Raw genomic sequence first — 72089 nt, 5'->3', positions numbered from 1 at the left:
GATCCGTCGGTTCCGAATATTCATAGATGGAGTATTCAATGCCATTAAATACTTGATCCGTTTACGTACTATTTGTGTGACCCTACGGGTTCAGTCAAGAGTAAGCTGTGGATTAATATCATTAATTCCACTTGAACTGAAGCGGCCTCTAGCTAGGCATTCAGCTCACTTGATCTCACTGAATTATTAACTTGTTAATTAATACTGAACCGCATTTATTAGACTTAACATAGAATGCATACTTGGACCAAGGGCATTATTTCCTTCAGTCTCCCACTTGTCCTTAGGGACAAGTGTGCATTTCCTAATTCCTTTGTCGCTCGATGCTTGCTCTTGAACATAAGGTAAGAGTTGTCATCCTTATTATGTCCAGAGGCGTTCCTCGGTTTCAGAGTTCAACTGATCAAATAAACAGATAATCATAGCCTATGATTCATCCGAGCACGGCCATGCATTTCACAGTTTCTAGCTCTCCGAGTGGCCTTGTACAACTTTTAAGCATCTCATCCCGATTTATGGGAGGACAATCCCAATCTTGCGATCTTGAGATTAGACTTCGTTTGATAGGTGATTACCTGAGCGTTGCCTTTATAGCCTCCTTTTACGGTGCGACGGTTGGTCAACGTCAAAGCAACCAGTTCTCAAACAAGTAATCTCAAATCACTCAGGTATTGAGGATTTAGTGTCTAATAATTTAATGAAATTTACTTATGACAGACTTTCATCTCTTACAGTAAAGTTTCATAGGTCTTGTCCGATACTAGTCTTCCCAAAGTAAGTATCTATGCAAATGATTATGACATTGCCATGTCCACATAGTTCAAGAAACAGAACTACTAGTCATCTTGCATTCTAATCGTCTAACGTTTTCTATGCGTCCAATTTTATAGAAAACTCCGATTAGGGACCATTTTCAATCTTTGACATTCAAGTTCACTTGATAGACATTTCTTAGTCACAGGACTGGTCCTGACAGTCTATCTTGAATATATCGTCAAATTGAAGTGACTCATCATTTAATACTAAACCAAGATTAAATGGAATATGAAAATACATTTCATATATGATAAATGTTCAACCCCAATGTTTTACAAGCATGGGCCTCAAACCCATCTTCTAAAACAGTTCATGGAATTCAAAGCTATGCTTGATTTCCAGTGCTACAATGTGAGTGTTGCTTCTCACTTGTTGCATAGGTTTAGTTATCATGCTTTGCCAATCTTAATATCCTTTTCATCGAATGTTCTTCGAGATATGATGATAAGATCTTTTCGAGTTTGTTTATTATGTGATCTAGTCTTTCTTACTTCGATGGTGGTTTTACTCATTTTGCAATGAAGAACCATCAAGTTAGCAGACGTTTTTCTTGCTTCAAGAGTGGTTCTACGCATTTTTCAATGAAGAATCATCAAGCCAGCAGATAGGTGATCTACCCAAGTTCAGTGAAGAACTTTAAACAACCCTGTTTTATTGCTTCTTAGGCAATAATTACTTTTACTTCAACTTTATAGGTTGCTAGTGATGCTTTGTTTGGAATTACTTATCCAAGCAGTTCACAGATATGTGGAATACTCTCAACTATATCTTAGAACATAGAAATCATTATTTTAATTTCCCACGCAACAACTCATGGTCTCCAACCCATGTTGCCATTTCAAAACACGATGCTCTATAGCTCGTCCTTGTCAATGGTTAACTCCAAAGGGGTCTTGCTTGATCCTTTGCCAGTGTTTCTGCGTGTAGCATCAATATTTAGCATATCTTTATTTCCTTGAATCAAGAACTATTCCTATGTACCTTTTCAAGTACCATAAGTATTCTTGATCTCAATCTAGTTGATCTTCACTCAGATCAATAGAGATTGGTATATGTTCGTCATGGCTAAAGTCATACGATACGTTTTTGGCGATCCTCATATTATATCATACATGATAAATTCTTTTGCAGAATAATTCCCAATTGAATTCTATTCATGTAACTTTAGCTTATTCAATTTCAGCAGATACTGAATCCAGCTAAATTCTTTGACATATAATATAGGTTAAGAATCTCATTTAGACTCTTTGATGTTTAACTTAGTAAATGCTTATACATAGTTCAAACATCCTTTACTTAGATTTATTCACATGGGTCGAATATCTCCAATGGAGACTTTCGTGTTTGATTTAGTAAATGCCATTACTTAATCCAAAACAATATCATAAGATTTTTGTAAATAGATCTTAATACCCAGTATGTACTAAGTTTCGCCATGGTCCATCATTGATGAATTATTTCAAATCTAAGTCATTAGCATTTGAATGTTATTTCACAATAGAGAGATATGTGTGTAATACACATAGGACCAATTAAGTTTTAAGTACTCCCACTAAACTTCTTATATATCTATAAGAATCATGTACATTTTATGAAACTAAAATACTTATTAGCTTCACTAAAATCTAATTCCCAATTGCTTGCTTAAATCTGTACTTAGATTTCATAAGCTAGCTTTCCTTTTCAAGCATTTATTTGGATCCACAAATCCTATGACATACCATGTACATAGTTTATTCCAACATTTGATTGAGGAATACGTTTTGTCATCCAATTGCCATATGTACCAATATGCAATCATTGCTTGAATTATAGACTTAAGCATTACGATTTTGCATGAGGTTTCAACACAATCCATGCCATGAATTTGCTTGTAACCTTTAGCAACTAATCTAGCTTTGTGTGTGAACACAATTCCATGTTTGATGGTTTTTATCCTTAAAACAAACTTGCAACCAATAGATGTGAAACTATTCTTGCAAATCAACAAAATTTTAATTTTGTCATCAAAACATTGAGTATGTTTTATGGCCTCTAACCATTTAAACATATAGTCTATATATGGCCTCTAACCATTTTAGGGAATCTATATTTCGTCATAGCTTTCTTACAAGTCACAAACTCATTAATCTATATGATAATAGTTTGACTGCAAGTTGTAGGTTTCTTCACTATTTAATAGAAGAATCTCATAGTTTCATTGACCTGATCTCTGTGTTTCTTCACTATCTAATAGAAGAATCTCATAGTTTCAGTGACTTGAATTCTATGCCTACTTGGGTATAGAACATCAAACAATAGAATATCAATAGCCACTTGAAAGTCCTTTGAATATTCTGTTCTCCTTGAAGCACTTGTAAAGTCTTCTAAGAGATGTCTATTCTTTAAAGCCACTTCTAAAGTCTTTAAAAAATAAGTTCGGATTTTCTGAAGCACTTCGAAAAGCCTCCGGAATGTCCGTTTATGTTTGTTGTTCGCCTCGAAGATTTTCGAGGTCTATTTTCTCCCACTTGTCATTTTGGAAACGAATCTCCAAAAGGACATTATTTCGAGCAAACAAACATTATGTTCTCAAAAATTCGTGGTAGAAACAATACCCTTGTGTCTCATTTGAATAAATCACAATGAAACATATATCTAGACTTGGGCCTTAGTTTGTTGAATAACAAACACTAAGCTCCCACTGAGTTTAAGAACTCTTTAGATATATTATGAAAAGATATTCTGAAATTACTTTTCAATAGCTTTGACGAATTTGGTTTAGTTTGGTGGTAGTTGAGCATTTTGTTTTAGAAATTATAGGAAAAGTCTTTATGATCCATCATTGATCGAATCAAGTACTAATTGACTTCGATTATTCCAACTAAGATATGCCATATCTTAAGGACCTAGATTGTGAAATTACAACACACAATCATTGATGATCATATTTGGTCTCAAGTAATCATCAACATGATCTAACCTAGATCTTTATGATTTCTTGCCAAGTGGATTTTATACTTCTGAATCTTTGAACTAGCCAAACAGATTCAACTTATATCACATTTGAGTAAATAAACCTATATTCACTCAAATCCATGTGAAATAATAAAGTCATAAAACCTTTCTTTAGCTTTGAACTCTATCGTCTAGGCGTTCTAACAATAGTTCATATTTTTTGTTACTTTCAACAAGTAAGACTAGCTTGTCTTAAGTTGATCTAGAAATCAACCAACTTTCAAAAGTCCATCAAAATAGAGCTTTTGAATGTTAACTTGTTGATATGGTCTAAGCAACAATGCCAAAGATTAGTGGAACTCAAATCAAGAAGTTGATTTGAACCTAGTAAAGTTCTTTAAAGAGTTGTTTGTTTTAATCAAGCATATTGACTCAACCTGTAATTGACCATTTCATTCAAATAAACAAACAAACATTGCTTTTGTTTTTCTTGAATGTGAGTCTTTCTGTGTTTGAAGCAGAAATTTAGGTATGCTGATTATGGAACAAAATAGCCATTTAGTTCCAGCCTTGAAAGGACTTAAAACAAACTAGATGACCCTACAACTAATGTAGCATTGCCATGCTTCATTTCCCACTTGTAGGCCATTAGTGTAGCCTAGCTTCCATTATTTGAGTTATTACCGAAGTAAGAACCTCAAGCGGTATATGATACCAAGGAAGTTTGATTGCTAGGTCACTTCTCTTTAAACATTAACTTTTAGGTAGAAACGGAATCGTAAATTCCTTTCATTTGTTCCTCGTTTTCCTATTTCTTGTACCCTTTCTTATAGTCTTAAGAATTGAATTCTTTAGTGTTGACTTTTATACTTTGTTAGACATGTCCAATGTCACCAACAAGGTTCTTTACCATCTTAATTTATGTTGAATATTTTGTTTCAACTAGATGATCTTACCAGAAGCTTCTAAAGTTCTCTAAGTATCGATCTATTCGAATGTCTAGGGACTAGACTCATTCGAGAAATAAAGGGACAAAGATATTAGGTTGTTAACCATTGGTAAGGCTGAGCGTTTAAACTCAATGCTTTATGATCTCAAAACTACAGTGTATTTTGAATTCACAAGCACCAATTGGTTTACCATTCGATTTTGATGTTCGAAAACAACCATAAAAGTCGCTATAAGAAACGTACATTTTAAATTGCTCACTTTCTCTCATTTCCGTGAATCGTTCTTGGATTCACTACCAATCGAGGAAATTTACTGTTACCTTTCTAAAAGGATTTATTGCAGTGCAAGATATTTAATTATAAACAATAATTAAAACATACATTGAAGCATGCAAAGTCTAAACATTTACCATGAATAATAACTTGAAATTAAAGCAACCATGCAGTTCAAACAAGTTATTAGCATTTTATTCGATTTTATTGTTCCGGCAGGTGTGAATAAAATGATTCCAAGATCCTAAAACCATTGAAGAATTAAGCACAGTTTGTCGACTCAATTCTAAAACATTTTAGGTAAGCAAAAGCCTTTTGCTAATAGTCTAAAAACTACTCTTGGTTGATAGGTACGTCTAAGAACTTATTAGGTAAACCTATCGATTTTGCCACGACATAAAAGGACTCCTTACTTATATCGTTGAGTTTCACCAAAACTAACATGTACTCACAATTATTTGTGTACCTTGCCCCTTTAGGACCAATAAGTAACACCTCGCTGAGCGAAAACTATTACTAGATTGATGTAAAGGATATCCAAGCAAGTGTATATTTTGGCATGGCACCTTATAACTCAATTTTTAAGTTTGGAACTTAAGGCTCTTACTATGTTGGTTAGATTTTAAGTGAACTAAAATCCTTAATCATGCAACATAATCAAGCTTTTGATCTCATGCATTTTAAGACATATTTAAAACAATAAATAACTTAAAACATGCATAAGATATTTGTGATCTAGTATGGCCCGACTTCATCTTGAAGCTTTGACTTCAAAGTCCGTCTTGAAAATCTCCGTGGGAGGCACCATTTTCTTCAAATAGGATAAGCTATAACTAATTACAACTATTTGATGGTACGCAGACCATTTTGAATTGAAAAATAACTTTGGTGCTTTAGACCAATTACATTCAAATTAATGGTACGCAGACCATATTTTCTATCCTATTTGGGCCATACTAGTCACTTCATAACCTGCAAAACAGTACATATACAATATATACCATTCACCCATTCATTATCATGAATGGCCCACATAGCTGGTTAGTAAAACACATTATGCATCACGTAAACATTTGCAGCAATTAATCAAGGGCACCAATAATCTACCAATTATTCAGTCCTTATTAATTCTAATCAAGTTGTTTTAACCTTAAGGATTTGTAGACCTAATCAAGAGTTTATGACTAAAAAGCGCTCCCACTTAAACCAATAAATTCATATGCTTTACCAATTTTAAACATAAAAATGTATTTCTAGTCTAACCGGAAACATACAAATTTAATTAAAATTTAAAGCTCATATAAATTTATAATTGAATCCAAAAAGTTTAATTTAATTTCAGTCGTATTTAAATTAATTCATGATTTTAATTTTAGTAAAATAATTAGAATAAATAACATTTATTATAATTATAATATTCAAAATTAAAATCCAAGAAAATAATTTAAATTATTAATTTTAAAATTAATTAAAATTACGTGAACTGAAATTTTCAAATTAAACATTCAAAACGATCTAATCGTAACGCAAACACCCTACGCGTTGCACGCCCATGGACCGTACGCACACAGCCATTGCTGGCCATGTGCGCGCAGCCCATGCGCTCGTCGCATAGCTGCTGCTTCCCTATCGCAAGCCTCCGCACGCATTGGTGCTCGCTGCGCGCACCAGCGCTCATCGCACGCGAGCTATCGCTCGCAGTGCGCGCGCGCGACATCGCTCGCTGGGCGCGCGACATCGCTCGCTGGGCGTGCGAGCCATCGCTCGCTGTGCGCGCGAGCCATCGCTCGCTGGGCGCGCGACATCGCTCGCTGGGCGGGCGACATCGCGCGCTGTGCGCGCGAGTAATGCTGGGCGCAGCGCTCGTGGCACGCGAGCTTGCGCTCGCTGCGCGCGAGGCTGCGCGCTCTTGTGCGAGGCAGCGCGCGTTGTGGCGCAGCTCGCTTGCTGCCCACACGCGACTGCCTTGGCTCGCCCTTCGCCCATGCCCATTCGTTCATTGCTTGTGGCACACGACACAAGGCAGGGCTGCTGCCTTGTGCTCGTGCACTACGCCCTTGCTCATTGCATTCGTGCCGCACGGGCGACGAGCTCCCTTGCTCGTCGTCGCATGCCCGCATTATACAACACCCCTTAAGGGTAACACGAAGCGTCCATTGCTTCGTGCGTGCAAGTTATATGAACGAATCGCATAAAAATTTAAAATTTATATTTAAAATCAATGAAAATTAATAAATATTATTAATTTCATAATTTTAGGGCGAAAAATCGAAAATTTATTATCCAATTGATTTCCGATTGTTATGGATTCAAGTCTAGGTCATAAAAATTTAGAATTTATCGTAAATTTACAATTTTTATGGTGGTTTTTAATCATAGGTTTCTAATTAAATTACAATTAATTATGAAAATCAAATTAATTCTAAATTATTCTAATTTTCAACAAATTAATCATAATTACAAATTAGATTGCATAATTAACAAGACTAGGCATTCAAACTTGTTAAACATATGCATTAGGTCAATCAAAAATTCAAGATTTATCAACAAGAATCGCAAATATTTAATTTAACATCTTAAATTTACGAAATTTTGCATTCGAAAAACTAAAACCTTCGAAAAGTCATAGTTAGGCTTCGAATTTGAGAATTCTGGGTTCGGCAGAAAAATACGATTTTTGTCAAAATTTTAGAATGCCTTTTACATGCGGAATTGACACAAAAATCACTCAATTCGGATGAGTAACGAAGAAACTGCCGAAAAACTGCGTACGTATAATTAAATAAACGCAATTTGCAATTAATTAACAATTACGAAAATTAATCACCCCTTTTAATTCTTGCAAATTTGTAATATTTAACCATGTTCATGCAATTTAGATTATGAAAATAATAAGGGGCTCGTGATACCACTGTTAGGTTATGATACATATGACATTTACATAAATCATGCGGAAACAACCATTAACCCAGGAAACATATTATTTACACATAATCATTTAGCATAGTTTAGATGCATACTCTTTGTTGCGTGCCTTCCCTAGCTGCGCCCGAACCGAACAAGAACAAGTCTTTTAGGACTCCAAGTGTCGTCCCTCCGTAGAAAGTCCACAGCACGTCCGGATCCGCCTTAAGATTGACCAACTAGAATCGCCCTTAAGGTACTAGAAAATTTCGGCACTTTTGAGCAAGATGTGTGTTTGATTTTCTCTCAAAAACTCACTTTTGAATACTTTGAAACTTGTATATAAATTATGACCCCTAGGCCTTTATTTATAGAGTTATGGAAAAGGAATCGTAATCCTAGTAGGATGCGAATTAATTGGAATTAGAATCCTACATGAATTCTATTTAATTAATTTATCCAATTAGGAATAGACATTTAATCATACACTGACTCTTGCAGATTCAGGAATCACGCATGAGCACAAACTCACACACACACGGCAGCCACAAGGACTGCCCATGCGTGCGAGCTGCAGCCCACGCAGCAAGGCCCACGCATCCGTGGCCTTGGCGCGCGCTGGGCTTGTGGCGTGCGTGCTTGCTGGGCGACGGCCTGGCTTCGTGCTGGGCCTTCGTCCGGCAGGCCTCGTCCGATGCTAATTCGTACGATACGCTTCCGATTAAATTTCCATTTCCGGAATCTATTTCCGATACGAACAATATTTAATATTTCCGATTCCGGAATTAATTTCCGTTTCGAACAAATATTTAATATTTCCGTTTCCGGAATTATTTTCCGATTCCGGCAATATTTCCGATTCTGACAATATTTCCGTTTCCGGCAATATTTCCGATTCTGGTAATATTTCCATTTCCAATAATATTTTCCGATACGTACCATGTTTCCGTTTCCGGCAACATCTACGACTTGGATAATATTCATATTTCCGATACGATCCATATTTCCGTTTCCGGCAATATCATCGTTTCCGGAGTATTCATTTCTTGCCTGTGACGATCTTAGCTCCCACTGAAACCAAGATCCGTCGGTTCCGAATATTCATAGATGGAGTATTCAATGCCATTAAATACTTGATCCGTTTACGTACTATTTGTGTGACCCTACGGGTTCAGTCAAGAGTAAGCTGTGGATTAATATCATTAATTCCACTTGAACTGAAGCGGCCTCTAGCTAGGCATTCAGCTCACTTGATCTCACTGAATTATTAACTTGTTAATTAATACTGAACCGCATTTATTAGACTTAACATAGAATGCATACTTGGACCAAGGGCATTATTTCCTTCAAGGTTATGAACAATTTAATGTCATGCGGAAAAACCATAAATGCCAGAATCCAAATTAAATGCACATAATCATTTACTCTCTCCGTCTCTTTTTGTTTTTTACGTTTAGTATTTTTCACGTGTTTTAACGAATAATTAATTTGCATCGAGATTCCTCAATTTTTTTTATTTAAATTCTGATATTGGAAAATGAGAAAAAAAAATTTGTCCCAATGGAAAAGTGTGAGAGATTAAATGACCCAATTTAATTGGTTAAAATAATAATTGGACACAAATTTTGATAGAATATAAGTTACTTATGTGATAATATAAAAAGAATGTAAAGAACATTTTGAAATACCCAAAAAGTAAAACGTAAAATACAAAAAGAGACGGAGGGAGTATCATAATTTAGTGAACACACTTTTTGATGCGTGCCTTCCCTAGCTGCTCCCGAACTGAACAAGAACAAGTTAGAAGGCCAAACGTCGTCCCTCCGTAGAAAGTCCACAATATGTACGGATCCGCGTTAGATCGTACCAACTAGGATATAATATAAGGTTTATGATTTCGGGATCTCACTTTTAGGTGATAGGCAAAGTTTATTGAATTGTGATTCAAATGATAATAAACATAGGCCATGTATTTATAGGAAATAGGAAAAACCCTAGGAGCCAAAACCCTAGCAATGTTTTAGGAAAGTCTTGGAAATATACCAAAAACCAAAACCCCTAAAACCCTTAGGGCTGGCCGGCTGCCTTGCTTGCATAGCAAGCAAGCCGCCCAGCCTTGGTGCACAAGCAAGGCAAGAGGCCTGCTTTGTGTGCTGGCCCAAGGCAGCCCCGCCCAGCTCCATGCGCGCAGTGCTGGGCCTGGCGTGTAGCCTTGTGCGCTGGGCCTTGCGGCTTGCTTGTTGTGATGCACTTGCGGGCTAGCTCGTCGAGTGATGGGCTGGCCCATGCGCTAGCCTGTCACTCTGAAGGAAATGTGTCCTTCACCCAAGGTGCATTAAGTCTAATACCAAGGTTCAGATTAATTTCGAACAATTAATTCAATAAGATCAAGTGATCGGAACAGCTAGCTGGAGCAATGCTTCCGATCAGTGAGTTCTAATCAATATTAGGCTCACAGCTTACTCTTAACTGAACCTATAAGGTCACACCAATGACATGTAACATATCACCGAATTAAATGAATCGGAAATTCATTTAATAGCTTTTCGGGAATTAGTTCGGAAAAACGTAATATACGATACGACCTTGCATCGGAATCGTATATCGTATCGCGAATATTCGTAAGCTGGGCGAAATGAATAATAGTATCGTACGACGGTGATTCGTCTTGTACGATACGATAAATAATAGTCGTAAGGCGTTCGTCGCGAATACGAGCCGCATCGGAGCTGCCGGTCCGTCGAGCCAAGCGCGCATGCGCGCAAGGCCCAACGAGCCAGCGAGCTCGCAACGCAGCAAGCAAGCCAGCGCGTGTGGCCACGAGTGCGCGCACAGGCACAGCAGCAAGCAGCGTGCAAGCAACGAGGCCCATGGCCCATCACTTCTCGACTGCGCTGTGGGCTTCGGCCTACGGTGCGCTGTGCGCATGGGCTTGCGGGGCGGTGTATGTGTTTGTGGTCGATCAAGGCCTTGTGTCTTGGCCGGTTACACTAAATATAATATTAGGTTATATTTCACACACCCCAATAAGTTTTTCCATAACCCTAAACCTAATTCTGAAATTACGTACGTTCAGTTTTGCTCTCTACTCAAAAATGTTCTTCCCGAAAAAGCAAACACTTTTGAACGTTGTCTAAGCTACGATTATTAAGACGGATCTGAACGTGTCGGTGAACCAAATAGAGGAACGACAATTGGAGTTCTTTGTTCGTGTTCGTTGATACTATACTCGAGTAAACAAGCTTCAAAAGTAAGTATGCTTAATCTGTGCTTTATACATGTTTCCTGGCTTTGGGGATTTTCCGCACATGTTATGTATTTTTAACTGTATTCCCCTACACGCTCGTCTTGCTTCCGATTCGTTTTTCTGATTCCGGTATTTATTTCAGATTCGAACAATATTTACGTTTCCGATAATATTTCCAATTCCGATAATATTTCCGATTTTGACAATATTTCCGTTTCCGGTAATATTTCCGATTCCGGCAATATTTCTATTTCCGATAATATTTCCGATAGAACCATATTTCCATTACCGGCAATATCTTCGACTTCGATAGTATTTATATTTTCGTTATGAACCATATTTTCGTTTTCGGTAATATCTTCATTTCCGGCAAATATTCTTTCTTTGCCTTTTGACAGTTTGTTTAGCTCCCACTGAAACCAACATCCTTTATTTTTTAATATCCATAATTAGAGTACTTATTGAATATAACATTCAACTAAATACTTGATCCGTTCACGTACTATTTGTGTGACCCTACGGTTTCAGTCAAGAGTAAGTTGTGGCATTAGTTATATTAATTCCACTTGAACTGAAGCGGCCTCTAGCTAGGCATTCAGATCACTTGATCTCACTGAATAATTAACTTGCTTAATTAATACTGAAAAATATTTATTAGACTTAGCATTAAATACAAACTTGGACCAAGGGCATCATTTCTTTAAGTCTCCCACCTGTCCTTAGGGACAAGTGTGCATTTAGTAATTCCTTTGTTGCTCGATGCCTGCTCTTGAACATAAGGTAAGACTGGTCATCCTTATTACTTTTAGAGGTATTTCTCATTGTCAGAGTTCAACTGGTCAAATAAACAGATAATAATGGCCTATGATTCATCTGAGCACGGCCATGCATTTTACAGTTTCTAGCTCTTCGAGTGGCCTTATACAACTTTTGGCATCTCTTCCCGATTTACGGGAGGACAATCCCAATCTTGTGATCTTGAGTTTAGACTTCGTTTGACAGGTGATTACCCGAGCACTGCAATTATGGTCTTTTACGGTGTGACGGTTGACAACGTCAAAGCAACCAGTTCTCAAACAAGTAAGCTCAAATCACTCAGGTATTGAGGATTAGTGTCTAATAAGATTATGAAATTTACTTATTACAGATTTTCATCTCTTACATTAAAGTTTCATAGGTCTTGTCCGACACTAGCCTTGTCAAGTAAGTATCTATGCAAATGATTGCGACATTGTCATGTCTTCATAGTTCAAGAAACAGAAGTACTAGTCATCTTGCACTCTAGTGGTATAGCGTTTTTTTATGTGTCCACCTTTATAGAAAACTTCCGACTAGGGACCATTTTCAACTTTTGACATTCAAGTTCACTTGATAAACATTTCTTAGTCACAGGACTGGTCCTGACAGTCTATCTTGAATATATTGTCAAATTGAAAGGACTCATCATTTAATACTAAACCAAGAAAGATTAAATGGAATATGAAAATTAATTTCATATATAATAAATGTTCCACCAGGGTGTTTTATAACCATGGGCCTCCAACCCATCTTTAAAATATTTAATGGAATTCAAAACTATGTTTGATTTCCAATGCTACAATGTGAGTGTTGCTTCTCACTTGTTGCGTAAGTTTAGTTATCATGCTTTGCTAATCTTAATATCCCTTTCATCGAATGTCTTTCGAGATAGCATGATAAGATCTTTTGAGTTTTATTATGTGATCTAGTCTTTCTTGCTTCAATAGTGGTTCTACGCATTTTGCAATGAAAACCATCAAGTCAGCAGACATGTGATCCACCCAAGTTCAGTGAAGAACTTTTTAACATAAATAGCTCAGTTTTATTGCTTCTTAGGCAATAAGTACTTTAACTTCAACTGTATAGGTTGCTAGTGATGCTTTGTTTGGATTTGCTTATCCAAGTAGTTCATAGATATGTGGAAGACTTTCCAGTTGTATCTTAGAACATAGAAATTAATATTTAATTTCCCATGCAACAACTCATGATCTTCAATCCATGTTGCCATTTCAAAGCACGATGCGTTGTAGCTCGTCCTTGCTAATGGTTAATTCCAAAGGGATCATGCTTGATCCTTTGCAAGTGTTTATTTGTGTAGCATCAATATTTAGCATATCTTTATTTCCTTGATTTCAAGAAAGATTCCTATTTACCTTTTCAAGTACCATAGGATTTTCTTGATTTCAATCTAGTTAATCATTACTTAGATCAATATAGATTGGTATATGTTCGTCATGCCTAAATCCTGACGATACATTTTTGGCGATCCTCATATTATATCATACATGATAAATTCTTTTGCAAAATAATTCCCAATTGAATTTTATTCATGTGACTTTAGCTCATCCAGTTTCAGTAGATACTGAATCCAGCTAAATTCTTTGACATGTAATATAGGTGAAGAATCTCATTTAGATTCTTTGATGTTTAACTTAGCAAATGCTTATACATAGTTCAAACATTCTTTACTTAGATTTATTCATATGTGTCGAATATCTCCAATGGAGTCTTTCATGTTTGATTTAGTAAGGCCATTACTTAATCTAAAACAATATTCTAAGATCTTTGTAAATAGATCATAATACCCAGTATGTACTAAGTTTCGCCTTGGTCCATCATTGATAAATAATTTTCAAATCTAAGTCATTAGCATTTGGATGTTATTTTACAATAGATAGATATGTGTGATACACATAGGACCGATTGAGTTTTACGTACTCCCACTAAACTTCTTATACATCCATAAGAATCATGTGTATTTTATTAAATTAAAATACTTATTAGCTTCACTAAAATACAGTTCCAATTCCCAATTGCTTGCCTAATCCATACTTAGATTTCATAAGCTAGCATTCATTTCAAGCATTATTTGGATCCACAAATCCTATGACATTTCATGTACATAGTTTCTTCCAACATTTGATTGAGGAATACATTTTGTCATCAATTGACATATATACCAATATGCAATCATTGCTTGATTTATAGACTTGAGCATTGCTATTATGCATGAAGTTTCAACACAATCCATATCGTGAATTTGCTTGTAACCTTTAGAAACTAATCTAGCTTTGTGTGAAGACACAATTTCATGTTTTGATGGTTTTTATCCTTGAAACCAATTTGCAACCAATAGGTGTAAACCAATTTTGCAAGTCAACAAAATGTCAATTTTGTTATGTTTTATGGCCTTTAACCATTCAAATAATCGAGTATATATATGGCCTCTGACCATTTTAGGGAATCTGGGTTTCGTCATAGCTTTCTTACAAGTCATAAACTCATTAATCTTCATGATAATATTTTAACTGCAAGTTGTAGGTTTCTTCACTAGAATAATTTCATAGTCTTGTTACCTGGACTCTATGCCTACATGGGTATAGAACATCAAACAATAGAATATCAATATCCACTTTGAAAGTCCTTTGAATATTTTATTCTCCTTGAAGCACTCGCAAAGTCTTCTAAGAGATATATTCTTTAAAGCCATTTCTAAAATCCTTTAGAGAATAAGTGTTCGGATTTTCTGAAGAACTTCTAGAAGCCTCCGGAATGTCCGTTTATGTTTGTTGTTCGCCTCAAAGACTTTAGAGGTCTATTTTCTCCCACTTGTTGGAATCGGAAAATGAATCTCCAAGAGGACACTATTACGAGCAAACAAACATTATGTTCTCAAAATTCGTGGTAGAAATAATACCTTTGTGTCTCATTTGAATAAATCACAATGAAACATATATCTATACTTGGGTCTTAGTTTGTTGAAAAACAAACATTAAGCTCCCACTGAGTTTAGTAACTCTTAGATATATATCATTGAAAAGATATTATGAAATTACTTTTCAATAGCTTTGACGAATTTGGTTTAGTTTGGAGGTAGTTGAGCATTTTGTTTAGAAATTATAGGAAAAATCTTTATGATTCATCATTGATCGAATCAAGTACCAATTGACTTCAATCATTTCAATTTAGATACTCCCTCCGTCCCAGATTAGTTGTTACACTTACCTTTGCACAAAGTTTTAAGTGATAAGTGGTTGATTGGTTATCAATTGTTATTTTATTGAAAAAGTAGATGTGATAGGAGTTATTGGGGTATTTTTTTAATTGAATGAGAGAGGGTGTGGGGGAAAAAAATTCATTAGTAAGAAGAGAGAGACAATATAATAATTTTGGGGTCATTCCTAATTTAGAAGTGTAACAACTAATCTGGGACGGACGAAAAAAGAAAGTGTAACAACTAATCTAGGACGGAGGGAGTATACCATATCGCATGGAGCTCGATCTTGAAATTACAACACACAATCATTTATGATCATTCTTGGTCTATGTAATCATCAACATGATGTATCCTAGATCTCCATGATTTCTTGCCAAGTGGATTTTATACTTCTCTATGAATCTTTGAACAAGTCAACAGATTCAAACTTATATCACTTTGAGTAAATAAAGCCTTATTCACCATGTGAAATAATAAAGTCATAAAATCTTTCTTTAGCTTTGAACTCTATTGTCTAGGAGTTCTAATAATAGTCCATTCCTTTTGTTACTTTCAACAAGTAAGACTAGCTTGTCTTCAATTATCTAGAAATCACTCAACTTTCAAAATTCCATCGAAATGGAGCTTTAGAATGTTATCTTGTTGATATGGTCTGAGTAACAATGCCAAAGATTAGTGGAACTCAAATCAAGAGATTGATTTGAACCTAGTAAAGTTTTATTGTTTAAAGAGTTGTTTGTTTTAATCAAGCATACATGACTCAACCTGAAATGACCATTTTCATTCAATCAAACAAACAAACATTGTTTTTGTTTTCTTTGAATGTGATTCTTTCTCTGTTTGAAGCAGAAATTTAGGTATGCCAATTATGGAACAAAATAGTCACTAAGTTCCAGCCTTGAAAGGACTTTAAACAAACTAGATGATCCTACAATTAATGTAGCATTGCCATGCTTCATTTCCCACTTGTAGGTCATTAGTGTAGCTAGCTTCCATGATTTGAGTTATTACTGAAGTAAGAACCTCAAGCGGTATATGATACCAAGGAAGTTGAATTTCTAGGTCAATTCCCTTTAAATATTAACTTTTAGGTAGAAACGAAATTGTAAATTCCTTTCACTTGTTCCCTGTTTTCCCGTTTCTTGTACTCTTTCTTGTAGTCTTAAGAATTAACTTCTCAAGTGTTGACTTTTTATACTTTTTTTTTACATGTCCTATGTTATTTCAACAAAGTTCTTTCCATTTCATTCATGTTGAACATTTTCTTCAGCTAGATGATCTCACCAGAACCTTCTAAAGTTCTCTGAGCGTCGATTTATCCAAATGTCTAGTGGCTAGACTCATTCGAGAATTAAATGGACAAAGATATTAGGTTGTTAACCATTGGTAAAGTTGAGTTCTAAGCTCAATGTTTTATGATCTCAAAAGTACAATGTATTTTGAATTCACAAGCACCAATCGGTTTGCCATTCGACGTTGATACTTGAAAACAACCATAAAAGTCGCTATAAGAAACGTACATTTTAAATTGCTCATTTTCTCTCATTTTCGTGAATCGTTCTTGGATTCACTACCATTCGAGGAAATTTACTGTTACCTTTCTAAAAGAATTTATTGGAGTGGAAGACATTTAATTAAAACAATAATTAAAACATACATTGAAGTATGCAAAGTCTAAACATTTATCATGAGTAATAACTTGAAAATAAAAGCAATCATGCCATTTAAACAAGTCATTGCCATTTTATTCGAAATATTTAGTTCCGGTAGGTGTGAATAAAATGAATCCAAGATCCTCAAATTCATTAAAGAATTAAGCACGATTTGACTTAATTCTAAAATATTTTAGGTAAGAAAATCCCTTGATAATAGTCTAGAAACTATTCTTGGTTGATAGGCATGTCAAAGGACTTATTAGGAAAACCTATCCCATTTTCCACGACATAAAAGTACTCCTTACTTATATCGTTGAGTTCAACCAAAATCAACTTGTACTCACAACTAATTGTGTACTACGATCAGAAGTGACACCTCTCTATGGCGGAAAACTATCACTAATTGATCAACAAATGTACTCACAACATTATGTACCTTACCCCTTTAGAATAAATAAGTAACACCTCGCTATGGCGGAAAACTATTACTAGATTGATGTAAAGGTTAGAAGTAAGTGTTATCTTGGAATGGCACCTTTTAACTCAATTTTAAAGTTTGGAACTTAAGGCTTTCACTATGTTGGTTAGATTTTAAGTGAACTAAAATCCTTAATCATGCAACATAAGCAAACCATAATCTCATGCATAATATCAAGACATATTTAAAGCAATAAATATCTTAAAACATGCATAAGATAAAATTTGTGATCTAGTATGGCCCGACTTCATCTTGAAGCTTCAACTTAAAACTCCATCTTGTAAATGGATTGGAAACTCCGTTCTTGAATTTTACCATGGGAGACGCCATTTTCGCCAAATAGGATTTACAACAAATTAATGGTACGCATACCATATTTAAATTAAAACCATGGTGCTTTAGACCATATTTTACATTCAAATTTAATGGTACGCATACCTTATTTTCTATCCTATTTGGGCCATACTAGTCCCTTTCCGCAACCTGCAAAACAATATATTTACAATATATCATTTAACCATTCATTTATCAATGAATGGCCCACTTAGCAAGCTTAGAAAAATATGCATCACATAATAATTGCAACAACTAATTAATGCTCAAGAATCTACCAATTATTTGACCTTATTAGTTCTAATCGAGTTTATTAATCCTAAGGTATCAAGGATCTAATCAAGAGTTTAACCATTATGAATAAAAGATCCCACCAAAACCAAGATTTTATATGGTTTACTAATCTTAAACATAAAATTTCTTTTCAAGTCCAACTGGAAACTATATATTTAATTAAAATTTAAAGCTCATATAATTATTTTAATCCCTTAAACGATTTTTAGTTGATTAAAATGAATTAATTATAATTTATTCAAGGTTTTAATTTTATTAAATAATTAGTATAAAATTAATTATAATAATTAAACTAAGAAAATCAAATTACGAGAAAAATTATAAGCACGAATTTAAAATTAATTAAATTCAACGTTGAACGGAAAAATTAAACGTACACCGAAAAGCCGAGGGAATGCCACGAGCAAACATCCCATGCTTTGCCACGCCAATCTCTACGCCAAGCAACCATGGGCCGCGTGCACAAGTGCAACGCCCATGTGCGTGCTCTTCGTCGTTGCATAGCCAAGCAGGGAGCGCGAGGCATCCCTCGCTGCCTAGCACCGGATCGCACCAGTGCGTGCTGGGCAGTGGTGTGGTGCAGCATCACATTGCTCGCTTCACACACTGCCTTGCTATGTTGCTGCTCGCACAAGCAGCGAGTGCTACGCGTAGCGCGCACGGATGTGTGGCTCGCCCATCGCTGTTTCCTTGTGCTTGCTCGCTCGCCCTCGATCCCTCGCACAAGTACACACGCACATGACGTAGCCCATATGCGTGCTTGTGCCTTGCTCGCTGCCACAACACCGCATGGGCGACGAGCTCCCTTGCTCGTCGTCGCATGCCCGTACTATTGCAACACCCCTTAAGGGTCACATTAGGCTTCCATTGCTTCGTGCGTGCAAGTTTTGTGAACGAATTTATAAAATCAAAATTTTATAATTTTCAAAAATTTATAAAAAATTAATAAATCATATTAATTTCATAAATATTTAGGCGATAAATCGAAAATTCATTAATTAAATAATTTCCGATATACTATAGGGATTAAAATTAGGTTTCATAAAATTTTAAAGATTCAAACTTTAACAAATTTTAGGTGGTGTTTTATTCATAAGATCCCAATTAAATTACTAATTAATTATGAAAATCAAAAAAAATTCCAAATTATTTGAAATTCAACATATTAATTATAATTACAAATTATGTAGCATAATTAACGAATTTAAAACTTAAAATTGTTAATCTTATGCAGTAGGTCGTTTATTAACTCGGGATTATTAAACAAGATTCGCAATAAATTAAAATATCATTAAAATTATAATTATATATCTGAAAAACTAAAACCTCCGAAAAAGTCATAGTTAGGCTTCGAATTTGAGAATTCTGGGTTCGGCCGAAAATATTAATTTTGTAAATATTTTAAAATGTCGTTTACATGCGGAATTAACTATAAAAACGTAAAATTCCGAGCATTATTGACAAAACTGCCGTAAATCCTGCGAGCATATTAATTAATAATCTCATGAATTTGCAATTAATTATACCAAATTAATTCACCCCTTTAATTCTTTTTGATAGTTCAGTAGGAACACTTGACAAGAAGGGGGGTGAATTGTTTCTTGGGAACTTGGGTAAGTTTCATGCGGAATTTAAACAATCAAGAGAATGAGAACAATAAGCGAAGAGAGATATAAAATGGAGGAACCTTCTTGATCCTAATCAAGAAGAACCTCACTACTCTTTTGTATTAATGCAATAACTCTAGTACAAATACACTCTTTAACTCGAGTTCCTCTCGAACACGAGTTCCCCACAGCAATCCCCTTTGATTACTATGCTCCTCAATCTCTCTCTGACTTAACTCTAACTCGCTCCTTTTCTCTTTGACTTAACTCTAAGTCGCTCTTTTTCTCTTTGACTTAACTCTAAGTTAATTAAGGATCACTCAACCCTTAAACCCAAAATACAATTTGATATAAAACTCTAGTACGTAATAAAGCTCAAAGTAATAAGGAACTCAAGGGACACTCTTTTGAAAACTGATTCTCTTTTAAAACGTTTAAGCTCTTAAGATATATTTTGCAAAGATCAGTTGTGTGTTTTGAAAAGCAAAATCTCTTCTCCTTTTATAGGAGAGTTTTACCTAGGGTTGGGTACCCATGTTCTCCTCAACTACCCACTAACAGTTACTGCTCAGTAACATGGGCATAGTTGGAGAGAAACAGGGGAGACCAAATCAAAACACTAAATGCATGTTTAAACAGAAATACGTGGGAGAGTTTCAAGGAACATGGAAAAGCTTTTGCTTGAGAAAGAAGGAGAATAAATCAGAATCCTATGTTTACATTTATTAATTAAATTCATTTTTATTTATTAAAAAGATTTTCCAAGTTAAAACTCTTTTATAATTACAGTTAATATATTTCATTTAAAACGTACCAAAATACTATGTCCCTTTCATTCCAAATTACGTTTAAACTTTATTAAATACTTACATAAATCCTAAAACATAAACTCATATGTTGTAGTCTTCATGTTGCACCTTTAGAAGCTTCACTCGAATACTTCCTAATTTGTTCCTTCTCTGGAACGTCGAGGATCCACATAATATATGAGGATCTCGCCTTAGGAACTCGCCTAAGGATCTCGCCTTGCTTAATGATTATTTCTTCAATGTAGTGTCTGACAAGGATCAATTACTTGCTTATATTCCACGTTGCTTAGTTTATCCAACTCAGGATCTCCTTAACTTAGCATTATCCCTCTAAGGATCTCGGAACCTATTATGCAACATAACTTAATCAATTGTCAGGAGTTTGCTTTGTCGTCATCAAAACTTTAGGGTCAACAATATTCCCCCTTTTTGGTTATGACAACAAAAGCAAACTTTCACTAAATGCAATAATAATCAATTAGCATAAATATTAAGCAATAAAATAAATAAATCATTTTTATAAAAATTAATCTAAACTTCCTAAATGAATAAGGAAAATTGAAATTAATTTTAATAAACGAAATTAAATTAAAACGGAAAACAAAATTTTTAAAAACTTACATCGAGAATACAGTAGTGAGACGGACTCAAGTGATCCATTTAATTTAAGTTTGCATTCATTTCCCCCTGTTGGCATTAACAAAAAGTAGAAATACACAATACTAATATATACCGATTAGAGCGCCTCCGATCAACGGTTGGCAAACTAAGTTAGCCTCAAAGTTAAGTTCCAACGTACTAGATTTGAATAGAAAACATAATAAATAACTAGTCATGATTTTAGAGATACGTTCGTTTATGAGTTCCACTAAAAAAAAAAAAGATGTAACTGTCCCATTAGAGGAGTACAAACCAAAAAATATAAAGAAAAAGTTCCAAAATAAATATAAAGCGTAATGTAGCACACACACACACATAAAAAATTTGGGATCTGGGAAAATGGGATGGAACAAGGTTAGATTTTGGCAATGAGATCCTCAAGCATGGGAAGGACTTGAATCCATCGGTTGAACTCCAGATAACAATGCTTTAACCTGATCCTGGAGTTGTAGTATCTTAACATTTGTGGACTCTTGAAGCAGTATCATTCTATCCATATCCTTTCTCAACTTGATAACTTGTTCCTTGAGTTCCTCCTTATTGGGATCATGAGATCCTAAGGAACTTGAAGAACCAAAAGCAGCAAACCCACCAAAGCCAGTAAAGGAAGAAGGAATAGTAGGAGTGGGAAGAACAGGGATGTACCTTGGTTGAGGAACAGGGTTATCCACCTTTGGTGTAGGAACAGGGGTGGATATTTTTTCAATCATAGCAAGTTCCTTTTCCTCCTTTTCAAATTCAACAGTGTCCTCCAATACCTCTACATTCTCATCATCATCATCCTCATTGTCACATGATATGTCAACAAACACCGGAGGAACAATGACCTTAGGAACTCAAGTGGCTACCCTTATGCTCCTATGTTTACTACGAGGAACATCCTTTGACACCTTAGGAACCACCTTAGGAGCCTTTTCTACCTTCTTGGGAACCACCTTAGGAACAACTTCTTTTTCCCCCTTACTTTTAGTCTCCTTCACTGTAGCCATGGCCCAACATAATCTCCCATTAGCTACTGCTAGATTCATGCTTCTCAATAGATCACTTTGCACAATTTGTTGACTATTGACCGTCAACTCTCCATAGTCACGCAAATCCACAGAGAAACTCCGAAACACCAAAGTCAACAACGAAGCATAACCAACTTTATAATCTGAAGGAACACAGTGGGACAAGTGTTTAATCATTAAGGCAGGAAAGTTGATTGGTATTTTGTGTTCAAGGCAGTACATCAATGAAGCATCATAGAGGTTAGCCAAGGTACGCTTTTGAGTGCGCGGAACAATACCTCTACGAACAAGGTTGAAAAGGAGTTTTTGAAGAGGTGTGGGAAACAAGCTTTGGTTAGTTAAAGATAAAACTTTAAGATCTCCACCTATTGCTTTCACAAGTTGTTCATTAGTCATCACACCAATCTTAATTTGAGCAGTTGCTCCTTTCACATACAAATCAAATCCCTCATTAGGAACATCCAATAACTTCGCAATATAAGCAGCATTAAACTCAAACGACGTTCCATTCACACAACTAGAACAAACACCGTCCACATATTTAAAATTCGCGCGAAATTCATTCATAGCATCCGGAAATATGGAGGTTTTTGAATAATCACAAAATAAGCTAACCCATCCTTGATGTTTAAGAATTACCATGAATTCCTCTAGATTAGTTTCGCACCAAGTCTGATTTATAGCAAAAGCCTTAACCAATTTCGCCTCATCCGCCGAAAGTACCCGGGTTGGAGTGATTTCCCCCTTAAAACAATCCACTTTCTTTTTCTATTTCACAACCACCCAACCACCCGACCGCCGCTGCCTCTTCGTGGGTCGGTGGTGGGTCTCCTTGGTCAACCGAACAGAGGGGAAGGACGATGCTGGGCTGGGCGGGGGGAGGGTATTGGTGTCGGGTTTGGGTGGCAAGGTCGCGAGTGAGTCGGGTTTTGGGTGAGAATCTGACGCGGGTTGGGCGGTTGTGGGGTTGGTTATCGCGAGCGGATTTGGTTGATTAGGGAGGGTCGCGAACGGGGCTGGAGGTGGTAGGGTGTTCGCGAGTGAGGGCTGGTGGGGTGTGGTCGGTTCGTCGGAAGCAGGGGTGAGGGTGGTGGAGTCGAATGGCTGGTCGTCGTCGGTGGTTTTGGATTGGAGAAGAGGAGGGTCGTGGGTGTTTATACGGGTGAGGAGGGTCGTGGCTGGTCGTGGATGTTGGGCGGACGCTGGGTGTCGGCGGGCGGTCGGTCGGCCGGGCTGGGTCCGGTCGCAGAGCCGCTGCCGGTGGTGGCTGGTTGAGGCTGGCCGCCGCTCATGGTGGCTAGGGTTTCAGAATTTGAATTTTGAATTTCTAGGGTTTTTGGTGATGGAATTTGGGGATTTTTGATTTGTTGTGGAATGGGTGAGATATCCATAGGAGTAGGGGATAGAGATTTTCTTTTTCGTTTCAGATTTGTATTCAAGCTTGTTCTCACCATTGTTGCAGATTGTAGAGAAGATGAAGGAAGATGGAGAGGAGGTGTATAGATTATTAAGGCTTGTTCCTTTGGTGTATGCTGTATTTGAGGTGGACTAGGGTATGATAGATCCATAGGAGTGGGTGTGAGTTCCATTAGCTTTAAAATTTGGAAAAGATAAAATTTGGTGGAATAATAAAAATTTAAGGATATATTTATAAGAAAAAAAAATAATTTGTGGGAAAAAAAAGAATAAATAAAAAAAAATTGTAACAGAAAAATATAACCATGATCCTCCTAGATTAGTGGAACTGTTTGAATTACGTATCTCATATTACTGACTAATTAAATACACATTTTTAATTCTAAATTTTTGGTTGTTCCTTAACGATGGTAAACTTCAGTTATGCTTTACGCACATGTATTTATAATGGTATACAGTAGTAATGCATAAATCTAAAAAAGTCATACCTCATGAGGAACTGTCAGCTTACTTATCTTATTTTGATCATCCCTAGTTCCATTCTCATTTTCTCATGCTTCTCTCTGCTTAAAGGTTTAGTCATAATATCTGCAATTTGATTCTCAGTTTGACAAAAGTCCAACTTGATTAAACCTTTTTCAACATTATCCTTAAGAAAGTGATGCCTAATATGAATATGCTTAACCCGGGAATGATGTACCGAATCCTTAGAAATGCAGATTGCACTAGTGTTATCACAATAGATAGGAACACAATCATATATGATGCCAAAATCCCTTAAATGTTGCTTTATCCACAGTATTTGAGAGCAACATGCAGCAGCTGCTACATATTCAGCTTCTGCTGTGGATAAGGCAACGGTATTCTGTTTCTTGGAACCCCAAGAAACCATGCAAGATCCTAGGAATTGAACCATACCTGATGTGCTCTTTTGGTTTACTAAATCACCTGCATAATCTGCATCCGCATATCCTTTTAAATCGAAAGTTCCACTTCTTGGATAAAACAGGCATAGATCGTCTGGTCCTTTGAGGTATCTGAATATCCTCTTCACTGCAGTGATGTGGGACTCCTTTGGGTTTGATTGAAATCTTGCACACAACCCAACACTGAATGATATGTCTGGTCTGCTTGCAGTTAGGTATAGCAGAGATCCAATCATTCCTCTGTATGTCGTTTGATTCACACTTTTTCATGTGGGATCCTCATCTGGTCTTGTGGTTGTTCCCATGGGAGTGTGATTTGTTTTCACTGAATCTAGCTCGTACTTTTTGAGGAGTTCCTTCACATACTTTTGTTGGTGGATCATAATTCCTTCCTTAGTTTGTTTGATTTGCAAACCAAGAAAGAAATTGAGTTCCCCCATCATACTCATTTCAAACTCACTGCACATTAAATTAGCAAAATCCTTGCACAAATTTTCGTTAGTAGCACCAAATAATATATCATCGACATAAATTCGTACAACTAATAAGTCAGATCTTTTTGATTTTAAAAATAGAGTTTTATCAATTCATCCTCGTTTAAAATCATTTTGTAAAAGAAACTTTGATAATCTCTCGTACCACGATCTAGGGGCTTGCTTTAACCCATAAAGAGCTTTGTCAAGCTTATAGACGTGGTTCGGAAATTTGTGATTCTTAAAACCAGGGGGTTGTTCCACATAGACGTCTTCATCAAGAAAACCATTTAAGAAAGCACATTTGACGTCCATCTGATACAACTTGAATCCCATAAAGGCTGCAAAAGCAATTAGAATACGAATAGCTTCTAATCTAGCAACAGGAGCAAAGGTTTCTTCGAAATCAATACCTTCCTGTTGATTGTAGCCCTTGACTACTAACCTTGCCTTGTTCCTGATGATTGTTGTATATTCATCGAGCTTGTTCCTGAACACCCACTTTAATCCTATGACCTTATGATTCTTTGGTCTGGGTTCCAGATGTCATACCTTGTTCCTTTGGAACTCATTTAACTCATCTTGCATGGCAGTGATCCAATCAGCATCTTCCAAAGCTTCGGTGTGGTTCCTTGGCTCGATTGTGGAGAGGAACACATGAAAAGCACTCCTTAGTTGAGACCTTGTTTGAGTTCCTTTCCTAATATCACTGATAATCAGATCCATTGGGTGAGAACTTTGATGTTTCCAGGGCTTAGGTTGAAATTGTGCCACTGGAACATCTAAGGTCTCCTCAGTTCCTTTTGTTTCCTGGGATCCTTGTTCCTCTGCATCAGAGGATTCTTGATCTTCTTCCGGTTCCTCGGAATCATCATTTTCTGGTTCCTCGGGATTAGCATTTTCTGGTTCCTCAGGATCAGCATTTTCTGGTTCCTCAGGATCAGGGGCTCTTCTTCCAGGAACTTCTTGGTTAGTAGCAGTTTCTTGTGTTTGTAGATCTGTTATTCCATTTTGCTGTCTTCCAGGAGAGATTTCCTCATCATAATCTGTAAAACGAGTTAATCCAATTTCGAAATCTTCCTGTTCCTGAATTTCTACATCGTTGTTAGCTTCATCAAATATTATATGTACACTCTCTTCAATACACATTGACCTTTTATTATAAACTCTGTATGCTTTACTGTTTAAGGCGTATCCTAGGAACACGGCCTCATCACTTCTTTCATCGAATTTCCCTAAGTTCCTTTTGCCATTGTTGTGAACAAAACATTTACACCCAAAGGCTCTAAAGTAAGAGATATTGGGTTTGATTCCTTTTAATAACTCATAGGGAGTCTTGTTTAAAATGGCCCTGATCATTACTCTATTAACAATATAACAAGATGTGTTTACTGCTTCAGCCCAGAAGTTCCTTGGTAAGGAACTGGCAATTAACATGGTTCTAGCCATGTCTTCCAAGGTTCTATTTTTTCTTTCAACGACTCCATTTTGTTGTGGAGTCCTAGGTGCAGAAAAGTTGTGATCCATACCTTGTTCCTTGCAGTATTCATCAAACTTGTGATTCTCAAATTCAGTTCCATGATCTGACCTTATATGTATTAGCTGACGTCCTTTGGATCTTTGTATTCTCTTAGCAAAAGCAACAAATTCATTAAATGTTTCATCTTTACTTGCTAAGAAAATAACCCAGGTAAAACGAGAATAATCGTCAACAATAACCAAGACATAACGTTTTCCACTTCTACTTTGAATTCTCATAGGTCCACACAAATCCATATGGATGAGTTCCAATGGTTTGGTTGTGCTGACCATTTTCTTAGGCTTGAAAGAGCTCCTGACATGCTTTCCTTTGGCACATGCTTCACAAACTTTGTCTTTAAGGAACTTGATGGAAGGCAGACCTCTCACTAGTTCCTTTGATCTCAGTTTGTCAAGCAATGAAAAGCTAGCATGTCCGAATCTCTTGTGCCATAGAAGTGGATCCTCCTCAATAACACTAAGACAAGTTAAGTTGTTCCTTGGAACTTTGTTGAGATCCACAGTATATGTGTTCCCTTTGCGAGTTCCTTCCAAAATAACTTCCTTACTGTTATTGTTAATAATTCGACAATTTTCTGAAGTAAAGCTTACCGAGTTTCCTTTGTCACAGAATTGTGAAATACTAAGCAGACTGTGCATTAAACCTTCTACCAGGAACACATTATCAATTGAATGGGAACTTGACCTTCCTACTTTTCCAATGGCGATGATTTCACCTTTCTTGTTGTCTCCAAAGGTCACAGTTCCTCCGTTGTAGGCCTCTAGTGAGAGAAATTTGGTTTTATCTCCTGTCATGTGCTTGGAACACCTGCTATCAAGATACCGCGAGTTGTTCCCCCTCACTAGGACCTGCAATATTATCAATTGTTAGATACGGGAACTCGGGTTTCCTCGAGTTCCTTTTCTACTAAAGGATCAGCTTTCTTAATCCATATCTTCTTGACAATGTTCTGGTTCTTATTAAACAGTTCCTTCTTTTTGGAACACTCAATCACAACATGATCATCAGTACCACAAAAGGAACAAACTTTGACACTAGGCAGTTCCACATAATTTTTCTTTTTACTATTGTTCCTTTTATAGTAAAAACCTAGGCCTTCAGTTCTCTTAGATTGAGCCTTCTCAATCCACTCAGGAGTGATTCTAGGAGCTTGTTTCTGTGCATTAGCTAAGGTTAGTTCCTTGATTAATTTCTCCTTTTGTTCCTTTACTGTGACCAACTCACTGTTTAAATTTTCCAAATCAACGTTAAAGACCCCCATGCTAATCTCAGTGGACTTGCTAGGATCTAGGCTTAAATTAAACAGTTTATATTGACTGAGTTCCACTTTGAGAAGAATGTTTTCATTTTTGACTCTCTCAAAGGAGTTTTGAAAAGCAGTGTTTCTATCAAGCAAGTCAAAGAACCTACCCTGTACATCAGATCTAACATTATTAAGGTAGGTCATGTGTCCCTTGGTGAGTTCCAAGGCTTTGTCACTTTGAGCCTTTATTACACTAAGCTTTATAAAGTTATCTAGAGTTTCTATCAATAATTCCACTAACTTATTTTTAGACAGAGATTGAAGAGTTGAGGAACTTACTTCTCTTGATGGATCTTGGGTTGTTCCATCAATCTTTGCCATAAGACAAAGGTTTGCTGTTTCTTCATTTGGTTGATCCTCATCTTCTTCTGAGTCAGTAGCATCTCCCCAAGCTGCGATCATAGCCTTCTTGAAGTTGGGTTTGGCAAAGGTTGATTTGTTGAATCTTTCCTTGGACAGATCCTTTCCCTTGCCTTTCCCTTTTTCATTTTCCCACTGAGGGCAGTCTTTGATTAGATGGTCTGATTCTCCGCACTTGAAACATCCTTGGTCAGGCATAGAACCGCTTGGTTTTCTCATTGAGTTCCTTCCTCTTAGATTTCCAGGTTTAGAGTTCCTGTAAAATCTTTTCATTCTTCTGACCAACATGGCAGCTTCTTCTTCATCACGATCTGAGTCCTCCTATTCCTTAGCCTTAAGAGCAAGGCCTCGGTTCTTGGGATTTTCAGGAACAGCTGCTCCTAGATGTAATTCGTGCGTCATCAAGGATCCCGCCAATTGTTCAATGTTGAATTTGGTGAAATCCTTTGTTTCGAACAATGCCGTGACCTTGGTTCTCCATCTATCATCCTGTGGCATGCTCCTTAGGATCTTCCTAACCTGTTCATCAGAGGGAATATTTCTTCCAAGAGAAACTATTTCATTAATGATATTAGTGAAACGAGTAAACATTTCCTGTATTGTTTCTCTTGGTTGCATTTCAAAACGTTCATACTTAGACATTAATAAATCAATTTTTGAACGTTTGACCTCATTTGTTCCTTCATGAGTTATTTGAAGGAGATCCCAGATTTGCTTTGCGCTCTTGCACCCCATAACTCTGTTATGTTCATGAGGTCCAAGGCCGCAATGCAAGATTTTCACAGCAATTGCGTTGATTTCAAATTTCTCAAAATCTTCCTTAGTAAATTCAGACATGGGTTTAGGAACTGCCTCATTTTGAGCATTGGTCATTGTTACCTCGAAATCACCGACTTCTATGACTCGTCAGACTTGATAGTTCTCTGCCTTGATATAGATCTCCATCTTGTTCTTCCAGTAGGTGTAAAATTTCCCGTTGAACATTGGAGGTCTTTGAGTGGAATAACCTTCCTCGAGTTTCTCGTAAGCGTTCATACTTTCTAGGAACTTTTTCTCAACAGGGTTTCCTGTACTTTTGTGAGATCCTGCTCTGATACCAACTGATAGTTCAATAGGAACACTTGACAAGAGGGGGGTGAATTGTTTCTTGGGAACTTGGGTAAGTTTCTTGCGGAATTTAAATAATCAAGAGAATGAGAACAATAAGCGAAGAGAGATATAAAATGGAGGAACCTTCTTGATCCTAATCAAGAAGAACCTCACTACTCTTTTGTATTAATGCAATAACTCTATTACAAATACACTCTTTAACTTGAGTTCCTCTCGAACACGAGTTCCCCACAGCAATTCCCTTTGATTATTGTGCTCCTCAATCTCTCTCTGACTTAACTCTAAGTCGCTCCTTTTCTCTTTGACTTAACTCTAAGTCGCTCTTTTTCTCTTTGACTTAACTCTAAGTCAATTAAGGATCACTCAACCCTTAAACCCAAAATACAATTTGATATAAAACTCTAGTACGTAATAAAGCTCAAAGTAATAAGGAACTCAAGGGACACTCTTTTGAAAACTGATTCTCTTTTAAAACGTTTAAGCTCTTAAGATATATTTTGCAAAGATCAGTTGTGTGTTTTGAAAAGCAAAATCTCTTCTCCTTTTATAGGAGAGTTTTACCTAGGGTTAGGTACCCATGTTCTCCTTAACTACCCACTAACAGTTACTGCTCAGTAACATGGGCATAGTTGGAGAGAAACAGGGGAGACCAAATCAAAACACTAAATGCACGTTTAAACAGAAATACGTGGGAGAGTTTCAAGGAACATGGAAAATCTTTTGCTTGAGAAATAAGGATAATAAATCAGAATCCTATGTTTACATTTATTAATTAAATTCATTTTATTTATTAAAAAGATTTTCCAAGTTAAAACTCTTTTATAATTACAGTTAATATATTTCATTTAAAACCTACCAAAATACTATGTCCCTTTCATTCCAAATTACGTTTAAACTTTATTAAATACTTACATAAATCCTAAAACATAAACTCATATGTTGTAGTCTTCATGTTGCACCTTTAGAAGCTTCACTCGAATACTTCCCAATTTGTTCCTTCTCTGGAACGTCGAGGATCCACATAATATATGAGGATCTCGCCTTAGGAACTCACCTAAGGATCTCGCCTTGCTTAATGATTATTTCTTCAATGTAGTGTCTGACAAGGATCAATTACTTGCTTATATTCAACGTTTCTTAGTTTATCCAACTCAGGATCTCCTTAACTTAGCATTATCCCTCTAAGGATCACGGAACCTATTATGCAACATAACTTAATCAATTGTCAGGAGTTTTCTTTGTCATCATCAAAACTTTAGGGTCAACACTTTCCAAATTTATAATATTAATCCATATTAATTTAAATGATTATGCAATTAATTAGAGGCTCGTGATACCACTGTTAGGTTATGAACAATCCAATGTCATGGGGAAAAACCATAAATTCCAGAATCCAAATTAAATGCACACAATCATTTAGCATAATTTAGTGAACACACTTTGTGATGCGTGCCTTCCCTAGCTGCTCCTGAACCGAACAAGAACAAGTTAGAACGCCAAACGTCGTCCCTCCGTAGAAAGTCCACAGTATGTTCGGATCCGCCTTAGATCGTACCAACTAGGATATAATATAAGGTTTATGATTTCGGGATCTCACTTTTAGGTGATAGGCAAAGTGTATTGAATTGTGATTCATTTGATGTGTTTATTCATGACCATAGGCCATGTATTTATAGGAAATAGGAAAAACCCTAGGAGCCAAAACCCTAGCACGGTTTTAGGAAAGTCTTGGAAATATACCAAAAACCAAAACCCCTAAAACCCTTAGGGCTGGTCGGCTGCCTTGCTTGCATAGCAAGAAAGCCGCCCAGCCTTGGTGCACAAGCAAGGCACGAGGCCCGCTTTGTCCGTTGGCCCAAGGTAGCCCCGCCCAGCTCCATGCGTGCAGCGCTGGGCCTGGCGTGCAGCCTTGTGCGTTGGGCCTTGCGGCTTGGTGTGCATTGCTGATGCGCTGGGCCTTGTTGCCTAGCATGCTGCGATGCACTTACGAGCTAGCTCGTCGAGCGATGGGTTGGCCCATGCGCTGGACTGTCGCTCGTCGTGCTTTCGATTCGTTTTTCCGATTCCGGAATTTATTTCCGATTCCGATAATATTTTTCGTTTCCGGTAATATTTCCGATTCCGGCAATATTTATATTTCCGATAATGTTTTCGATACGAACCATATTTTGTTTCCAGCAATATCTTCGACTTCGATTATATTTATATTTCCGTTATGAACCATATTTCCGTTTTCGGTAATATCTTTATTTCCGACAAATATTCTTTCTTTGCCTTTTGAAAGTTTGTTTAGCTCCCACTGAAACCAACATCCGTCATTTCCGAATATCCATAATTAGAGTATTAATTGAATATAATATTCAACTTAATACTTGATCCGTTCACGTACTATTTGTGTGACCCTACGGGTTCAGTCAAGAGTAAGTTGTGGCATTAATTATATTAATTCCACTTGAACTGAAGCGGCCTCTAGCTAGGCATTTAGATCACTTGATCTCACTGAATAATTAACTTTCTTAATTAATAATGAACCACATTTATTAGACTTAGAATTAAATGCATTAAATGCGAAATTGGACCAAGGGCATTATTTCCTTCACCTCCCAGACTGGTTTCCATTACCCTTGTTGTTGTTATAGTTGTTGTTGAGGTTTCCACCGTTGCTTCCCTTGAACTGGAAATGGTTATTCCCCTTGTTATTCTTAAAGTTTCCCTGGTTCTGTTGGTTACCTCCATGACCTTGGTTTCCAATATCCTTTCTCTTCTCACCAGCGCTCTTCCTCAACTTTAGTCCGTACAGACGAGCAGCTTTTCCATACAGGGTGTCTAGAGAAGTAAAGGTTACTCCAAATAGAAGCAACTGCAAATCCATTGACAGTCCATTTTCAAACCTTTGAGCCCTAAGCTCTTCCCTTTCCACCACTTCAGGTGCAAACCTAGCCAGTTCTATAAACTTGGAATAGTACTCGGTCACAGACATCTCGTTCATCTTCAGCACAATGAACTTTTGGGCTTTCTGTTTCTTCAGGTACAGTGTGTAAAACTTGTTCCTTAATGCAACTTTGAACGATTCCCATCCAAATCCAAGTGTAGCCCTTAAAGCATTCTCACACATTTTCCACCACAATTCAGCTTCCCCCCTACGCTTTTACACAAAACTATTAACCCTAAGGTTTTCGGGACAGTTCACAACCACTATTAACTTATCAAATTCTCTCAGCCAGTTCTCCAGTACACTTTGGCCAGAATCCCCTTGGTACAGTGGAGGCTTACTCTGGGCTACCTTCTTGAAAATTTCACCAGCAGGGTCTTTAATTGAATTTTGCCTAGTCTCTTCTAGGTTCTAAAGTACTTCGGCTAGTTTCCTAACAATCTTGGTTATTCCTTGTTCCGCCAAGACTAAATTTAATGAATGGGTTTAACATGGACAACACTAAGTTTACAGACCAACAAACCAATCAAATTACTTTGCAACAATGCATAAAACATTTCAAACATGATGGGGAAAGTGGCGCCACCTACTGGGTTGTGGGCACCCCCTTGACTTGTTCGAACCACATAGCTAAGCGGTAACTAACCACGATACACTTAATTAATGATTAATTCGAGAAATAAAACACATAATCATTTTGCATTGATTGCTCGAACTCACTTGAATTAATACAAGCTTAGAAACTTAGAGAATAATATTTAAAGAAAACTAAGTACTTTTATTGCTTCAATGAGAATTACACATCCTTTAATCAATTAACAACTTGTTCAACCAAAACCATAAATAGTATATTTGCTACTTTATTGTTCGACATCAAATGAAAAGGATTAACTACTACAGAATCAGTACTCCAGTGCTAGCGTCATCACGCCTATCACCTCTTTATCTATAATGTCCTGGAGTGAAATCTTAATCCTCTGGATCATCCAAGTCTTCTTCTGGGTCAGGATATTCATCCATAACCTCATCATCCTGTTGTAGCACGCTATTAACCTCATTATCATCTTTCGTTTCCATTTCATATCCACTAGACAATTCAATAGTAGGTTCACGAACCACTGTATTCAGATTCTCAACCTCAACAACTTCATTATCATCATTCAATTCCTCATTTTCTTCCATCTCATACTCATCATCATCACCATGTATGTCACCTAAACCTAATCCCATAGAAAACCTACCATCTTCATAGCACATTTCTGCTAATTCAATGATAGTAGTAATAACCTCAGTATCATACCTCCATCTACCATCTACAGTACAATACTTCCTCCAATTAGGTGTATCATCCTGAAAATTCATATCACTAAACGTATGCTTAACCTCTATATAAGGTGTCCTATGGGGTAAACAACATACAATCATCTCAGCCATAACAGCCATATTCCTTAAATGTGGCATGTTCTTCAGTGTAGGAAAGTAGTTGCATGCGATTTCGATTTTCTTCACATAAAGATGTGGAGTCTCATTATCAAGCTTCTCTAGCTGTCCTATGTTGGAAAACTTTGAAGGCAACATACTTAATTCTTGGAAACACATAACTTAAAGGTCTTACTAACGTTTTCCCATACAAGAAATCAACCCCCAAAAGCAAGCAATTTAAGTTCGTGGAGCCAAACAATTTCTATACATAAGTACATGCTTAATCATGAATTATGATGCAATTAATCACATAAAGAAAAACAAAACACGATTAAAGCTTTAAATGAATTCAATAAAGTAAACACTTAGCACATGAAAGACACTTCATGCATACTTAACTAAATATGTCCTTAATCTACTGTTTCCTCACTTAAAATAAATACTCCCTCCGTTCTTAAATATTAGTCCCCTTTTGACTTTTCAACCCGTTTTAACTAGATATTTAAACGTAAATATCTCCAAATACGTATGCTAAAAAAATATAAAAATTTGACATTTTTAAACTACACATTGAGACGAACAAAACAAGATCTCACATGAATATGTTTTGAAGTACGTATTGTAAAGAAATTAGAAGATTCATTTCAATTGTAAATAGTGTCAAAATTCCAAATAGGACTAACATTCAAGAACTGAGGGAGTAATAATTTCGAACTTAATTAAGAAAAAACTCCTAAATAATCGAAATTATTTGAATTAAAATCAAAAATTATTATTAAATAATCGAATAATTAAAATAATTAAATTCAAATTTAAATAACTACTTTTCCGAATTTAAAAAAATAAATAAATGAAACTTTTGGATACATGAATTCGAAGAGAAATTCAAATTAAAATTCAAAATTAATTAAATCAAAATTTCGAAATTTGAAATTGAATAAATAATAAATAATTAATTAGAAATTCAACTTGATTTCAAGTAAACTTGGTAATTGACTTTTCAAAATGTTGAGTACTCAAAATACCATTTTTGACTTTAGGGAAATAAATATTCAAAATATCCTAAAGTTCCGCAAAATCACTCAAATGGTACAAATTACTATTTAGTAGCCATTTAAATCGTAGCTTAAGGAATTACCACTTTGCACTATTATTTAATGCAAAATAGGATTTAAACTAAGCTCCTGATTACCACTTAGTAGTATTACGTACTACAAAGTAGCTTCTTAACTTGCACTCTATTGTACCACTTTGTAATATGACTTACTACAAAATAGCACAAATTAGAGCTATGCTCTGCAGTTACCACTTTTGTGTGGTAACCTAAAGCTTCTGATAACCACTTTGTAGTATTCATTACCACAAAGTAGCCTTAGGCTTTCTGATACCACTTTGTAACACCCTAATAATTTCTTACTATTTTAAAACCAATTTCCAACTCCAAATAAGGAATTACTAACGTATTACCGCCACCGTGATAACAGCTAAGGCTATTACCAGAATTACGCAGCGGAATTAATCAACTTTTAAAACAATAATAAATAATAATAATAATTAATGGCCTCCATACAAGTTGGAACTATAACGGCCCAAACCAAAAAATTAAAACTAAATCCATTAAAGCCTTATAGTCTAGATTAATTAAAGTTATTAGAGTTTAGAGACAATGCAAGAGAAACAACTCGCTCAACCAATCCCCATGCTAGATAACTTCTCTTGCAAGTCATCTCTACAAATCTGTTATTGATAGGCTACTCTTCAATCAATGCAAATGCAAATGATGGATCATCATAAGTTCATTAAGACAAAGCCATGACCAAAATATAAAACACGTATCAGCGAAAGCTGAGTACAACAGGCTAGAATGAGATCCTATATCTAACATGCTTCTTTCCAACGATAAGTTAAATCACATGCGAAAGCCATAATTAAGTAAACAATTAATCATGAAGATAAGACTCGACTCTCGACGCGGCTCTTGATTCATAGATTAATTTGAATAAGCTTCGAATGTGCCCAAAAGAAATATCCATTATGGAAGAGTGTTGGGAGCCAACCAAACACTAAAATAAATATCCATTACGGAAGTATCCATTACGTAAGAAAGTTACCATGTCGGACCATATCGATGGAATTCCAGCACATAAAAGAAATGAAACAATGTCTTGTATCATGCATAGGACTACAAGCCCCTTGGCAAGGTACTCCCCCCATTGTTCATACTCAAGGTATATACGTTCCAAGAGTTTTGAAGCTTGTTCAGGTTGCATTTACGTTTATTAATATTTTATTCACAAAGCCGACTCAAGACATAAACAAGCAAAGCATTAAATAAACGATCAACCAAACAATACTCCTTTTAAGTTCATTAGGACTTGTGATCAGACATTTAAGACGCAAGGGAAATTACTCCCATTGTTCCTTCAACATATTGTTGAGTTCCACGTCATGCCTGTTAACATGCGGGTTATGCACTAGGCACGAATAATCCTTAATTCGATTCACCTTGACTCATTCTACATATGCGGTGGCTTACGTGAGCATAACCTTCATATGTACTTAATAAACATCACTCAAAAGTCTACCCTACAAATGTGGTGGCTTACATGAGCATACCCTTCACATGTGGCAATAACAATAGTGCAACTAGGCACAATATACTTAGCTCATAACATGCTCGACGTTACGTACAATAGCATAAATCATTCTCGCATGTGAATAAACCATACATGCATAACCATACTTGGACAACATGCTTGTTATTTAAATTCAACAAACATAACCAATCATAAAATGTTTGTTCACTTCAATTCAACAAACATAAACCATATCCATAACATGTTTTCTCACACATTCAAACATAAATCCATAAATATTCCAAGTACATGAATCACAATATAAAATCACTACATGAATTCTCATGAAAATAAGGTGGTCACCCTAGACTTGCACGTACCTTAAATTCCTAAGTACGGGGGCCACTTTGTGATTCAATCCACTAAATTAGAAATATCCTCCTATCATTAAAATAATGAAACTTAATTATTATTCATGTTCATTAAATTTCCATCAACTTTACTTAGTTTTAAAACACTTGAATTAAGTAGGAATTAATCGGTAATCGTTAAAATAACAATACCAATTAATCGCTTAAAACCCTAGCATGAATTTCAATTAATTTCATGCTTAAAACCATTAAAAATTGACACTTTAGGTCATAAAACAAATCTGAAAATTATAATTATATTGATTACCATAATTAAAATTATCATCTAATTACGTTAATCAATCAGCCATAACGTTTAAGCCAAAACCATAACCCTAAATCATCATTTAAAATCATTAAAACCCTTAAAGATTGAAGCTTTATTTAACAACCAAATCTGAAAATTAATATCCTTCAATCAAAAATAGTCATCAACATTCTAATCATCAAAACCCTCAACTTTGGTGTTTATAACCAATCCCAAGTACAATAATAAATCAAAATCCATCATCAAACATAATAAAAATCCAAACTTTAAAATAGAGAAGGTTAGGAAGAAGAGAAATTATACCAAGCCGACCTAAAGTACGACACGGCTACTCGGTTGATGTAAATAGGCGCAAAAATGGAAGCAAAGGGGGTGAATGGTGTGCGGACAGCAGCATCGCGGCTGCTTGCTTGCTTGCAAATAGCAGCGCGCGCAAGGATAGCTGGCTGGGTGCGGGGATACGCAACAACACGACAGCGGCACGTGGAGCAGCAGCGATGCACAACACGGGCTGGGCGTGCCTCTGGGCTAGGCGCACACAAGAGGAAAGAAAATAAGAGAGGAAAGAAAGAGAGAAACTTAGGGAAGAAGAAAAAATAGAGGAGAGAGAATTTTGAGGCTTTCAAGAATGTGGGGATTTGTGAAACATTCAAGGGTATTTATTGTCAATGAAGGGCAGATTTGGAAGCTGAAAAACATTGTTATAAACCGTTGTGTTTAAAGACTAAAAACTCGGTGTTTTTATTCTAACTTGCACGAATATCTTGGGAGGTAAAACTACAAGAATTCAATCCAATTAACAAGATTTGAGAGTGATTCACTTATTTTGTTAATTAAAAACCCTTTTAGTTTAGGTTGAGAGTGATTCACTTCTTAACTAAAAACATAATACTTTGCTTTAAGAGTGATTATTTTAGCTTGTGTTCAACTGTCCTAAACACTACTCTTCATTGAGTTGTGTTTGTTTCCCTTGGAGATTAGGTTTTAGGGAAACTCTTGTTAGGCTTCCTTAATTCAAGTTGGGGTTTGGGTTAAGATTGAATAGGTTATTGAATTATTCACTTGAGTTCCTTATAAAAATTGGTTTAAGCTTGGAATAATTCAAATCGTTTTAATTTCAAAACCGAAATAAATTCTCAACTTGAAAATTAAATTCGCTTTATAATTAATTAAAATAATGAATACTTTTAATTAACTAAACACATTTTAATACTTATTTAAATGCAATTTAAATTTGTAAAATAATAAAATGCTTTATAAATATAATAAAATATATTTATAATTACTTCAAAACTACGAGTTATTACAATTTTGAATTAATATATACGTATAGTACTTAGGGAAGCAGTACACGGGGAAGAGGTATATGGGGAAGTATACAAAATCTCTATCATATAAGTGAAGAGCTGAGGGGCAATAACGTAATCACACTTTTGGTGTCCCCTTAGAAAAGACTAAAATACCCCTACTAACTTATATTAACACGGTTTTCATAAAATAAAATAAAAAGGGAAATAAGTAGATAACCCACCCAAAGTAAAATGATAAGCCAAAAAATAAAAAATAAAGAAAGGAAATCACAACATTATACATTTCTTAGGCCACCAAAAAATCATGCCATAACTAAACCATAAAATTATGCTAGAAATCTGCTACGTAACAGCTAGAAAAAAAAGTCAAAGATAAAAAAAAAGGGAGTATAACAATTGAAATATTAGAAGATTACAATTACTAAAATTACAATCTTTTGGTTTTAGCAGTCAAAAAAATTACTCCACAAAATATTCAAGTATACAAAATTGCCAATGAACTTAAATACGGAAAACCTAAACCCGCGCGTAGTCAAACATTTTAGTTTAAACTAAATCATGCTTCGTACAATATTAGCAGACACTCCACCACCATTGTTCCTCTAATTCAAGTACATTATTTATCCTGGATCCATTAACTTTATCACTATGGTAAAAGATAATGAAATTTTTTTTACTTTCCTTTGAAAAAAGAAAATAACCAATTAAATCCAAACCTTATAATTAAAACGAACAATGTACACGACAATATATTTTGAAAATGTTATGGTATAATTTTGTCTCTTATATTAAACAAACTAGAATAGGTCCCATGCATACACGGGTGTTTAAAAATATTATTTGATCATCTTTTTTATAAAATATTTTTTCCTTAAATCTATTGTGTAATTAATAAATCTCAAACGTACTCATTTTCTCATATAATATACTTCCACCGATCATTTTTACTCGCAATGTTTTTCACTTTCACGCATGCCAATACACAACTTTGATCATTAATATCTTTAATTCCCTTTAAGCAAAAATTATAAAAAGTTGATATTTTAAAAATACACATTGAAACGAATCTAACAAGATCCCGCGTGAATATGTTTTATCTTACGTATAAATCACCAATAATGGTCAAAGTATAATAGGTGAATAGTGTAAAATTCACAAACGTTGCCAAGTATTAAAAATCGGAGGAAGTGTAATTTTCGCCTTAATTACTACGCATTATAAATTTTATATGTTTACTATGATGATTTGAAAAATCATCTTTGATATGGTTAATATGCAAATTTGACCAAAATATTGATTAAGAATATTTTCTATGATGATTTGACAACAACATTACCAAAATTGTCTAATAATGTCATTTTCCATAATCTTATAATTTTTTCCTTATATAAACATGTATACAAAAGGAGAGAAATAATAATAATAAAAAAAGAATAAAGTAGATATGTTATATTTTTTTTAATTTGGTGGGAAAAATTTTCACCGGGAATTAGTATAATGTAATAGGTTCAACTTTTATATATAAAATTGTTGCTAGGTAGAATATAAATATGTCGTACTAAAACACTCGCGTCGAGTTTTTTTTTTTTTTTTTGCATGTTTTGCAATTGATTGTATCAATAGAGTGTTATGTACTTTTATTCCCTATTTCAATATTTACTTATCTTGCAAGAAGCGGATTTTAATATAAACATTTAATTGTTTTTAGATGCAATGGGATTTGTTTTTATTTTTTTAGATGCAACAATATTAGTTCTGTATGTCTCGGCAACTGGGCCCGTTGAAGGAAATTAAATCAAAAGAGAAGTGGCAATAATGAATAAAGCGTAAACCATTTCCCAAATTAAAATTTTGTTATTTACTTATCGTATTTGTATTATTTCCACTGCTGACCTTATACTATCGTTTTTCTACTCTTAGACGGAGAGTTACGAAATTAACATTGTGTACATGCCCTTGATGATGACCATCTTAATCAAGTTGACAATAATTTGTCCAATAATTGTTGCATTTGGTGATTGTGGTCTTCATATCAAGAGCTTCTATATATCCATTCAAATACATGTATCATCCACACATGTATTTTTTTTCTAAAAATTATTCGTTGTGATTATTTGTACTAACATAACTTTGAGTTTTTATATAATTTTGCACGCTTTGCGTGCATATAAAACTAGTATTAATTATTTAATCTTCTCCCAACAAAAACATTAATAATTTTATCCACTGTTACGCACATATACTTTGTTAGAGAAGTTGAAGGGACGATAAATTAATCATTCCAAACATTAAATGAAAAACAAAAGTTCCTAACACATAGTACTGTACAAAAGATAATCCCGATGGGATAATCGAGAAAATTCAAAACAAAAATTGATTTCATTAGGGAGTACCATGAGTAGATGGGTTCTTTTATTAAGAAGGGCACCCTCTTCCTTAGTGGTTGAGGTCATGGATTAGGAAATACACCATTTTTCCTAAGTCGTTGAGGTCATTAAATACACCTGAAACATCATAGACATGGCATGGTAACTACCTAAAACAAAAAGAGTAAGCAAGTACATGCCCGAATACATGAAGACAACACATAATGAGGGAATGACCTAAATAGCTATAGATAATATCCGTTGTAATAAGATAACAAACAAACAAACAATAACCAAAAAAATTACCATTGTCGAGTAAACGAACCAAGTTCGAATAATTTCATGTTCGACTCATTAATGAACGTGAACAACTCGTTTAAGTTCGCTCGTAAGCGAATCTTGTTCCTGTTCTAGGTCAAAATTTTATGATTTACATTTAAAACTAGTCTATTTCAAAATCTTTTACGGATTAATTGAAATTAAAGTACCCGTGATCTTATTAACTGCAAGGAAAATATTGGTTATGAAGAAAGAAATAAGAATTCAAAATGTATAAACAAATATTTTGAGACCTAGATCATTATCAAATATTTCCTTGGTTTTACCAAATCAAATGGAAACAAATTATTGGCTAACAAGTTAGGAAAAATAATTCATGACGGTATTCCCAAATATTTTGAGATATTGGTCATTACCAAAAAATGTCGTGGTTAGTAGCAAACAAAATGGAAGCAACATATTGGTTAAAACGATAGAAAAATAATTCAAGATCTATAACCGAATATTTTGAAACCTTGGTCAATATCAAATATTTCCTTGGTCATTACCAAATCTAATGGAAGAAAAATGTTGGCTAACAAATATACGAAATTCAAGATGTATAACAAAATATTTTGCGATATTGGTTATTATCGATTATTATCTTGGTTCGTACCAATACGAAAGGATGCGTATTGATTTGTTTTTAGAACTATTACTAGGTTGGTAATTACGTAAATTATGTTTGGTAGTCAGGGAAGAAACAAATTCAGTTGTTCTAAACGACTATACACAAATGTAAACAAGACACAAATTAATGTTAACAATCTGGCCATTCATTTGTTTTAAACAATGCATTATCAACGGAATTCACACACTTAATGTTAATATTTTGGCCATACGGAATAGAATCCATTATGAACGGAATACACACACTTAATTTTAATAGTCTTGGGATACGAAATACACACACTTACGGGGATACGAAATACACACACTTAATGAGGATACACAACATACACACACATACACTTGATGGGGATATGGAAGACAAACACACTTGATGGGATACAGAATACACACATACACTGATACACACACTTAATGGGGTTACGGAATATACACACTTAAGGGGAAGGAGGTGCAGCGGCTGCCTCGGCAGGGGGAGCAGCAACATGGAATATAGCGGCATCCTTGGCAGGGGGTGGAACGACACCTTATCTAGCAAGTCTAGCGCCATCTTCGTCTTTAGACTCTACAAACCACCTCTCCACCCTGTTGTTGTTAAAGACCCTTATATTGAGTCGCCCACGTACCCTTGGCGTAATAGAAGTATATATAAAGCTTCCATCCTTGATATCCAAATCAATAACGAATTGTTGCCACCCAAGGCCGATAACCATGTTACCCTTGGAATGCCACAAACGCACGTGCCACTCCTTGTTGTATGCGCCATTCAAATCAATCCATGTATCTACTAATAATGTCACGCACCGTAAAACTGAATTTTAGCGGTATATGATGTTAAAAGACACGCAAATAATAGTTAATTTCTATCACAAACAACAGTACCAATTATCAATAAATACACATGAAAATAATTGCATAATCACATTAAAGTTAGGAGAAATTTTTGTATACTATTGTCTCTCTATTTCTCGCACTGTCAAAGAAAGGAATAATGCTTGAAATTGAGCAATGTTATTGTCGCCGCTTGTTCTTTATAGGATGAAATCCTTTATATGTTTGATTTCTTAAATAAAAGTTAGAAAAATAACGGTTTCAACTGCTTAAAAAAATTATTTGAAAAACCAACCAACTTACTTTTTCAACTGCTAAAAAAAAAAAACCATTGATAAAAGATTAACTACCCATCAGCAAATAAAATCGTGTTCATATATAACTACCCCTCGGGAAATTTAAACATGTCTGTTCAAAAAATAACTACATATACACCATTAACACGTGACCAAATGTCTTATATATTCAGGAGATAAAGACAACATATAAATATTGCATAGAGGGGACTATATCAAAGTGTAGCAATCGCCACAACATAATGTTAGTAGTCTGAGAATACAGAAAGGTGATTACCATAAAAAACGTTGGTCATTACCAAGATAAATAAGTGTTCATGAATTACTGAATTTCGGCTAAAGTACCCACTAACTAACAATAAAATAATTCCTAAAATTGACCAAGTTACACATCTAAAGGGAGTTGACACAAAAATGGAATAGTGACCGGGGTTTGCCGTTAGGTGTCGAAGTAGATGGAGCTTCTATGGAATGTATGATACAGCCTACAGGTAGGGATGTCAATGAGTAGGATCTGGACTGAATCCTACTAGATCCAGATCCAGACCCGTTTTCCGCACATCGATCCAGATCCAGATCCTGATCCGAGGGTCAAAATTTTTTGGATCGGCACTGGGTCCACATGTAATTTTTTTTCTTTCAAAAAATATAATTTTTCTGCTACAGTTTACAAAAAAAAAAAGTTATAATTATTCATTAATGCAAAATATGTTCTAACGGAATAAATATAAAAATATGGAAATTTTCATATTCATATTATTTTATACATATTTTTTATTAAAACTAAAATTTTATTTTAAAATGGATCCATGGGCAAGATCTGGACCGGAAATGGATCCGGATCAAGATCCATAGGGTCCCAATTTTGAAGAATCCAGATCCTGTAAAATGGATCTGGATCCACCGGATCTGGACAGGGTCCAGATCCATTGCCATCTCTAGCTACAGGTGCTTTAGTTGCGACGTGGGGACCGACGAAGAGAAAGTGAAAAAGCGTCGTTGAAGCAGAATGTGATAGGTTTTTCATTTTTACTCCAACCTCCTCAAGCAATGTGACTAACTAATCAACTTCAGAGGCTACGATTCGAATCCAAATAAGGGTTTTCTTTCGGGTGCGAACTTTCTAGAATCTTAGAGAATACTCCTTAAGAGGCATTATGTTGAATCAGTCATCCCACAAGGCCCAGAAGTAGAACTTTATATAGAATGGGCTTCCTATTTGTTGATATAAAAAACCAGGTACCATTTCAAATTATTTGAGTTGTGTATGTTTACAATGAAAAAAATTATTTTAAAACCAACCAACTTATCTTTTCAATAGCTAAGAAGAAACACTTAATAAATAAAACAATTGAAAAATGTTTAACTACCGTCTACTCCTTAGAAAATAAAATCGTATTCATATATAACTACCCCTCGGGAAATTGAAACATGGTTGTTCAAAAAATAACAACCTATAAATCATTAACATAAATTACTTACATATTTCAGGAAAGAAAGACGAGCGCGTAAATAATGCATACTAGGTACCAATTCAAAGTGTGATAATCGCCAGGTACACACAACATTATTTTAATAGTCATGGGATACATAATGCTAATACCATCACAAACGTTGGACAGTACCAAAATAAAAAGTGTCATGAATTAGTGATGAACTGAATTTCGTCTAAGGTACCCACTAAGTAACAACAATACAATTCCTAAAAATTATTTACTGATATATCTACTTAAGATAAAAGACAAGAATGGTAAAAAAAAAAAAAGCCACGAAAACTCAAGTGCCATTGAAAAATTCTTCTCGTGCCTTGAACAGTTCATCAACTCAATTCGTGTTTGGCATATCTCGTTCTTAATTTCTTGAATATCTTCCTCTAAATTTCCTTCTTCATTTGCAACTTCTTTATTTTTTCCTTCCAAAAGTTTCTTTTCCAACTCCAACTCAGCTATGATTTTTTCCTTCTCCAAGATCTCATATCCACGGTCTCCAGTACCACCGCTACTTGGAATCCACTTGATAAAACCGCGGTCATCCCGTTGTGAACATAAAAAAAAAAACCTTATACTGGAACCATATGTAATTATATAAAAAAGGTACATCAATCCAGCTTCCTATAATAAACTTACACACCATTTAGAACAACCAAGAAATTTCTCGAATTTATTTGATTCATAATTTTTTTATTTTTTTTAAAAATTTACGAGTAATGTTATCAAAAGTAAAATTATTTAGGAATATGTATGCATTGCATGAGACCTGGGCAAGTTCGTAAGATTTTTCACCCCAAATTTTACGAACATTATCCGATATAAATGACCCGATAACCACCTCTAGACTTCCAAGTTCCAGCCTTTCAACGAATACGAGCTCCAAAGAGACTAAGAGAAATTCCAATGGGTTAAAAAAGGGACATGCTCAAAAAAAAAAAAAAACGTGAGCAGGTAGCCCACAATTGATACAACAATATTTAATTAATTATTTAAATTAAATATTATAGTGAGCTACAAGATATTTTAGCCCACCAATATAAAAATTTATAGTTTAAATCAATTAACTAGAAGTTTGATGTGGCAAACTTGGCCACACCACATCAGTTGGTTCATTATTAGTAAAGGAAAGGAAGAGAAAAGAAAAGAAGGGAAAAGAAAGGAAAGGAAATAGGTTTTATTTTCCTGTGTTTGGTTTAGGGGAAAGAAATGAAGGGAAGAGAAGGGAAAACTAAATGACAGCTTTTAATTTTCTCTTTCCTTCCGAATTCCTCCAATTTTGGAAGGAAAGGAAAGTGAAAATTTTGTAAAGGAGCTTTCCTTCCAATTCCTTTCATTTCCTCCCACTTCCCATATAATTATTTGTACCAAATACAGAAAACCTTATTTTACCTTTCCTTTATTTTCTTTTTCCTTCCAATTCCTCCCAACCAAATAAAGCCTACAAGAGAGGAGCCCGGTTCAAACCCGACCTGTGTACAAGTAAGACGTATACTTGTTTAAATTCCTCCTCCAAATCTCCAGTTAGCCCTCGCTCGCCCTCCCCTCTCCTCTCTCTTTCTCTCCCTTTTTGCAAATTTGCAATCCTCAATCGTAGGATTTCGAACAGTAATTAGCGATTTCTGGGTTCTATCTCTCTGAAAATTTTTCATCAAATAAATACAATATAATCTGTAGTTAGTTCAGGAGAGAGAAAATATGAAAGAAGTGATAATATCGTTGGATTCAGTAAGGGACAAGAACATAATGCAGCTTAAGAAGCTTAATGTTACTCTCTTCCCTGTTCGCTACAACGACAAGTACTACGCTGACTCCCTAGCATCCGGTGAATTCACCAAATTAGGTTCATCTTTTTTCCCATCTGAGTTTTCTCTAATTTGTTTCATTTAATATATGTTTATTGAATTTGGTTTTTGTAGGGTTTCACTTTAGTTATTGATTTTTCTAATTCCTGTTCTGGGTATTTGACAATATGTTTGTTTTTTGTCCAATTTTATTGTTATCTGAGTATTCTCTATTTTGCTGCATTTAATACGTTTATTCAATTGGGTTTCTGTGGAATTGCACTTTAGTTGTTGATATTTCTTGAATTCGTGTTCTGGGTATTTGAAAAAATGTTATCTTCTGTCTATACCTTGTATGGGTTTTCCCGATTTTGTATATTTGGTTGATTTTCTATTTTGTTGTATCTTTCTTCTTCGGAATTTATAGTTTTATACTGTACTAGTGATTTATTTAGGTTGGTTTTTGAATGTCCATTTCGAATCGACTAGGTTGATATCTGCCCTTTTCGCTATGCTAGTTATTTTTGGTTTACTAGTGTATTGAAATATTGAATAGTTGTAAAACCTACTTAGTAGTTAGTACTTACTACTGAGCCTCCTCCACTCAAAAAACAAAGGGGGATAGTTTTGGTTGTTCGTTGGGATTCTTGGGATTGAGTAACGAGGATTGTCTTAGTATTGGTAATGTGTCAGTTGATAAAACATTCTTACCTAAGGTTGTGGTTTTGTAGTTTTTGAATTTATGTATTGGGAATTGTTGGTTTACAACTTTACATTGAGGAGATAGGGTTTAAGGCTATTCCTGCTTATAATTTCTTAGCTATATCCAAATGTCCTATTTCCTTGGGTTTGTTAAACCCCAGGTGGGCTTCTGAAAGTACTTGTGAACGATAGACCTAAGGAAATGGGGAAGGAGAGGTTTGGCCTATTCTTTCTTATTGAATCCTTGTTACTTACATCCATTATCTCTAATTGTAGTCTCATGCTAAAGCTTTCATATTGTTATACTAGTGAGAGTACTGGTTGACCTTGCGGGAAGGGATTAATTGACAAACATGGTTTTTTTTATAGTATTGTGGGCTCCTCAGAGAGTGTTTGAGGTGCAGGGCTTAAAGGAGGGAGGTTGGCTATTACCGAAGCAAAAAGAGGCATATCTGTAAGATAAATGAACTGTTTTTCCATAGTAGAGTGTCCGCTGGTAAAAAGTTTGGCTAGTTTAAGAACGCTCCTCAAATAACAGATTTTAGATGTGGGAAACCTGATGAAGGTTATGCTTAATCAGTTGATTGACGACCACTCAGATTTCTGTTTTGTTTTTATTTCAAGAATTGTAAAGAATGGAATTGCTGATTGGGTCATTGCTGTGATGAAGGATGTCAATATTAGGTGAAGGAAACTATTGTTTGAAAGAGAATATGATCTCGAAGGTTCTTTGTGGAGGGAAGCTTTTTCAAGAAGCTTTTATGTTCATTGATGTGCTGTCATGGCCCTTATGGGATGTAAGCAATCTAGATACTTGCTCACTAAGTGAATGATAAATTTGTGGCCTTTTTCTGTGGTCTGTTTTGATTTGGTGCAGTTGTCTACTTGTCTTCCATGTTATTTGGTGTACTGTTCCTCTGTCTATTGATTAGGGCGTGTCATAGTCTTTGCTTCCCATTTCATCATCTGCCTCTTTTTTTGTGTGGTTATTCTTCTTTCTTTCTTTCTTAGTGTTTCCTTAGATAACTTTAACGTGTAGTTTTTTGAAAAGGTAACATGGTTTGACTTTTTAAATTTCTGCATTAGTGTTTTATTAATCATGGGGTTTCCTTGACTAGCTTGTCTTAGCATTACGGGTTAGGTTTGTCAATGGTTCTGCATGATCTAGGTTAATATAGAATTGGAAATGCATTGTACCAGAAAAAGGTACTCTTTGAGAAGGGGGTAGCAGAAGGCCAGAAGCTCTTTTGAGTTATCTTCCTGTGGACATTATTCCTTTGGAGATAATAGAAGCAAACCAGAAACTATTGCTGCCTTTTGATGGAAAGAGCTAATATTGTTGATCTGTAAGCTAATACTGCCTTGTTTTTGATTGAGCTGAAAGAAAGTTCCCACTCGACTCCAGAACAAGAGCTAATCACATTTGATCATTCTCAATTCTTTCCTTATAGGTGGTCTTTTTTATTTTTAAATCAGGTTGATCCTCTTGGCATTATTACGTGGGTCATAAAGTTGGGCATTTAGGAAGGAGCACACTGAAAAAGATAAGTGTATCAAAGATGCGCATATAGAGTTGGATGTGCTGAAACATCTTGAGGGATAGAATTAAGACTGTACATATTCGAAGGAAAGTTGGTGTGTGGACATTGAGGAAAAGATAAGGGAGAATCTGTTGCGATGGTTTGGAGTTTGGACGTTGACCAGAAGATGCGCCAGTAAGAAAGGTAGATGATGGGGGTACTGGAGATCTCAAACACGGTCCAGGTATACCACATATGAATCGAATGAAGAGAGTTAAAAACAAAGGACATGGAGAAAGTGGGCTTGCAAGATGATTGAGAATTAGATATAAGCGAACAGAGGATGATTATCTTTGGGGGTGATTGTATGAGATAGACTCTCGGTCCATGCAGCCGAACCCATCCCTTTGGGAATAAGGCTATGGCTGTCTTGTTGTTGGTTCTCTTGGGAAATGAATCCAATTTTTGCAGTTTTCTTCTCTTTCGTCTTAGCTTGATGTCTAGCATACAAGTCTTTTTCCAGTAATAGGTGTTAAAGACTATAAATATTGAACCTGGTTTTCATCTATTAACTTTTCTCCATGGAAGAATATGCATTTGCAAAACTGCAGCAAATACTCTTAATCCGTCCCTTGGCCACCATGCAAGTATGCAACCATGTCCTATGCGGCTATGCCACTTATCTGTAAGGCACCCCAGCTAGGTATGAGCTGCTTAAGACACATTGCAAACTTGAGTCCTGCTGTGGTCCATTTTAGTTGCTTTTCTTTTGCCTTTAAACTGTAAACTAGGGATTTCACGGTGTAGTAACTTGTCCTTTGTAGTGACCCTTCTGATATTTAAGATTTATCCATAATGAATTTGACTCCAACATTGTTTTCTGCTTCATTTTGCTCGTCATTATATCACACTATCACCTGCGCCATTATATCACCCTTCTGATATTTAAGGTTTATCCATAATGAATTTGACTCCAACATTGTTCTGCTTCATTTTGCTCGCCATTATATCACAGTATCACACTATCACCTGCGTCCTTTTGTGTCTGGGTCTACCTTTTTTTGGGTCTTTTTGCCTAGTATGTGTTTCTTTAGTTGGCTTTAATGACTATTTTACTAGATGACTTGTTTGAAACCTTGATTTGCGCATTAGAGTTTAGCTGTTTATGGTTCCAACTCACTTCTGGCCATTCTGGGTTTCCTTGACTAGCTTTGTCTTGGAAGTAAGAATTAGGTCGTTTCAAAGGTCTTGCTTGATCTATAGTAGGATAGAATTGGAAATGCTTTTGTACAAGGAAATTATTCTTTGAAGAGGGGAGAGTGGGAGGGAGAAGCAGAAGCTATTCTGAATTGTTTTCTTGAAATAGTATCATACTAGAAATGAGAGCTGATCACTTGAATTAGATCTTTGTGTGTTTCTGTCCTATATAGTCTTTTATTCTATTTTTTTTATTTTTTTATAATCAGGTGGATTCTCTAGCAGCTAAATCCAACTTTTGCATTTTTCAGTACTTTTGTCGTTGCTTGGTGTTTGGGTTACAGGTCTTTTCCAATACTAGGAGTAATAGGCTGTAACTTGAACCCGAGCTTAGTCTGTTAGTATTCTTATATAATGACATGATACAATGCATTGCGAGTATTCTCAATCCATTCCTTAGCCACCATGAAACTACATCGTATGCCACTTTTTTGCAAATTGCAGTAGCTAATTATGAGCTATTTAAGCCACACTGCAAAACTTGAGTCCTGCTTGTCCGTCTTTATCTATCTCCTTCCGTCTTTAGTTTGTAAACTAGAGTTCTCAGACTACAATAATTTCCCCTGTTTATTGGTCATCCTGCTATCTTAAGATTCATCCATGACTATTTCGTCTCCAGATTTGTTTCCCGGTATCTTATACTCCCTCCGTCCCACAAAAAAAACTTCCCATTTCCCTTGGGCACGTAGCTGTGGGAGAGTACAAAACAGAAAAGTGGTAGTGATGGAAAGAAATAGTTTAACTCTTATGAAAAATGTGAAGCTATTATGATCAGTTCAGCTTGCTTATGTTCATTTCCCAATTTGTTTACAATAAATCATGGGCACAAGGCCCAGAAGTAGAACTTGCTTGAGCAGTGAAGATAACTTGAATGGTGATTTAAAGACAAAGGGGAACCTATCTATATGTACTAGTAAAAGTTTAGATTAGAAAAATAGGGGAAAATATGCAGGTATTCATCTCTAAAAGGCTCTGTTCGGAGCCTCATATTTTCTCTTTTTGAAGTCAAGATTCAAGAACAACTGTTTACGCTATTATCTGACTATTTTTCATATCTGTTTGCCAATCCCAGCATACTACAGTGATATATGTGTTGGAGCAATTGCATGCCGTCTTGAGAAGAAAGATGCTGGTGGTCTTCGGGTTTACATTATGACTTTGGGCGTCTTGGCACCTTACCGTGGGCTTGGTATTGGTAAGTGATAGTTGCTATCTTCCTTGTCAAATTAAGTAGGATCAGAGAGTTTACAAACTAAGGAAATGTTCATTTTGAATGCTTGAGTTAGGTGAAATTCCACCTTGGTGAACTAGTTTTGCTAGACAATACTCATACAGAGTTAACTCTTACGTAAGATCGCTGATGTGGATTTGTAATTGTTTATATCTCTTAGTTTAGTCAAATTAATTTCCAAGTCAGCAATTGAATATTTGTGTTACCTCATGCATTCGAAATTGTAAATTTCCCAAACAGTTAAATATTGCTCACTTAGTTACTCGGCTTTTTCTATCCTCGTTTGTCTGAAATGTGTTGAACCTTCTGAATATGGGTATACGGCTTGTGCAATAATATACCTTAAAGAAATTATTGGTCTTTAGTTAGGTGGTTTTGCTGCTTAATGGAATGTCTTGTGCGATCAGCTCTGTGACTTGTCTCTGTTTTTGCACAGGCACGAAGCTTTTGAACCACGTACTTGAATTGTCCTCGAAGCAAAACATCTCAGAGGTTTACTTGCATGTTCAAACCAATAACGAAGATGCTCTAAATTTCTACAAGAAATTCGGGTTTGATATCACAGACACCATCCAGAATTATTACACAAACATCACTCCACCAGACTGCTACGTTGTGACCAAGTACATTTCTCCACCTCAACCGAAGAAATGACGTCTTTTTTGTGTGTTGGTAGCACAAACTGAGTTTTGCAATTCTGAAGGCTATTAAATTTAGCTCAAACTTTTGTATTAGTTATTAATATACCTGGTACGATGGGAGTGATACCATTTATGCATGGTATATCTTGAGATTATTTCTACAATTGTAGGACCTTTTTGAACTCGATTACTCATTATAATACAAACCCAGAACTACCTCAAAATCCCCTTTCTTTCAACTTCTAATTGTCCTGCATGCGCTCTATATACAGGAAAAGGAAATCCGAACTGTAAACTTTTTGGTATTGATTGTTGTTTACTACCAAGTACTTGATATGACAATAAATTGCTGGGATCCTTGAATAATTTAATTCATAATAGGAGAATCATACATACATGGGAGTTGTAAAACTGAAATTTTAACATGATAACATAATAAGGTAACAAGTTTTTAGTCAGACGGTGTCAGCAATTCGATCATTAGCGACTGTACATTGATCTTGAATGACAGAATACCCTTGAGTAGCTTGCAAAACAGCATGAATAAGTATGACAGGAACGGTACCAACAAGTGTAAAGAAAAGATGAAGTCCGGCATCACTTAGTATCATCTCAAACATAGTGGCTACTGCAAACGAAACATAAATAATTCGCTTATCGATCCATCGATGGAGCAATACCGAGCTAGGAAATGCACGCAACGCTAACAAGTACATGACCACCAAGTTTGTGTTTACAAGCAATAGGAACAGCGAGTGTTCTCGCCTTGGTATAAGGGTGATTAAGAGGACAATCCATATGAAAGTCATGTAAAATGGTAGGAAAGTACTCCAGTTTCTGAGGATTCTTTGGGTTGAAGGTATGTTGATTGGGACTGACAAGGAGATGTTGATGTTCACCAAGTTTTGCTTTGAGGTTGGACTCTTTGGCTCATCATCAGCTAATTCTTTGATGGGTGTTGTTGATTCTAAGCTTGAAACTTGCCTTTGGCTCACATTAGAGTTGGCCATTTCTTTGTGTTTTTCAATAGTTTAATTAAATTGAGAGATTTATAGCCTGATTTTCATTCTTCTTCTGGTAGATTAATGAAGCTGAGGAAACTTCTGTGTAATTAGTATGACAGACTTAGTCATAGCCTCATTAGTCATTAATTAGTCAGGTCTTGGCTTGTTAGTTTTACTTGTCAACATATTGAGTCTTTCAAGTACTATTCCAAATAATTAATTTGTTAATAAAAGGTTTTTAGTCAAAGATACAAAAGATACTTCCTCCGCCTTGCTTATCAGGTGACATTTCTATTATAAGATGCCCCAAAGAACTACTCCGTAATAAACTACGGAGTATTATTGTGAATCTTTTCTTGCTCTCTGATTTCAACTTTTGTTCTCCATATAAATTATTAAGGCAACACATTTCAAGCAAATTCCTTATTCTAATACCTATAACCAACAGTGGTAATATTAAAGTGGGATGGAGGAAACAATTGTTTTTTGAGAAAGAAGGAATGAAGAGTTTTGTTCTTCCCACTTTTACTAATTCCTTTACAAAAGAAAGATGTCCACCATAAGTCCATACAACAAAACAAAAGGTTTCAATGAGATATATAACCCAATGGATAGATACTTTCTTCGTTTCTTTTTTATTTGCATCACTTGGACTTTAACACTATCTATATATACTAAGTTTGACTTAAACTTTCTACAAATATATAACAATCAAATGTTATTATATGTACGAAGCACTTCGTAAAATGTTTTTGGATTGGTTACAATGTATATTTTCATAATATCAACTTTTTATAATTTTTACAAATATAAAATTAGAGATATTTAATAATCCAATGATGCATTGGCAAGTGTACGGTTCCAAATGATACAAGTAAAAAAACGGAAGTGGTACATCAATTTACAACGACAAAAAGGCCAACATAATAACACTAATTTCGAACCTTCTAAAAATTTTCAACTACTACGTACTTAATATCATTTTGTTTGCACTAAGATTAAGAGATCAGTATCTTATATATTGCTGCATATAACTCAAAGAAGTAGGGAAATGCAGTTGCTCCAACACAGTGTTTCATTCATTGCGGCGTGCCCTAAAGAGAGGTTAAGCAAGACTTTATATACAACCCTAAGAGTTACACCAAACCAATGAGAGAAAGACAGCTAGCATGCCTAGAGAATCAACTTAGAAAAGCACACAATGTGACACCTAGAATCAGTCACATGTTGCCACAAAATAGTTGACAGAAATGGCAAAAAATGGCTAGCTAATACATGGTCTTTACATGGAATTCTAGTAACTGGATTTGATTTCAGTATGGCTGATCATAGGCCTTTCTTCAATACTCCCTCTCAAGTTGAGAGTGAGAAGTTTGAACTCCCAGCTTGGACAGTAGGTGGTTGTGTTGTTGAGTGGTCAGAAGTTTGGTGAAGATAATTGCTGGGAGGATGGTACATAGACAAGCTTGATCAGTCCTACAGCAGCTTGTTCTCTTATGAAGTGGCAATCAATGTCAACATGCTTGGTATTCTCATGGTGAATTGGATTAGCAGCTATGGCAATAGTTGCCCGATTACCACACTTGATCAAGGTTGTATCAAGGTGTTTAATTCCCAGATCTCGGAGCAATTATTTGTGTCACATGACTTCACACACAGTCAAGGCCATAGACCTATACTCAGCTTCAACACTACTTCTTGCTACAACATTTTGCCTCTTTGACTTCCATGAGATAGGAGACTCTCCTAGAAGGATGCAGAAACCATATGTGGACCTTCTTGTTGATGGACATCCTGCCCAATCACTGTCACAGTATGTTGTGAGTTTAGAATTGGACTTACTTCCCAATAAGATGCCTTGATCTATGCTGTTTGCAAGGTACCTTAGAACTCTTCTTGCTGCCTGCATATGAACAGTTGTTGGTTTATGCATGAATTTTCTCAGCACATGGCCTTGTCAAGGTGAGATAGATGAGTTTACCCACCAATTTTTGATACCCTTTTGGATTATCAAGAACATCACCTATGTCAGCAGTGAGTTTTGAATGACTGTCCATAGGGAGCTTGAGGGGTTTGCAGTTTTTCATCTTGTATTCTTCTAGGAGATCAAGGGCATATTTATTTTGAGAGAGAAAAAAAATCCTTGTAGAGATCTGTCAACTTCAATGCCAAGAAAGTGTCTTAGATCACCCATGTCCTTTATATGAAACTGAGAAGAGAGGAAGGCTTTAGCATCATTGATAGCCTGCATATTATTTCCGGCTAACACAAGATCATCAACATATATACACAAGGATCATAGTGAAGGAGTTTCCAGTTTGTTTGGTGAACAATGAGTAGTCAGACTTGGATTGAAAGAAGTCATAGATTTTTAGGGCTTGACTGAGTTTGGCAAACCATTGTCTTGGAGCCTGTTTGAGACCATAGAGTGATTTCATTAACTTGCATACTTTGTTGGAGTTGTTTCCCAATTGTTGAGATTTCTCCCCCTCTCTGTGAATGGATACTCTACCCCCCTTGCCACAGTAACCAGGTGGAAATTTCATGTAGATAATTTCCTGCAATTCACCATGCAAGAATGCATTTTTAACATCCATTTGATTAACAAACCAGTCTTCTAAAGATGCTACAACAAGTAATGATTTTACAGTGGCCATTTTGGCTACTGGGGCAAAGGTCTCCTCATAGTCTACATCATATTTTTTTTCTATTTCCTAGGACAACAAGTCTGCATTTGTCTCTCTTCATCATGCCATCTCTATGGAACTTTGTTTTGTATAACCATTTACAACCAATAGTTGTTTTTCCTGGTGTTCAAGTCAGTGATTTCCCAAGTATTATTATTCTCAAGGGCTTCTAATTCTTCATTCATAGCATCCATGGACCTTTTGTGTTTTATAGCATCTTTATAAGTTGTAGGAACAACATTTTTAACTACTTTATCTAGAAAGCAAAAGAATTCATAGGTGGTTTTGGTTTGGATCAGGTTTTCGATTTTTGAGGGTTGAATTAGACAGGCATAGTTTGCCACATGGTAATCACTGTGCCAGCTTGGAGGTTTGTGAGTTCTTGTGGATTTTCTGGTGAGAATGGGTGAAGAGGGTGGGGTTTGTGTTTTTGGTTGAGCGGGTTCCTGATGGTTAGTGTGAGGGGTGTTACTAGTGTATTCTACCTAATCATTGCAGGTAAGAGTGTTTTGTGGGTTTCTGGCTATTTGTGGTTTGAAAATCTTGTATGGGAAGATATGATCAAAGAACTTCACATCTCTACTGACAAACACTACATTATTTTTTAAATTCAATAGTTTGTATCCCTTTTGAGTTACAGGGTAGCCCAACATTAAACATGGTACACCTCTTTCCTGAAACTTGTCAGATACTCGACTTGGGTTACTTTCCATGGCAAGACATCCTATAGAATTTAAATTATCATAAGTAGGAAGAGTTTTATGAAATACCTCATACGGAGTTTTATTTTCTAGTACTGAACTTGGAAGTCTATTGGTGATGTAGACTGCAGCAAGTACACAATCTCCCCAAAAATGGAGAGGTAAGCCACCTTGAAATCTCAAAGCTCTTGCCATTTCAAGTAGGTTTCTGTGTTTCCTTTTCGCTCTACCATTTTGTTGAGGTCTGTTTACACATGATATTTGATGTATGATCCCTTGTTTATCAAAGAAGGGTGTAACACCCTAATAATTCCTTGCTTTTATAAAATCATTTTCCAACTTAAAAATAAAGGAATTACTAAAGTATTACCGCCACCGTGATAACGGTTAAAGCTATTACCAGAATTACGCAGCGGAAATTAATGTCAACTAACTTTTAAAATCATAATTAATGAAATATTGAGGCCTCCTACAATTTGGAACCATAATGGCCCAAAACCAAAACATAAATAGTTCAAACATTTCAAACATAATTAAAGTATTATTAAATAGTTCAAAATACGAAAACATGCAACTCTCTCGATCATCCCAAGCCACATGATTCCGATCTACCAACCTGCTATATTATTCTACTCCTCATCAATGCAAGTGCAAATGATAGATCATCATAGGGTCATTAAGGCAAAGGCCATGACCAAAACACACAAAGCACGTAGTCAGCAAAAGCTGAGTACTTACAAGCATAGAGTGAATGAAACTAAAACATGCATCACTCACTAAGTACTAATCAACATGCAAAAGCCATATAATAATAAACAATAAATCATGAATACAAGAGTCGACTCTTGACTCGACTCTTGACTCACAATTTAATTAGAATAAGCTTCGAACGGGCCAAAGAAAGTTCCATAAAGGAAAAGGTGATGGGAGCCAACCATACACCAAATAATAAATAATAAAATCGGGCCATACCGAGTGTGGGCCATACCGACGGAATTCCTGCGCATAATATAAATGAAACAAAGTCTTGTATCATTAGTAGGAGTACGAGCTTTCCGGCAAGACTCCCCCCATTGTTCATACTCAAGGTATATACGTTCCAAGAGTTTTGAAGCTTGTTCTGGTTGCACTTTACGTTTATTAATATTTTATTAAAGGCGAACTCAAGACTCAACAATGTACGTTCATACAATTAATAAACAACAACCAAACAATCTTATTTAAATGCTCTAAGACTTGTGATCAACCAAGCAAGGCTCTTGTGAAATTACTACCATGTTCATCCTCACCAAAGTGAGACTCCACATCATGCACATTAACATGAGGGTTGTGCCCTTGCACGACAAATCCTAATTCATTTCGTACATAATATTCCCAACTGAACCCTACATGTGCGGTGGCTTACATGAGCTAACCCTTCACATGTGGTAAAATAAATAGTACAACGAGTTACGAATAATTGGCTCAAAGTATGCTAGACATCCCGTACAATAGCATACAATTAAATAATTCATCCCTTGCATGTGAAAACAAACCATACATGCATAAATATTGAACAACATGATTGACAATGAAATCCACACTCATAATAATATCAACATGTTTGTTCAACCAACAATTCAATAATTCCAATAATATTAATCCACATGATCGTTCACCAAAGCATATATGAATCCACGTAATATAATTCACATCATCGACAATCATGTAATGTCATTGACAAAAGGTGTGGTCGCCCTAGACTTGTACGTAACTTGAATACCTAAGCGTAGGGGCCACTTTGCAATAACGAGCACTCAACTAGAAATCACCTCCTATCATCAAAATAATGAAACTTAAATTATTTCCATGTTCATTAAATTTCCAGCAACTTTATAAAATCTAAAACCTCATTTAAGCTTTAGAATTCAATCGTTTTTCAATAATATAATCGTCTCAATTTACAAAACCAATCCCTAGTACGAAACATACTTTTTTCGTCTTTAAAATCAATAAAAATCAACACTTTAAGCCTTTATTCAAATCTGAAAATATAATTGATTATCATAATTAAAATCATCACCTAATTATGCTAATCAATTGACTCATTAGGTCTAGGTTAAAACCCTAACTTGAAAATCTCATTAAAACTAATTTAACATCATAAAAATAAATTCTTTATTCAATAAACAAATCTGAAAATTCGTCCTTTAATAATTAAAACAAGCCTAATGAATCACAACACGCAAATCCTCAAACCACGGTATTCATAACCGGTTCCCAACATTTTAATTACTCAAAGCAACATTAATATTATAATTTAAAATACGGAATTGAAATAGAATAGGTAAGGAAGAAGAGAATTATACTAATCCGACCTATAGCACGGAACAATCACGGATTAGGGTGATTGGGCGAAAAGAAAAGAATTACGAACACGAACAACACACACACACACGCACAAATCGTGTGCGGGTGCGCGCAACGACGAACAAAGGGGCAGGGCAGTGCGCGCGGGCTGGCGCAGCGTGCGAGTGAGAGGGGCGAGCTGGGGTGTGCGCTGAGCACACGAGCAAGGGGACGAGCAAGGTGTGCGCGAGCACACGAGCAACAACAAGGGACGGCAGCAGCGCAGGGCACGAGTGCTCGCTGCGGGCTGCGGACAAGAGAAGAGAGACGAGGGGGAGTGTGGGTGAGAGACAAGCACGAGGGCACGAGGCCGAGGGCATGCAGCAGGAGGGCACAAGGCCGTGGGGTGCAGCACGAGGGCACAAGGCCGTGCGGTGCAGCACGAGTGGGCGTGAGGCCGAGCAAAGAGAGGGAGAGGAAGAGTGATGGGCAAGCAAAGCAAAATAGGGTTTATGAATTTTTAGGGACTCATTTAATGATGAGGAGTCCGATTTATAGGCTCCTTATTTTAATGGGCTAGGCTTAGGAAAATAGAATTGGGCTTAGCAATTAATGATTGGGCTAGCCAAGAGTTTGGAATTAAATTCTTTTGATTGGGCTCGTTTATTAAAACGAATTGGACTTTTCATTTAAAACCCGAAGCCTTTAAAAATCATTTGCAACCCATTTAATTTTCCGACTCAAATATTAAATTCGTTTCGTAATTAATTAAAATAATAAATATTCTAATTAATTAAAACATTTAAATAAGATAATATTTTAAATGCTAAATAATCGTAAAATGCTTTATAAATATAATAAAATATACTTATGTGAGGGGGTCGAAAAAGCACGAGGCTAATGCGTGACCTCGTCCCTCGTGGGCGTGACGTTTCTTTTTGTCAAATCAAGTGTAATTGGATTTCTTGTGAGTTTACACCCAATTGACTAGTAATATAGGAGTCGCCATTCAGTTTTTAACGACAATGAGAAAAACTGACAAAACCCGGTTATCGTGACATAAAGGGAGTGCAATTATGTTTGACCACGACGGCCATAGGTTCCCTTGTGATCCCTGGTGTGGGGATCTCTCAACGTACACCCTCAAGGTAGAGATTGAGGGTTCGGGGAACTGTAACTACCGAGAGGAGTACTTGCTCTTCGATAACTCCAGAGGCAGGATATCCTTACTAGCTCAGCATAAATAATTGAAGGGGCATGCGTTAACTATTAAACTAATCTGAATTGATTTTAACAATATGCAACACATAATACTAGATCGATCGTGATTATCTTGTTTAGATTGATTTAAGGGACCTAGCATGATAGTTCAATTTCCCAAGATATTATCTTTGTTAGGCGTGATAGAACAATCAGATTTAATAGTTTAACAGTTTTATAAAAGGGCGAGGAAAGCGATTAAATCATGCGAAGGGACACATTACGATGCACCCTTGAGAGGTGCGTCACGGTTCTCAGAAAACTAACCACTTTGGCTTTGCTATTTCTCCTTTTATTTAACGAATCTCAAGTTTTCGGGCTTAATTCTTCAGCTACAAGGGATAGGATACGTCCTGTTCGATTTTTGGATCGATTGCGACAGAACGCGGGATCAATTTTGCAGCGTGAGGCATAGGCTTAGGGGTTGGAGTCAATACTTAGAATATGAAGTGTGTGTCCTTTCACGTCGAATTTAGGGCTGTATTTATAGGGAAGTTTGTGGAAAGATAGAATTTTAGAGTACTAATCCAGGAAGAATTAGGAGAGAACACGTACCCAGGTAATTTCAGCGCCTAGGGCTGGGCGTTAAAGATTTCGGCGCCCAGCTCTGGGCGTTGAAAATGGGATCCAAGCAATTTCAGCGCCCAGGGCTGGGCGTTGAAAATGATGTTTGGGCCGAGTTCTTTGTCAGATTTGGACTCTTAGAATCTGGAGTGTTTGAGACTTATCCGAGTTTTTTAGTGCGTATTAACTTTATGACGGAATGCGTCTGGGCCCTGTTACAAACTCTAGGTTCGTTAGGATTTTAATCAATACGTAACTCTTATTTTCGAATTATACTAGGAATAGGATTCCTCTTGCAAATTCTATCTCTTCTAGGATTTATGTTGGAGTGCAACACCTTATTCTGACAGGTTTCTATCTTTTATGACTTGCCACTTTTAACAACTACCTATTATGGCAGTTACTATTTTTAGCAGGTTTCTATAAATAGCAGGTTCGGGTGAAATGAAAAGGGTGATCGAGATTCGTTATTTTATAGGAGATGCGTTGCCAAGGGGAGATTTATGTTCTCATCATCGAACCTTCCCTTTCGGGAATGGGGACAAAAGTAGGTGTCTACAGTTAGCCCCCACTTTGACTGAGTCTCGGGATGAGACGATGGTCAAAGTACTGGACGGAGTGCGTCACACAAGCCATAGTGTATGTGACTTGTTTTGCGAGGGTCTCACGAGCCCCCGAGTGATAACATTTGACTTAAGGGTCATCACTTGAAGTGTCGACATATCCCTCACGTGTCATTGGGATTTATCAACGGATAGTATAGAAACTCCCTCACTTTGTCATTGGAAGTATCTAAAGATGCGTAGAAACTCCCTCACTTTGTCATTGGAAGTAGCTACAGATGTTTTCGAAATCAAAGCTATAAAGTGTAATTGGGCCTGGCCAAGCCCAATCACGAGGTAAAATGTTTTTAAAGATTCTCATTTTCAAGGTTAGCTAAACGAGAAAACCCCCTTGTTTTTATAGGACGTAAAACGAAGGAAAATCCAGCACATCGCTCTTTTTTGGAAAAAACGGAAAACCAATCCTTTAATTTTTTGGAAAAGGGAAAACTAGAAAAGGTTATCGCTGCAGCGACTAAGGACCTGCGCGGTTAGTGGCGCAGACCCCGCCGGCTAAAGATGGCGAGCTTGTCCGCTAAGGGTGGACACCCCGTCCGATAGAAGTGGGCGAATCTATTTTGAAATTAGTTTGTGTTTTTTTTTGAAAATAAGGACCTACGCGGTTTGTGACGTAGACCCCGCCGGCTAAAGATGGCGAGCCTGTCCTCTAAGGGTGGACACCCCGTCTGATAGAAGTGGACAAATCTGTTTTCATGTTTAGAAAATACGGACCTACGCGGTTTGTGACGTAGACCCCGCCGGCTGAAGATGGCGAGCCTGTTTGTGTTTTGAAGATCTTATTTTTTGAAAACTGAGGACCTGCGCGGTTAGTGACGCAGACCCCGCCGGCTGAAGATGGCGAGCCTGTTTTGTGTTTTTGAAGATTTCATTTTCGAAAACTGAGGACCTGCGCGGTTAGTGACGCACACCCCGCCGGCTGAAGATGGCGAGCCTGTTTTGTTTTTTGAAGAGTTTATTTTCTTTTCGAGGGATGCTCGGATTTAGTTGCAACCTGAAAGTGGGTTGACAACGTGCTTAAACGGACCATTGTCTCGTGGTCATCATCTTTTATGGTTTTGAGCTAGTCTTTACGGCTCAATTTTGCCACTACCTGGATCCTTGATTAGGGGACTACGTATAGGTATCAACGACGACCTTTGTCTTGAGGTCGTAAACCGATTTTATCTTTTGAGACATCCAAACACGGGACTTCGTACATCGTAGTCTGGGAATATTGTTTTAACTTTGCATAATATATATTTTCTTTCGAGCCCCCAAGCACTCGTGCTTGACGGTCAGTTCTTTTCAAAGAGGTTCCTTGGGGATATGCATTTTTTAATGTCCTTGATTGTGTTTGGGATTATGCTCGTAAGTGCGAGCGATCTTTGTAGTGGTGTGCTACTTTTAACAAAGCCGTGAGGTGCGACTTTCAGTAAAGAAATCGGTAATTTTCGAGTCGAATGGATACGACAGGGCCCTATAGGAGTCAGGGGCCTTTTCTGGGTCTGGGCTCATTTTCGACGCCCAGGCCTGGGCGTTAAAGATTTCGGCGCCCAGCTCTGGGTGCTGAAAATGACTTCTGGGCAGGTTTCTTGATGACACAGTTGGCCTCTTGTTCGTTCGTTCTCTTTTTTCTTTTTGTCTAGAGATTCTATTTTTGGGACGAACCGTTCATTTGAGATCACCGTTGATTGGTGAATAATAATTATTTCTCGAGAAACCGTAGCCTACTAGTGGGCCAACGGTGTTTATTTTTTCCTTATTCGTTCGTCATTTCTTGGCTTAGAACGATTGTGGGATTTATCTTCAACGCCCAAAGTCAGGCGTGGGATTTGGCGTCGGTGTTGATTATTGGGCAGGATCTGCCTCTTTTCCGTTTGCTTATTTCACTTGGAAATTCTACGTATTCTCTTCTCTTTTGTTTTTCTTTATTTTTGGAACGTAGAATTTTATTAGAGATCACAATGAGCTGAGTGATCGTGATGATTTCTCGAGAAGCCGTAGCCGATTGGTGGACTACGGTGTTTGTCGCTTCGGGGCGCTTTTTTTAAAGGAACTGTCGCTCTTAAGGCATGCAGTTATTGCAATAGTTGGGCGAGTCTATATTGCCCGGGGAACATACCTTGAGGCGTAAGACTTTGATCGCTCGTATATATTTTTTCTTTTGAACGCGTTCGTGAATGTTCGATACTTAGAATGATGATATGTATGTGCGAACAAGCGTTCATAGAATGGCCGTTGTGTGCGGTCCATTAATCAGTTCGCTTGAATCATTTTTTTTTTGAGCAATGACTGATTTTGAATAGTTTGCTTAGAAGCTTGATAGGGTTCAGGCCCATTCATGAAGTGGGCTCAAGCATCGTGCCCTTTCGATCGTTCAAACATTTGCTTCGAGATTTTTTTTTTATTTTGCTATGGTCTTTTCGTAGCTTGGAGCCCCCAAGTATGCATGTTGGGATGCTTCCTTTTGGCGTACGATTTTTGTAGGTTCTTTCGAGAAAGATGCCTTGGGGTTTCGCTCGTGTAGGTGCGAGCTATCCCTTCCGTGGTAGGTAATATTTTACTACCTTTAATCCTTAATATAGAAGTCGTGTGGCTTGCATTTTGAATTTGGGCGATAAGTAGTCTTTGCCTCATGCTCTTGGTCGTGCTCGTATTAGTGCAATATGGCTTACTCTTTTTTTTTTTAGACTTGTACCGTGGGATGGTTGAACTTATGGTGCGACGTAGGCTTGTGTGGCCTAACAGCATGTATTAGAACATTTCTCCAGGTGTTGGGATATCATTATTATTTTTTGCATTGGAGTACTTCATCACGCCTCGTTCAGGTGCTCGAACAAGTGTAGCATCTTCTGCGTGGGTGTGCACGGCTTATTACTTCGTTCGATGCGAGGATTCATGGATGTTTCTTTCTTGTTTTTATATCTGGGCAAAATTTGACAAGCAGAGAGAATCAGCGCCTAGGCTGGGGCGTTAAAGATATCGGCGCCCAGCTCTGGGCGTTGAAAATGATTTCTGGGCGTATTTTGACAGTTTTTATTTTTTTTATCCTTGATTTTTCTTTTGCTTTTGCTTTGGAACGACGTAGACTGTGTAACGGGCGCTTGTAGGGCGAGCGTTATGTGCAGTGGTTTGGTCGGAGTTTTGGTGACTCGCGATTTTCAGTTACCCTTGTTAGTGGGGTGACTTTATATATTCTAAGTAGTGCTTAGAATTTGGGAGGGGTTGTAGCCATTCTAAGCTTCGTTTTACACGATTAAACCTTAGGATTGTGCCCCTATGACGTGTGTATAGCATTAGCGTCGAGAATTTGCGATTAAATCGTCACTTCGAGCATTTTTAGAGTGTTTTTCTCAAGCCCCCAATTGTAGCTACGGGATTGGCTTGGTGCTATAATGCTTAACATACGTTTTTATGCATTCATGGTGACATGGATCATGAATAGTTTGAACCAGACTCGTTTAGTGCGAGGTAAGTTCGAGTAGTGATTTGCTACTTCTCTTGTAAATGTCGTATTGTGCGACATTGCCATGGTCAAGGTAGTCACATGTTGAAGTGTGCCTTGACCAAAAGCTAGGTGCCTTTCTTTACCCATAATCATATTTAGAAATCTTTTTGACTCACTTGCAACATCGAGATAAACGCATACTTAGCTTAAACCAACGACACTTTATTATGTTCGAAGAAGTTTTTTTTTTTTTGAAAATAATTTGAGATCCGAGTCCTACTGTGTACAATCCGAGGTGTCCTAAGTTGACTTATAGAAGGGTTCGTACAGGATTACACGAGTGAATCAAAATACTGTTACGATTTTTGGAATGATGTCTAAGGATTTGCTGGAAGCCAGGGTGCAGGTGTCATGATATTACTTGTGCCCGTGTGGCACATGCTTTGGGCTTTTAGGGCCATCTTTCCAGAATTGCGGGAATATAAACCATTTTCAAATTGACTTAGATTTACTTGGTGTATGTCTGCACAAAAGGTCAAGGTATACTTAGTTCCTTCCCTAGCTCTTTCATTTCAATTTTTTAGCCCCCATTTGCTATTATGTCTTCCCATTAATGATGCTTTTAGATTTCGATTTTAGATGCCCGTGTCACATGTCTGAGTAGGGTGAGCCTTGGTTAAGTGCCAAGTCCTATTGACGATGTCTGATTTTTTTTCAAAGGGGATTCACAAGCATTTGAATTACCATGAACGGGTGCCCTGAGTTCGAAGGAACGATGGGGCGATGCCGTAGAACAATCCTCTTTATTGCAAGCTTACTGCCTTTACTACTTGTTGGCGATTATGACTGTGTCTAGTGGTGAAAGAAGGTCTTTAAGTGAGTTACTTTGCTTTTAGGGAGGGTCAAGTTGAGTACTTTTAGGGGTCATGGATTTTCGCGCTAGCCCCCATTCAATTCAGGCAAAGCGATCTTTTGAGTGTTGGCTAAGTGCCTGGGAGTGTGAGTGCTCCTTCCGGCAAGGGTACGTGCCCTTATTATTTTTCGATGTGTGCTTATTTTGGCATCTTGATGGCTTGGATTCTTGCTTTGACTTAAAGTTTTCTTTCGACTTGGATTGCAAGTAATTAAATATCAATAAGGGACTCTATTTTTATTCTTGTTATTCTATAGGCTTTAATATTTTTGCGAATTGGTTGGACCGAATCATGAATTGCCTACGTATCCGCCTTAAAAAGATTTAATTTGGAATCAGGTCTTGCGTAGTTCTTAGCCAGAAAATGGTTTCTTAGAATGCCGATTTTAAACAAGTACGTTCGAGTGGAACCGTAATGTTTGAAATAAGTGTACGAAAGTTTTGGGGCGCGCGTATTTTGCGTATTTTATACGATCTTCTACCCCCCAAGTGTTCGTTATTCTTCCGCATGTATATAGGAAAATATACGAACACTTTTAGGAATTGGGAGTTGAAAGGGATAAGCAAGAACGGTGCCCAGGGCTGGGCGTTATTGTTTTCGGCGCCCAGGCCTGGGCGTTGAAAACGTGTTCTGGGCTGCCTTTTTGCGCTGCTCCTTTTCGTTTTGTGCCAAGTATTTGCGAATCTTTTTTTGTGCGCTAAATGCTTCTTTTCCCTTTCTTAAATGCTTCTTTTCTCTTTTTTTTTGTGCGCTTTGCAAAGTTTTTTATTTTATTATTATATTTTTTTTACGTTAAGTGTAGAATGTACTTTTCATTTGTCTTCCTTTTTTATTCGTGACTCAAGACGGCTTGAAAGATGGGTTGAATGAGTTGTATAGGTATTATTCAAGCACGAGGATTACATCTGCTAGGACTCACAATTTGTAGCCTCAAGCTAGTGTCATGAGTTTACATCAACCAAGGCCAATGAGTAGAATGGGGACGGCTCAAGGGTATATCAACAGGATGTATCCAAACAAGTTATATGGTCATTATGCTAATGGTGGTGTAAGAGCAGGTTTGGGCTTTGGAAATAATGGGTATGACGCACGTGTCAATGACCGTACGTGGTTTGCAGTTGATAACAAGTTCAAGAACAAGAGTCGAGGTAATGGTTTCTTTGGTTATGGCAATGAGAACATGGATGGGTTAAATGAGCTGAACAGGGGCCCCAGAGCGAAGGCGTCTAAGAACATAAGGATTGGAAAAGGGTAGACATCGTAGAACTTTATGTAGTTTATGTGGCATGATTTGGATTGGTTGACTCAATTCTTTTCCTTCGTTTACTTGGGTAAATTTCGCACTTTGGGAGGTACGGGCTAAGTATTTCATGGCTCGTTCTTTTCGCTCTCCCTTTTCTCTTTCTATTTTTCTTTTCGCTTGGGATTTCTCCCCAACATAAATCCTTCAAATTTTTTTATTTGGGCTAAAAGGTAGATGGTTGTGGTCTTTGAGTTATGAGGCGAGACTGAGTGAGCCTCGTTTGGTAGCCCTATAGTGGACCTTTAACTTTAGTAGGCCTAGGGTGGACCTTTAGCTTTAGTAGGCCTAGGGTGGACCTTTAAATTGTCTTACTTTGCAAGCGTATTTAGTCGTTTCTTAAAATGTGCAAATAGCGTAGATTCAAAATGTTGTTTTTACTTTATTGAAATTTAACGAAAGAATTACATCGAAAATAATTTTTTGTTTCTTTTCAGACTCCAGTTTCTGGGATTTAATTGGAAGTTGTGATTTAGACTAAAACTTTCATTAATCTTTCTGATTATAACCCGTGTATGAATATAAGGAGGTGGCCTAGACTCAAAATAATGACGTGGCGTAAGCCTATAATACTTGACCAAGCAACTCTCAGACTTAGGCTAATTGGACCATAACTTTCGTTGATTGACACTTTAGATTTTAACCCTTGGGTGTTCATTTGTCATGCGCCATTTTGCTTAATGTTGGCAAGGTAGTTAGTTGGGGAGATCGAATTTTCATTTTTGCAAGACTAGAGTCATTAGTGCGGCTTCCCTCTTAGCGTGTATCGCTTTACCCCAATGGTAGCCTTATGGCATGCCGATTTGGGTACTTTCATGGTTCGTCATGTTGCATTCATGGAAAATCTTTTAGTCCGTACTTAGTAGTATTTCAAGGAGCGAGTGACTCGAGAGGACTATGATAGTCGTGACCCAATGTGATCATAAGCCTTAAGGCCATTAATTTTTCTTTGCCAATGGTATTGACACCTTAGGCTCACTTTGGGGGTTGTGCGACTTTGGAGGAATGATTTTCAGAATGTGACTGTTTCCATTTTGCAAATACTTGAGTTACATAATATATTTTTTGCTGGTGAGAGGGAGTATTGAGGCCGTAGATTCTTAGCAAGGGATGACAATTACATATGGGTGCTTATTGATTTAAATGTTAGGAAGGGAGACTCGATATGTTTTAACCTTTTATCTTGCAGAACGACACCAAGCATTAGGACCGATTCTATGTATAAGACCACTAAGACTTAGGATTTAGATTGTACTTTGGGATAACCTAGTCTAGACTCGGATTTACTTATTTTTTATTTGAACATTTTTTTTTCTTTGAAAACTTTATTCGAACTTCATTTTTTGAATACTTTGCCCATGCGACATCCAAGGTTATTTTAATTAGCATGCTCGGTTTTGGTGCCGAACATTGTCGTCATAGGAGGCCCTACAACGACAAAAAGAGTTATTTATTTTTTATAAGTCGTTTTTAGAATCGAGTGCCTTTTTTCATACGCCCTCGCAGCAATTTTCACGATTTTTTTTTTCATATTGCTACGTATATTTTATGCGCGGGCACCGAGGCTGCTGTGCCTGACCAAAAGGCCAGGAAGCAACTTCGGCGCCCAGCGCAGGGCGTTAGAAATATATGCGCCCAACCAGGGGCGTTGAAAATGCGTCCCTGACTGGTGCTCATTTTCTGTTTGCGTATATTTTTTGTTTATGCGACTATGATTTTGCGTGCTTGCCTAATAATGTCCTTTACGCGTTGTGCAGCGTTGTGGGATTCGTTACGGGCCCTCCTGAGCGTCGCTTATTTATGTGGCGATCGTTCGGGGTTGCGGAACACGTATCTTGGTATAACTCTTTGGCCAATTGGTTTATGAATGTTTGGGCAACTTTTAGGGTCGTTGGTTTTCTAGTATTTTTTGTCACACACAATCACAACATAATCACATAATTCGCTACACATAACTAGCATTGCAACATGAAGCAAAAAAACAATAATATGTCACGTAGTTTATGATAGGCTTCTATGGGTAATATTTGCGCCTGGCTTGGTACCGCTTCTATCGCAGATCCAACACATGCCCCGGTCGAGGTAGTGCCTTCAACAGACGAATTTCGCCCAAGAGGCCAATCACGATGTAAGCCAAGGGGGCATGCACCAATGAGAGGGACCTAGTGGGCGAGCGATTGAGTTTGGGACGGGTGTACTACTAGCGAAAAGTGCCGAGTGGACAACATTCGAAGCGTATGCACCCCCCGGTTGGCGATGGGTATCCTTAGTCCCAACTCCCGAGATGAAACATTCAAGGGAGCCAAGATTCGTTATGCGGTTCTGTCCGTTCACATTAATATGCTGATTTTCAGGTCGTCCCAACTTGATGGGGAAATAAACGCGGGGTAGGATCGTTTCACCCTTCGGCTATTTTGATTACCTACGAGCACGAGTATTTCCTTCACTATCCCCAGTGGAGTCGCCACTGTGAGGGGGTCGAAAAAGCACGAGGCTAATGCGTGACCTCGTCCCTCGTGGGCGTGACGTTTCTTTTTGTCAAATCAAGTGTAATTGGATTTCCTGTGAGTTTACACCCAATTGACTAGTAATGTAGGAGTCGCCATTCAGTTTTTAACGACAATGAGAAAAACTGACAAAACCCGGTTATCGTGACATAAAGGGATTGCAAATATGTTTGACCACGACGGCCATAGGTTCCCTTGTGATCCCTGGTGTGGGGATCTCTCAACGTACACCCTCAAGGTAGAGATAGAGGGTTCGGGGGACTGTAACTACCGAGAGGAGTACTCGCTCTTCGATAACTCCAGAGGCAGGATATCCTTACTAGCTCAGCATAAATAATTGAAGGGACATGCGTTAACTATTAAACTAATCTGAATTGATTTTAACAATATGCAACACAAAATACTAGATCGATCGTGATTATCTTGTTTAGATTGATTTAAGGGACCTAGCATGATAGTTCAATTTCCCAAGATATTATCTTTGTTAGGCGTGATAGAACAATCAGATTTAATAGTTTAACAGTTTTATAAAAGGGCGAGGAAAGCGATTAAATCATGCGAAGGGACACATTACGACGCACCCTTGAGAGGTGCGTCACGGTTCTCAGAAAACTAACCACTTTGGCTTTGCTATTTCTCCTTTTATTTAACGAATCTCAAGTTTCCGGGCTTAATTCTTCAGCTACAAAGGACAGGATACATTCTGTTCGATTTTTGGATCGATTGCGATAGAACGCGGGATCAATTTCGCAGCGTGAGGCTTAGGCTTAGGGGTTGGAGTCAATACTCAGAATATAAATTGTGTGTCCTTTCACGTCGAATTTGGGGCTGTATTTATTGGGAAGAGTTCGTGGAAAGATAGAGTTTTAGAGTACTAATCCAGGATGAATTAGGAGAGAACACATACCCAGGTAATTTCAGCGCCTAGGGCTGGGCGTTAAAGATTTCGGCGCCCAGGTCTGGGCGTTGAAAATGGGATCCAGGCAATTTCAGCGCCCAGGGCTGGGCGTTGAAAATGATGTTTGGGCCGAGTTCTTTGTCAGATTTGGACTCTTAGAATCCGGAGTGTTTTTGAGACTTATTCGAGTTTTTTAGTGCGTATTAACTTTATGACGGAATGCGTCTGGGCCCTGTTACAAACTCTAGGTTTGTTAGGATTTTAATCAATACGTAACTCTTATTTTCGAATTATACTAGGAATAGGATTCCTCTTGCAAATTCTATCTCTTCTAGGATTTATGTTGGAGTGCAACACCTTATTCTGACAGGTTTCTATCTTTTATGACTTGCCACTTTTAACAACTACCTATTATGGCAGTTACTTTTTTTAGCAGGTTTCTATAAATAGCAGGTTTGGGTGAAATGAAAAGGGTGATCGAGATTCGTTATTTTATAGGAGATGCGTTGCCAAGGGGAGATTTATGTTCTTTTCATCGAACCTTCCCTTTCGGGAATGGGGACAAAAGTAGGTGTCTACAACTTATAAATATTATAAAAATACGAGGTATTACAGTCTACCCTCCTTAAAAGAAGTTTCGTCCCGAAGCTTGGGTTCGGAAATCAAAATTCAACTCAAAACTTGAGACTTTATGAGACCTTTAATGCGTTCATTTGCAAAAATTTTAAGTTGCGGTACTCTTTACATGATTAAACAAGACAATAATAAGCGCAAATTCAATAGAAAGCACTAAATTGAGCATAAAATAGGGAAAAACAAGGTAAAAAGGGCGAAATTCTACCGCACTCTACCCCCCTTAAAAGACACGAGTTACGACCCCGTAACTTAACTAACCTCGGGAAAAAGCTCAGGATATTTCTTTCTCATTTCGTCCTCCGCTTCCCAAGTAGCTTCCTCAGATTCTTGGTTAGACCACAACACTTTGACAATTTTCACATCTTTAGTACGCGTACTACGCACTTTGCTATCAAGGATTTTGACAGGTATTTCCTCAAAGGTTAGACTTTGGTCTAATTCTATGGTCTCCGGTTGCAACACATGCGATTTATCCGGGATATATTTCCTTAACTGGGATATTTGGAACACATTATGCACTCTATGCAGGTCCATTGGCAAGGCTAGTCTATAAGCTACCTTTCCAATTCTTTCTAAGATTTCATATGGGCCTATGTACTTAGGGCTTAACTTCCCGTTCTTTCCAAATCTCATGACACCTTTCTTTGGTGACACTTTGAGCAACACTTTATCACCTATGCTGAACTCTTCATCCCTACGTTTCAAGTCTGCATAACTCTTTTGGTGATCTTGCGCCGTTCATGGTGTCCTCTATCATTTGAGGTCCCAACACTACGGTTTCACTAATATCGTTCCAACAAAGTGGACTTCTACACTTTCGTCCATACAAAGCCTCAAATGGTGACATTCCAATGCTAGTATGATAGCTATTATTATAGGAAAATTCAATCAAATCTAGGCTACCTTCCCAACTTCCTTTGAAATCAATAACGCATGCCCGAAGCATGTCCTCCAGGGTTTGGATAGTCCTCTCAGTTTGTCCATCCGTGGCTGGGTGGAAGGCTGTACTCATTTTCAATGTCGTACCAAAGCTCTTCTGCACACTTTTCTAGAAATTCGAAAGAAACCTTGAATCCCTATCTGACACGATATCCTTAGGAACTCCATGTAACCTCACAACATTCTTAATGTAAGCTTTAGCAAGTTGTTCCATTTTCCAGGTTTCCTTCATTGGTATAAACACTGCTGACTTAGTCAACCTATCTACCACAACCCAAATTGTATCATTACCAGTCTTTGACTTAGGCAAACAAGTGACGAAGTCCATAGAAATGCAGTCCCATTTCCAGGTTGGAATCTCTAAAGGTTGGACCTTCCCTTGAGGTCTCCTGTGCTCAATTTTAACCTTCTGACAAGTCAGACATCTAGCCACAAATTCAGCTAATTCGTTCTTCATCCTTGGCCACCAATAGACCTTCTTCAAGTCCTTATACAACTTGTCACCACCTGGGTGCACAGAATATGGCGTATTATGCCCTTCTTTCATCAATTTCTCCTTCAATTCCCCACACTTTGAGGCACGCACCACCTGCCTTTGTACCTCAAACTTCCATCATCATGGATTCGGAATTCCAACTCCTTACCTTGCGAAATCTTTTCCTTGATTCGCTCCAACTTCACATCACCAGCTTGATTCTCCCTAATCTCATCAGATATTGACGGATGGATGGTTAAGGCATTCATCATTCCCTCAAGGATTTCACCACTCACTATTTCTAGGTTCAAACGCCGCATGTCCTTACACAGCTCGTTAGCAACTACTAACGCATTAACACTATGACTTGATTTCCTACTCAAGGTATCCGCAAATACATTGGATTTTCCTTCATGGTACTGGATATCCAAATCATAGTCCTTAATCAATTCCAACCACCTTCGTTGGCGCATATTCAGGTCCTTCTGTGTGAAGATGTACTTTAAACTCTTGTGATCCGTAAATATCCTACACTTCACACCATACAGATAGTGTCTCCATATCTTCAATGCAAACACTATAGCAGCTAGATCTAAATCATGGGTAGGGTAATTGGATTCATATGGCTTCAACTTCCTTGACGCATACGCAATAACCTTCCCGTTCTGCATCAATACACACCCTAAACCATTCTTAGAGGCATCACTGTACACATCATATGCACCATTC

The 72089-nt window shown here is 36.9% G+C and overlaps 1 protein-coding gene across 1 annotated transcript; it reads left to right on the top strand.

Annotated features, from left to right (window-relative positions):
- Positions 1-45471: 45471 nt before the first annotated feature.
- Positions 45472-51321, top strand: LOC110795837 (uncharacterized). Its single transcript, XM_022000863.2, has 3 exons — positions 45472-45805; positions 50298-50420; positions 50893-51321. Exons 1-3 carry the CDS (start codon positions 45661-45663, stop codon positions 51108-51110), a joined length of 486 nt encoding a protein of 161 aa, XP_021856555.1. The 5' UTR covers positions 45472-45660; the 3' UTR covers positions 51111-51321.
- Positions 51322-72089: the final 20768 nt, after the last annotated feature.

This window comes from Spinacia oleracea, chromosome 1 (assembly GCF_020520425.1).
Source record: "Spinacia oleracea cultivar Varoflay chromosome 1, BTI_SOV_V1, whole genome shotgun sequence".
NCBI lineage: Eukaryota > Viridiplantae > Streptophyta > Magnoliopsida > Caryophyllales > Amaranthaceae > Spinacia > Spinacia oleracea.
This window is presented reverse-complemented; position numbering and strand designations above follow the sequence as displayed.

Coding starts and splice junctions, on each gene's coding strand:
- LOC110795837 (XM_022000863.2), top strand. CDS start 45,661: ATGAAAGAAGTGATAATATCGTTGGATTCAGTAAGGGACAAGAACATA. Junction 45,806..50,297: donor CGGTGAATTCACCAAATTAG/GTTCATCTTTTT, acceptor TGCCAATCCCAG/CATACTACAGTGATATATGT. Junction 50,421..50,892: donor TTACCGTGGGCTTGGTATTG/GTAAGTGATAGT, acceptor GTTTTTGCACAG/GCACGAAGCTTTTGAACCAC.